Below are 72,089 nucleotides of genomic sequence, written 5' to 3' on the forward strand. Positions count from 1 at the left end.
CTGCTTTTGCCCACTGCTCCCTCTTTGTCTTTTGCTACGCTGTTGGCTCGGTCTCACCACTGCCTCTTCCTCCGAACTGTGAAAGTCAGTGGCACGACCTTCATTCCATGTGGGGTCTAGGACCTCATCGTCCCCTGAATCGTCTTCCACCCAGTCTTTATCCCTGACCTCCTGTTCAGTCTGCACACTGCAGAAAGACGCAGCAGTTGGCACCTGTGTTTCGTCATCATCAGAGACGTGCTGAGGTGGTATTCCCATGTCCTCATCATCAGGAAACATAAGTGGTTGTGCGTTAGTGCATTCTATCTCTTCCACCCCTGGGGAAGGGCTAGGTGGATGCCCTTGGGAAACCCTGCCAGCAGAGTCTTCAAACAGCATAAGAGACTGCTGCATAACTTGAGGCTCAGACAGTTTCCCTGATATGCATGGGGGTGATGTGACAGACTGATGGGCTTGGTTTTCATGCGCCATCTGTGCGCTTTCTGCAGAAGACTGGGTGGGAGATAATGTGAACGTGCTGGATGCACTGTCGGCCACACAATTGACTAATGCCTGTACCTGCTCAGGCCTTACCATCCTTAGAACGGCATTGGGCCCCACCAAATATGGCTGTAAATTCTGGCGGCTACTGGGACCTGAGGTAGTTGGTACACTAGGACGTGTGGCTGTGGCAGAACGGCCACGTCCTCTCCCAGCACCAGAGGGTCCACTAACACCACCACGACCATGTCCGCGTCCGCGTCCCTTACTAGATGTTTTCCTCATTGTTACCGTTCACCACAATAAAAAATATATTATTCGGGCCAATGTTTTGAATTAAAATTCAGGCCTTTTTTTTACAGACACCTAACACTATCTGGCTATCTATTTAGGTACCGTATTATACTAATACAGGCACACCAGTAATGACAGATTTAGCTGAATATAAATGTGAGGCCTATTTTTTAGGCGCTGGGTGACAGGTATACGTTTAATCACAGAATTAGACTTGGATCTGCACTGTAGCGTGTGTGTGAAGTTCTTGAGAATTACCCTATCAGCACCTTGAATCTAATATACCCTTTTAGGGATAGATTTAAAGTAGGCCTGATACAGCAGAAACCACTAATTTTGAGAATTGCAAAATTGTGAATTGTTTTTCAACCCAGAACAAAAACTGTGCTTTGACGGACACTAAATAACTTGACCAGCTAAAACAGTAATGACAGATTTGGATGAATATAAATGTGAGGCCTATTTTGTAGGCGCTGGGTGACAGGTATACGTTTAATCACAGAATTAGACTTGGATCTGCAATGTAGCGTGTGTGTGAAGTTCTTGAGAATTACCCTATCAGCACTTTGAATCTAATATACCCTTTTAGGGATAGATTTAAAGTAGGCCTGATACAGCAGAAACCACTAATTTTGAGAATTGCAAAATTGGGAATTGTTTTTCAACCCAGAACAAAAACTGTGCTTTGACGGACACTAAAAATAACTTGACCAGCTAAAACAGTAATGACAGATTTGGATGAATATAAATGTGAGGCCTATTTTGTAGGCGCTGGGTGACAGGTATACGTTTAATCACAGAATTAGACTTGGATCTGCACTGTAGCGTGTGTGTGAAGTTCTTGAGAATTACCCTATCAGCCCCTTGAATCTAATATTCCCTTTTAGGGATAGATTTAAAGTAGGCCTGATACAGCAGAAACCACTAATTTTAAGAATTGCAAAATTGGGAATTGTTTTTCAACCCAGAACAAAACCTGTGCTTTGACGAACACTAAATAACTTGACCAGCTAAAACAGTAATGACAGATTTGGATGAATATAAATGTGAGGCCTATTTTTTAGGCGCTGGGTGACAGGCTCAACTTGCCCCTGATGTAGTATATGGCCAAATAATAACCACACTATTGATGGTTAAATGCACTTGGGTGACAGGCTCAGCTTGCCCCTGATGTAGTATATGGCCAAAAAATAACCACACTATTGATGGTTAAATGCACTTGATGAAAGCTTGACCCTGATGTAGGATATAGCAAAAAATAACCACACTATTGATGGTTAAATGCACTTGGGTGACAGGCTCAGCTTGCCCCTGATGTAATATATGGCCAAAAAATAACCACACTATTGATGGTTAAATGCACTTAATGAAAGCTTGACCCTGATGTAGGATATAGCAAAAAATAACCACACTATTGATGGTTAAACGTACTTGGGGGCAGCTTGCGCTGGCGCACCACAAGCCACAAAATGGCCGCCGATCACCCCAGAAAAAAGTGACTGAAAAACGCTCTGGGCAGCCTAAAAACACCGAGCAATTGAATATCAGCAGTTCAATGATCCACAGCTGTAGATCGATCACTGAATGAAGTCTTTTGGAGGAGTTAATCACTGCCTAATCTCGCCCTAACGTCGCAGCTGCAACCTCTCCATACACTTGTATCAGTAGAGTGACGTCCAGCGCTACGTGACCCAAGCTTATATAGAGGCTGGGTCACATGCTGCACTGGCCAATCACAGCCATGCCAATAGTAGGCATGGCTGTGATGGCCTCTTGGGGCAAGTTGTATGATGCTTGTTGATTGGCTGCTTTGCAGCCTTTCAAAAAGCGTCAAGAAAGCGCCGAACACCGAACTCGAACCCAGACTTTTATGAAAATGTTCGGGTTCGGATCCGTGTCACGGACACCCCAAAATTCGGTACGAACCCGAACTATACAGTTCGGGTTCTCTCATCCCTACTTGCCACTCTGTGGCCTCCTACTGCTGCCGCCACCTCCACACTGTCATTGTGACACTCTGTGGCCTCCTCCTGATGCTGCTGCTGCCGCCACCTCCATACTCTGTCATTGTGTCACTCTGTAGCCTCCTGATGCTGCTGCTGCCACCCCCACACTGTCATTGTGCCACTCTGCAGCCTCCTCATGCTGCTCCCACCTCCACACTATGTCACCCGGCCACTTTGTGGTCTCCTCATGCTGCTGCCACCTCCCCACTCTGTCACCGGGTCACTCTGTGGTCTCCTGATGCTGCTGTCACCTCCACACTATGTCACCTTGCCACTCTGTGGTCTTCTCATGCTGCTGCCACCTCCACACTATGTCACCTTGCTACTCTGTGGCCTCCTAATGCTGCCACCACCTCCACACTGTCATTGTGCCACTCTGTGGCCTCCTACTGATGCTGCTGCAGCCGCCACCTCCATTCTCTGTCATTGTGCCACTCTGTAGCCTCCTGATGCTGCTGCCACCTCCACGCTGTCATTGTCCCACTCTGTGGCCTCCTCATGCTGCTGCAACCTCCAAACTATGTCACCCGGCCACTCTGTGGTCTCCTCATTCTGCTACCACCTCCACACTATGTCACCGGGTCACTCCGTGGTCTCCTTATGCTGCCGCCACCTCCACACTGTCATTGTGCCACTCTGTGGCCTCCTCCTGATGCTGCCGCCACCTCCAGACTCTGTCATTGGGCCACTATGTGGTCTCCTCATGCTGCTTCCACCTCACCACTATGTCATAGAGCTACTCTGTGGACTTCTTAAGAATATATAACATTTAATATGAAGAAGGTGAGCAGTAAGGGCCAGGGGAGTGGTCGTAATGCTGATGGTGCATGCAGAGGCCGTGGCCCTGGGCGCGCACAAACTGTGCCTGCTGCCAGAGCACAAGAAAAACAATCATCCACGATACCTAGATTCATGTCCCAGTTTGCAGGGTGGCGCAGGACACCACTCTTGAAGTCAGACCAGTGCGACCAGGTGGTCGGTTGGATTGCAGCAGATAATGCTTCCAGTCTGTTAAACACCACCCTGTCTTCTACCAACTCCAGTCTCAGTAGCCAAGAGTCTGCTCAACACAATCCTCACGCTGATATTCCTTCCTCCCACCATGGAGAGTCTGGGCAAATAAGTGATTCCACACTCGGATATTCCGAGAAGCTTTTTTCAGCGCCATTCCGTGATTTGGCCCTCTCGCCAAGCACACTTGAAGAGGGACAGATCTTGTGCCATGATTCCCAAACTCTTGAACATCCTCAGTCACAAGAAGATGACGGTGGGTACGGCAATTACTGTTTAATGAGGTGGATGATGATGAGACACAGTTGCCAATAAGTCAACAGCAATTACTGTCTCAAGAGGTTGATGAAGAGGATGAGACACGGTTGTCAATCACTGAGGTTGTGGTTAGCTCAACAAGTCAGGAGGATGAGCAGAGTGAGGAAGTGGAAGAGGAGCTAGTGGATGATGAAGTCACTGACCCAACCTGGAAAGGTAAAAAGCCGAGCAAGGACAGCAGTACAGAGGGGGAGGGATCTGCTGCACCGCAGCAGGCCGGAAGAGGCAGTGGGGGTGGCAAAAGGGAGAAGGTGGGCCACACCAAACAGGCCCGCAACTGTTCCATGGAGCACACCCTTGCGGAAATCTCCCTTGCCAAGGGGTAGGTGTTCACCAGTAAGGCGCTTTTTTGAGGAAAGTGCGGACGACAAAAGAATAGTAGTTTGCAACCTGTGCCGTACCAAAATGAGCCGGGGCGTGAACACTAGTAACCTCACCACCACCAGCATGAACCACCACATGGCATCCAAGCACCGTAATAAGTGGGCCAAATGCCTGGGTCCACAATCTGAGTCTGCAGGTCACACAACTGCCTCCTTTTCCCCTATGTTACGTGCTGGCCAATCCCTTGTCAAAGGTGCAGGCCTGGATGCCTCCTGCCCTGTTTCTGGACCTTTGCAAGCACCATCAGCGACCACATCCACTTCCGTGTCCCAGCGCAGCTTCCAAATATCCCTACCCCAGGCCTTTGAATGCAAGCGAAAATACCCAGCCACCCATCCACAGGCCATAGCACTAAATATGCAGCTTTCAAAATTACTGGCCCTGGAAATGTTGCCATTTAGGCTTGTAGACACTGAGGCCTTCTGCAGGCTGATGTCGGCGGCCGTCCCGCATTACGCAGTCCCCAGCCGACACTATTTTTCAAGGTGTGCCATGCCCGCCTTACACCAACATGTGTCCCGTAATATCACACGTGCCCTGACCAACGCAGTTACTGGGAAGGTCCACTTAACCACGAACGCATGGACAAGTGCATTCGGCCAGGGACGCTACATTTCCCTGACGGCACACTGGGTTAATGTTGTGGAGGCACTGAACCAGTCAAACCCTGGAATGGCACAGGTGCTACTGACGCCAAGGATTTGCGGGACCTACATCGATCAGGGTTTCCGCCAGCACCTACGTTAGTGGCTCCAAACCCCACTTCACCTCCTCCTCCAATTCCACCTATGATTTATTGGCGTGCAGCATCAGTCAGTTATCAGTCGGTAGCTGGAAGCAGTGTAGCACTACAGTGAAGAAGCAGCAACAGGCCGTGCTGAAGCTGATTTGCTTAGGGGACAAACAGCACACTGTCGCAGAGCTGTGGCAGGGGATAAGAGACCAGACTGAGCTGTGGCTCTCGCCACTCAACCTACAACCAGGCATGGTTGTGTCTGATAATGGCTGTAACTTGATGGCAGCTTTGGAGCTCGGCAAGCTCAGACACATCCCATGCCTAGCCCACGTGTTCAACCTTGTGGTTAAGCAGTTTCTTAAAACCTACCCCAATTTGCCTGAGCTACTGGTGAAGGTGCGCTGCATGTGTGTACATTTCCGCAAGTCATCGATAATTTCAGCCGGTCTGTCAACGCTGCAGCAGCGCTTAAATTTTCCAGCTCACCGGCTGTTGTGCGATGTGAGGACGTCCTCAAACTCCATGTTCCACATGTTGTCCAGGCAGCAGAGGGCAGTAGTGGAATACCAGCAGCAACATGCTCATCGCCTTTCCAGTCAGCTTCCGCTATTCACAAGCGAGGAGTGGGCATGGATGTCTGACCTCTGTGAGGTTTTAAGAAACTTTGAGGAATCAACACAGATGGTGAGCGGCTATAACGCTATTATCAGCTTAACCATCCCTCTTCTTCTTCAAACGCTCGCTGCTCACAATTAAGGACGACGCTTAGCATGTGGAAGAGGTGGAAACAGAGAAGACATTATATAGGGTGATAGCCAGACCACCCCCTGTTCGTCTTCTCAGCGCAAATTGGACGATGAAGAGGAGGAGAAGAAGGAAGAGGAGCAGGAGACGGTTGCCTCCGCTACAGAGGGTAGTACCCATGGAAGTTTAATTCCATCTGTTCAGCGTGGGTGGGAAGAAGAGGATGAGGAGATTGAGAGTGATCCTCCTGATGACAACACTGAAGTCTTGCCTGTTGGTACTCCGGCACACAGGGCTGACTTCATGTTAGGCTGCCTTTCCCGTGACCCGCGCGTTATACGCATTTTAAACAACACGGATTACTGGTTGCTCAACCTTTTTGACCCCTGCTACAAAGAGAACTTATCATCTCTCATTTCTCTTTGGAAGAGGATGAGCAAAACGGTGTAATACCAGAAGGTCCTTGTTGAAAATTTGCTCCAAAAATTTCCATCTGACACGCTGGCGGCAGAGTCCATAGTTCCTTGGGCAACCAAGGAGGGGAGACGAGGGGAACACACAGCAGTTCCAACAGAGGCAGGGCAACACTCTTTAAAGCCTGGGACAGTTTCACGACACCCCGCCAGCACCCTCACCCTGATCCGCAGCCTAGTGTCACAAGGAGGGAAAAATTTTGGAAGATGGTGAAGGAGTACATACCAGACCTTGTCAGCGTCCTCAATGATCCCTCAGTGCCTTACAACTACTGGGTGTCCAAGCTGGACACGTGGCACGAACTGGCGCTCTACGCCTTGGAGTTGCTGGCCTACCCTGCCGCCAGAGTTTTGTCTGAGTGGGTATTTAGTGCTGCTGGTGGAATTATAACAGATAAGCTTATCCGCCTGTCAACTAAAAATGCTGACAGGTAGACTCTTCTAAAAAATGAACAAGGCCTGGATTGACCATGACTTCTCGACTCCACCAGAGGAAAGCTGATGAACATTAAGACACTTTAAATGTGTTGTTTATAATGTACTGAATACACTGTATTCCCATCGACCACTTCCACCACAAACAAGGGTATATGGTTGAATCGTCCATTTCTCATCCTCTTTCTCTTCTTCCATCATATCAATACATGCTTATTCATTGCATATAATGCCCTCGCACATGTGTCCTTTGCATATAATTTTTTATATCGTCGATAAAACGACACCACAAAATACATTTTTCTATATATAAGATTCATATATAGAAAATTTTATTTTGTGGCGTCGTTTTATCGACGATATCTTTTGCGTTTGGCGGGGAGGCATGTGATCCCTGATGGAGTTCTGTACATATTTAAACTCAGTATGGCCTGAATTGAATTTTACCATGCAATGTGATGATTAGAAAATCAGTTTTCTTGATACCTGGGTCATAAAGTGGGATAACAATTCGGGGATAACAATTCATTGCTCACTGACTTTTATGTGAAGAACACTGATAGGAATTGTTTATTGTATTATTCTAGCAATCATCCGACTGCTGTAAAGAAGTCACTGCCTTTTTCACAGTATCATCGTGTGAATAAATGAGTGAGTGACAACACCATTAAAGAAATGCGGTTTGATGACATGACAAGAAAATTTTCATCCAGAGGTTATCCTGCACCCTTATTGAAAAAAGAACGTGACAAGATCCAGGTTCTTGAAGGCAGATAGAGAAAAAAAACTTGTATTCCATTCATAATTAAATACTACCCTTGGATGAATAAGTTCTGTCATGTTGTGAACAAACATTGGAATATATTACAGAGAGCATATCCGACCATCAAGGAGTTTCATGAATGGCCAATAATTTGCTATAAAAGATCTAAAAATATTAGGGATATCATTCTGAAGGCTGATATTGGGAGTAACAGAAAGTTATTACGTCAGATGTTGTTATCCACACCAAAGAAAAGTACATATCCCTGTTTAGGATGCATTCATTGTTCCAGCGTCATAAAGGGAGAATTTTTTACTCATCTGCCCACAGGACAAAAAATTCCCTATAAAAGGCTTTTTTACTTGCAACAGCAATTTTGTTGTGTACCTTTTGAAGTGTCCGTGCAGGCTGGTATATGTTGGGGTGACGTCGACCAGGATAAAGGACAGATTTTGTAAACATAAATCTACTATCAGAAAGAAAAATTTGCTGTTAACTGTTCCTTTTCATTTTGATCAATGTGACCACAACATCTCCCAGCTCCGCTTTCAGGTGATTGAGCAGGTATTGCCACCACGCAAAGGTGGAGATAGAATACAGTTACTTAAAAAACGTGAGGCCTTTTGGATTCACAGGTTGCAGACTCTGGAACCAAAGGGCCTCAATTGTGAGTATGAACTGAGTGCCTTTTTGTAAAATACGAATATACAATATAAGTTGATTTATAAGGATATTTTATATCCAATATATATGTATTTACTTAAATTTTTATCATGTATTTATAATTTTTTCAATTTTTTTTCAGATAACCTGAATTTTTTCAAATTCTACTGCAGGTCGTTTATTCAATGTGCACTAACAATTTATTATGTTTGTTTCTTTTCTTTATGTTCGTTATTTAACATCCTTAGTCCACTGCGTGTATATATATATCTACAGCTACATCGCCAGCATGTTGGTATCCATGTCCATGTAGTCTGCTGCTTATTGTTTGTATTTTGTTTCTATGACAACCCTGTTGTCACGTGTTATTGACGTCATCAATGACTATTTAAATCCCATATTTTTTGTTTAAATTGTACTTGACAAAGACTCAGTATGTGAGTCGAAACGCATTATTTTTCTAGTCCTCTGAATGGCGAAATAAAGAAAGATTGAAGATCATACCTTACTGCGAATGCCGGTCCTTTACTTCACAGCTTTTTATAAAAGTCAGCTTTAAAGGCTATGTACACCTTTGGAGGCATTTTTTTTATGATTGCATTTTACTAAAATGATAAAGGGCATGGAGGGTCCTAGTTATGAAGAAAGATTAAAATAATTGAATTTATTTAGTCTTGAGAAGAGATGTATAAGGGGGGACATGATTAACCTTCACAAATATATAAATGGGCCATACTAAAAATATGGTGAAAAACTGTTCCATGTAAAATGCGCTCAAAAGACAATGGGGCACTGCCTCCGATTGGAGAGGAAAAAGTTCAGTCTCCGGAAGCATCAAAGCTTCTTTACTGTAAGAACTGTGAATCTGTGGAATAGACTTCCTCAGGACGTGGTCACAGCAGGAACAGTGGACAGTTTTAAAAAGGGTTTAGATGAATTCTTAAAAGTAAACAACATTAATGCTTATGAAAACGTGTAGAAATCTGAGTCTCAATTCCTTCTGGGATTCGCATCCCCATCTATCCCTTGGTTGAACTTGAAGGACTTATGTCTTTTTTCAACTGTATTAACTATGTAACTAATTTTGGGCTAAAAATAGTTTTTCATAATTTCTATTTTAATTCAACTACTAATATGTTAAACTGTTCTTTCATAAAGAGTTAATTGTCTAGCTGTGTGAATAGTACTTTTTACTTTCACTTTGCTCTGGTCTTCTAATAACCTTTATCTCTAATTTACTAAGAGGTCATAAACACTTATTGAAGCCACATTCTTATAAATAAGATAAGAACTGAGCTATAATGAGTGTTTATAAGGTCAGGGAGCAGAGATAAGGAGCCCGTCAGGTTAGCTGGCTGACGGAAAAGAGAGAAAATGCAGATCCCTCTATTAGAGCATCCTAGCCTAAAATGATTTTAAGTTCAAAATGAGTACAATGCAATAATAAAAAATTTCCCCCAAAGGTGTACATAGCCTTTTTCAGCCTTTTGTACTACAGTTCCTTTTCAGAGGGTTGAATAAATGGGCTAGTCTTTGTACCCCACATGCATCAATTAGATTTAATGCCCATAATTATGTTACCTATTCATCCATAGTCCTTCCTTGGACCACATTTTTTAAGTACTTACACTATATTGAAGAAAACAGCCAGAGACACCTGCCACTTTGGAGATGCTCTGACCCAGCTGTCCAGCATTTGGCCTTGTCAATATGATTATCCATTTTTCCTGCTTTCAGTACATTAACTAGTTGCCTAATATATTCCACCCCTTGAGAGGTTCCATTGCCACAAATCAATCATTGGCCATGTTATAGCTGACCAGTGAATATACACACACACACACCACATAAAAAAACACACAAAATACATTTTGTTTTATTGTTTGAAAATTTTAGATTAAGAAGAAAAAATGATGTTTTCAAGATATAGGCTTTATCTGCAGGAAAATTACCTTCTTAATGATATATTGACTTCTCAAAAGACAAACCAATTTCTTCATATCGACAGACAGTATAAATTGCACACATGTTCCCCTTCTACTATTATCTTTAAAAAATATGCTACAGATATAGAGTGTATACTGTCCATAAGGATTAAATGGGTTTCTAAGCTAAAACTCATTTCATTATTCTAGACAAGACTTGTTATTGATCCTACTCTATTTATTTGTAATTTGCTGCCGGTGATTGAGTCGGCCTCTAAATCTCAGGACAGCTTACATGCTGTTAGGAAGCAGCATTGCCATACAAAGCACAATGTGGTAATGTTTCCATTGAAGCTGTAATATAGTCTGCTCTCTGGAAAATTAAGGTGTGAGAAAGAAATGTCACATGCATGTGATGGAAAGATTTTTGTCCAGTGCTTACAAAGAATCTTAATCAATAACTTTTAATTTTGTTTGATCTAAGGCAGATGATCTACAGAATGACATTTTGTAAGAAATGTGTAATTGAAATATTGGCACAAAATTAAGAAAAAAAAAGAAAAATTACAGAAAAGCACTTTTAATACAGTAGAAAAAACACTTCTAGCTGTTGCGAAAAAGTCAACAATTTGGGCTGGAAAAACATATTTTTATCTAATCTAAGGTCCTAGCAAGTGTGGTTTGTAACAGCAGCTTTATATTTATATGAATTGTTAGCATTGGCATGATTTGTTATCAATCTTTCTAGATGGTTTCTATCCTAATGCACTATAAATATTGAGATTTCACATTTATCTCAGATGTACTGTATTTGCCCATGCCCATTAGTTACTCTCATTTTTCAGTTGAAATGATATTGGTCAGAAATGGCAATCAATTGTGATGTGGCAGCAATTTGAGATGTAGGAACACATTAAGAGGAATGCACTTATTAAAAGGCTTATTTATAGCATATTTTATAGTGGCAGTTTTAAGTGCATAAATATATCACTGAAAATATATATCCTGTATATAAGATATTAATGCAACACACACCAGTCTAAATGGAGCACGCTTCTTAGAGTCTAATCTAGAACGCCCCAAACTATAATACGGTATATTCAAAAATGAAGCCATTATTTTACACTTGCACTGAAAAATCAGGGTCATTTATTCATCCATGAGACATTTCAATAAATTGATGAATGCTCCGTAAGGAGCTGAAATATCTCATCGGTAGAAAAAATAATGATCTTACAAATGTTTTATTAGTTATTGAACATTTACAACTTATATATATATATGAAAGCATGTCCGAGGCACAAAGGTCTGCATGCATTACAAATTCAGTTTATTTAAGAAATAGAAACATCCAGTATATACAGTAAAGCTTTCAGATACAAAATGGCCCTTTATCAAGTCACTGAGTGAACAATAACATATAATAATGCACACTGTTATACTATAATAAAAGGATATGACCCAAAAGATATTTTCCTGTATTAGTTGTCTTTGAAACTAAACTATTCATTGTGCAGAAAAATGCAAAAAAACACAATTTATATTTTTCAAACATATGAAACATTATAATAAATATAGATATTGGGGTTATTTACTATAACGCTCTACACCAGAGACTAGCGTAAAAAAGCTAAAAATTACTTTGCAACTTTTTAAATGCCATTGTTCCTAAATTTTGGAATTTCTATGCTGCCCTCACGACTTTCCAAAAAAGGATTTGGGGACAAGATGGGGCTCATTTATCATCATTTACAAAATTTCTCTGGAGAAATCTATGGTAGCTTTCAATCTAGATGTACTGACTGCCGGAGGATGTTCTTAGTGTTAAGGCATGTGCCTTGAGATACGGTAAATTAAGCCATCTTCCTGCAGTGCGAGGGGTGGGGGGGGAAGGTGGTATCAAGTACAAATGCCATTCTTGATAAATGACCTCCATTGCTTCATTTTTCCTAAACTTAATATTACTGCATATAGAGATGAGTGCAAATTTTTTTAAAAATCGATTTGCCGGTTAGCCGAAAATTTCAGTTCAAGCCTTTATAGTGGTGTAGAACACTGTGCCTTGCAGTAACACGCATAGGGAGTCTGCTTTGGTAGTGAAATAATACTGACAGTATGAGAGGTAGTCGCTCTTAGTATGACAGGCGTCGCTCTTAGAATCACAGCACACTTCACATATTTGGGCAGTCACAGGGCCAAAACTGACCAAACAACTCAAGTATGAACTCAGCCTTACAGGTCGATGTTAGCGCCAAGAAGAAGTACACTCCTTTTACACCGTCGTCAGCTGATTCCACATAGATGTCTACAGAACCTGTTCTATTAAACACTTATACAAGTAGAGCCCCCCCCCCCGACAGAGTGGAGAGGGTGTCAGCAGTAAGTTTGTGTTGACGTCACTGATTATATTGTACTTCCTCTGATCCATCAGAACAATAACCCACAAAAAACAGATCCTGTCTGTAGAGCATCCGCCTGCACTCGGTCAGCATTTGGTCAGTAATCCATCAGTATCGCTAATGCCAAAAAAAGCCAGGAGTGGATCCAAAACAGAGATGACACGTGAATGGAATATGTGTATGTCTTCTGTGTTTTGTACCCACTCCTGCTTTTGGCTACCTAATCACAAGGCAATTCTTTTTTTTTTTTTTGTTTTAAAGGGGGAGAAAAACGTTTATTTAACAAACAGGACATTAATTTAATACACATAAAATACAACAAAGAAAGGGCAAAATCACAAGATTTAAAAGAGTAACTGGAAAAAAACTGTGCTTCATCAAGAAGAATGGATTGACGACCAGTGTCGGGGTGGCCACGATAGTAATGCATATTGATCATGAAATGTATGGGGTTATTGCAGATAACTGGAAGACAGTCCAGCAAACATGCCGACTCCAGCTCATTTCTACAGTGCAGGCTACACAATCAAAGCTGGAAGGTAACTGGTCGGTACAGGCAACGAATTTGAGTGAGCCCATCTTTATTTTCCACATCTCCATCTCTCCGTCCCTTCATATTGCTAGACCTACCTCCTGTTCGCAGAGGGCTGGGTTAAGCTAATGGGCGGCACTGATACACAGTTGGTGCCGATCCCGATCATGTGACTTTGCGTTGTTACGCGGGTAACCTGTGACCATGTACGTCATGACCCGAGTGACCGATCATGTGATAATAGGGGCGGACCCAATTCAAGCCCACGCTGTCTTAAAAGAACGCCAGCACGGGCACTCGCTCCCCACTGCCATATGCAGGAGAGGAGCGGACCAAGGATTCTATGTACATGGTGAGCTAAGTACTCTTTACTCACTAGCAGTACTGTTCTTTACTTGCTGGCGCCGGCATATCTGGTAGTGTCTTGAACTGGATGAGCGTCCACTATGTTGTTGATTTTATGGTACTCATTGGTCCCCTGATGACCTGGCCTACTGCCAGTGAAACGTGTCAGGACAGTGTACACGTTATATGTCTGTCTGTTTGTCCCATGGTGTGATTGGTCTTTACATTCCGATGAAGCTGGGCAGTCACCATATTGCCTATAAGGGACACCAAGGGACAGACAGAGAGGGGTTTGTTTATGAGCTAAGATCAAGGGATGGTTTAGGGATAGAGACCCAGCATCTGTCTCATTCTTTAATTGTATCCCTGTGTTTCTTTACTCACCCTCTGAGTAAGTTAGCGAGCATACCTTGTGGCTGCTTTTACTCTCCACCACATCACACTGGTTGGTGGCTGACGACTATCTATTTGGGTAGTCTTGTTTGATTAACTATTGGGCCTATTATTTTAATATTTGATGAATTAAAGACATTTTTAAGGTTATCCCATTATTCAGTTATATTCTCCTACATATTTGGGTGCCATATCTACATTATTGTTGTGACCGGCAACCACTCCGGTCAAGTTATCTATTCGGTACAGGCAACACCTGAAAATTTTCATAAATAAGCCTTAGAACTGTATGTGCAAGTCTCACAGCAGCTATAACAGAACGGTAAGAAGCGGTATAACATGTAGTAAGCACTGCAGGGATCATGTCTAAGACATGTAAGACATCCGGTGGGTCACGAACATTGTGGACAAGGTCTGAGATGAGAGTCGTCCATGTGTTCAATACTGGATGTTATTGATGGTCTGCTCCGTGATGAATCCCAACACTCGGATTAGGTAGTCCTTACTGAGGAACTTTCCTTCACAATGCGCTGATGCCACAGATGCCATCACCTTGACGAGCTCGGTTGCTGATAAGTGGATTCTAAAGAGTCTATGAAACTGCGCGTAAAGACATTGGAATAAATTGACCACTTCCTCCCAACGTGAACTCGTCCTTTGATTTATGAATATCATCAATAAAGTCTTAAAGTCCTCTGCGTGGATGGCATAAGAAATGTCCATGTGAGGTTCGACGGGCACAGATAAAACAAGCTCTGTGGCAGACACTGATCCAGACACATCATACCCGCTCCATATCGTTGCTAGCCACATAAGGTCCTGAGAACTGATCAACAGCTTACTGAAACAACAGTCAAAATTTCTTTGGAACCACGTCCCTATGATAGCTGTGAGTGTTTCAGAGCCGTTATACAGGAAGGGGGCAGACAGGTGCTTGGAATACTCTTTCAGTCTGGTGTATGTGAAATTATACATCCATGTCAGGCTGTACAGAGTCCATTGTTTTTGAAGGAGCAAAGCAGACTGTGCCGGATCAAGAGTTTCCTACAAGGTGGTGCACAGTGGGATGCAGACCGTCGACGCGCAGAGGTCAAGATTTCGGGAGGATAACTAGAGCTGTGAAAATGACTGCTTGTCACTGTGGGAAGTGGGGGAAAAAAACCAACGAAAATGTAAAGGGATAAAGGGGAAGCAGCTAGGCCAGGACGCCGGAATCAGGGAGCAGGTCACCTCCTATAGCGTCCCTAATCCTCACCCTAACTCCTCACTGTATGAGCAGACCTGGATGATAGGAAGGCTCATACCAGGATACCTATAGCCCAGAGTCGCCCTGATAATCCCTCACATAGGAGCAGGGGAGAGATGACCTGTTCTTCCCAGACATGGATGAACAGGAGTCTCAAATGGCCTAGCAGCAGGGAAAAGGGAAGCTCATACACAGCTAGAGGATCGGCAGGTAAGAACAACAAGACTACTCACTTACCTGCCGAAGCCTCCACAACTGGAAACCGTGCATAAGTACAGGAGCCCGAACACACAAAAGGGTCACAGTACAAACTACCACACAGGAATCCCCCATGCTCACACAGTGCATGGCAGCCCCAAGCAGCGCTGCATACAGGCTAATGGTTCACCCCTCCGGGAAACCAGCCCCCTCGCAGAGGTAAAACACACAAAGGGAAACATCTTGCACACATGCAGGAACAAACACCAACAACATCCCAGACATGCAACAACAAACAAGATGTACAACAAACCTCCAACTCAAACCCACACCATAAACAACACACCAGGAGGGGAAGGAAGACAAGGAGGAACCACACAGAAACTGGGAAGACCTTGATGACCACAAGGGTGGCCCTCACTGGACAGATGGTAAAGCCAGGAGCAGTGAACCACCATAACACACCAAGCCTAGAGGAACACTGAGCTACAGGCATCCAGCAGAAGCTAAATAACCCAAAGCGACCACACCCAATCAGGGAGGTAACCCTTACAGCACCAGACAGGGGAAGGCTACAACTTAAAGGGGAAGTGCACACATCAGCCACCACATTGCCACCGGCAACAGCATGCATGGTAATCATGTCACGGCGCACACAGCCAAAGCCGAGACACTGCCACCACATGCCATAACAGCAACATGGTGCCACCGGCAACAGCATGCGTGGCAACCATGTCACGGCGCACACAGCCAAAGCCGAGACACTGCCACCACATGCCATAACAGCAACACGTTGCCACCGGCAACCGCAAGCATGGCACAAGTGTCACGGCGCACACAGCAAAGGCCGTGACACTGCTCCTTCATGCCAATTACCGACTTTGGGGGGTTAACACCCCATCGGTTGGTGTTTGCATATCCTTGCGATAAATTATGTTCCTGTTCACTGACTGTAAACAGAGATCTTGACAGACAAATGTATCAAACTCTGCCGCCATCTTTCTAGGCGCCACATCTCCAGTCCCCTGACCAGCCAGATTTACCAGCATCTGTTTCAGGACATGAAGCAGTGGAATGACATTGTTCATCCCGTAGTCCTGGCGACTGACAAATAACATGGCCTCCTCAAAGGGCCTGAGCAAACGGCAGGTGTCATGCATGAGCTGCCACTGGCTGACATTGAACTTACACAGGGGACTACTCATGTCTGCTTAGATCATCAAGAAATCGTTGATGGCCTTTCTATGTTCGTATAGTCGGTCCAACATATGGAGAGTGGCATTCCAACGAGTAGAAACGTCGCATATCAGCCTATGTTGGGGGATGCTGTTCTGCCGCTGAAGCTCAAGAAGGGTGTGCTTAGAGGTGTACAAGAGGCTGAAGTAACATAGTAACATAGTACATAAGGCCGAAAAAAAGATATTTGTCCATCCAGTTCGGCCTGTCATCCTGCGAGTTGATCCAGAGGAAGGCAAAAAAAAAAAACTGTGAGGTAGAAGCCAATTTTCCTCACTTTAGGGGAATAAAAAATTCCTTCCCGACTCCAATCAGTCAATCAGAATAACTCCCTGGATCAACGCCCCCTCTCTAGTCGCTATAGCCTGTAATATTATTACGCTCCAGAAATACATCCAGGCCCCTCTTGAATTCCTTAATTGCACTCACCATCACCACCTCCTCAGGCAGAGAGTTCCATAGTCTCACTGCTCTTACCGTAAAGAATCCTCTTCTATGTTTGTGTACAATCCTTCTTTCCTCCAGACGCAGAGGATGTCCCCTCGTCACAGTCACAGTCCTGGGGCTAAATAGATGATGGGATAGATCTCTGTACTGTCCCCTGATATATTTATACATAGTAATTATATCTCCCCTCAGTCGTCTTTTTTCTAAAGTGAATAACCCTAATTTTGATAATCTTTCAGGGTACTGTAGTTGCCCCATTCCAGTTATTACTTTAGTTGGCCTCCTCTGGACCCTCTCCAGGTCTGCTATGTCTGCCTTGTTCACAGGAGCCCAGAACTGTACACAGTACTCCATGTGTGGTCTGACTAATGATTTGTAAAGTGGTAGGACTATGTTCTCATCACGGGCATCTATGCCCCTTTTGATGCAACCCATTATCTTATTGGCCTTGGCAGAAGCTGCCTGACACTGGTTTTTGCAGCTTAGTTTTCTGTTTATTAAAATTCCTAGATCCTTTTCCATGTCAGTGTTACCGAGTGTTTTACCATTTAGTATATACGGGTGAACTTGCATTATTCCTTCCCATGTGCATAACCTTACATTTGTCAGTGTTAAACCTCATCTGCCACTTATCTGCCCAAGCCTCCAATCTATCCAGATCCCTCTGTAGTAGTATACTGTCCTCTTACTATAATGGGGGCGGGGCAGAGTTCCGGCGGAGGCAAGGCAGCGCACGGCGAGAGGCTGCCAGAATAAATGTCGGACATGTTGTAGTTTTATTCCGGCAGCCTCTCGCCGTCCGCTGCCATGCCTCAGTTCCCGCCCCCATTATATTCAATGGGGATGGAGCGGCAGTCCGGGGGCACACGTTCACTCGTGGCAGGACGGATCCGACAGGCTGTTCACCCGACGGAACAGCCTGCCGGAGGTCTGTGCCGCTAGTGTGAAAGTAGCCTAAGTTTAACATCTGTCGTGGGTAAACTGTTTGAAGGTTTTCTAAGAGATACTATATTGGAGCACCTCAATGAAAATAAGCAAATAATGCCATATCAGCATGGCTTCACGAGGGATCGGTCATGTCAAAATAATTTAATAGTTTCTATGAGGAGGTAAGTTCTAGACTTGACAGCGGCGAATCAATATATCTGGACTTCTCCAAAGCATTTGACACTGTACCGCATAAAAGGCTAGTATATAAAATGAGAATGCTCGGACTGGGAGAAAATGTCTGTATGTGGGTAAGTAACTGGCTCAGTAATAGAAAACAGAAGGTGGTTATTAACAGTACACACTCAGTTTGGGTCACTGTCACTAGTGGAGTACCTCAGGGGTCAGAACTGGGCCGTATCCTCTTCAATATATTTATTAATTATCTTGTAGAAGGCTTGCACGGTAAAATATACATTTTTGCAGATGACACAGAACTGTGTAAATTAATTAACACTGAAGAGGACAGTATACTACTACAGAGGGATCTGGATAGATTAGAGGCTTGGGCAGATAAGTGGCAGATGAGGTTTAACACTGACAAATGTAAAGTTATGCACATGGGAAGTAATAATGCAAGTCACCCGTACATACTAAATGGTAAAACACTCTGTAACACTGACATGGAAAAAGGCCTAGGAATTTTAGTGAACAGCAAACTAAGCTGCAAAAACCAGTGTCAGGCAGCTGCTGCCAAGGCCAATAAGATAATGGGTTGCATCAAAAGGGGCATAAATGCCCGTGATGAGAACATACAGTAATCCTACCACTTTACAAATCACTGGTCAGACCACACATGGAGTACTGTGTACAGTTCTGGGCTCCTGTGAACATGGTAGACATAGCAGAGCTGGAGTGGGTTCAGAGGAGGGCAACTAAAGTAATTACGGCAATGAGGGAATTACAGTACCCTGAAAGATTATCAAAATTAGGGTTATTCACCTTAGAAAAAAGACGACTGAGGGAAGATTTAATTACTATTAGGGTTGAGCGAACCCGAACTGTAAAGTACCGTACCGAACTTTGGGATTTTTAGACCCCGGACCCGAACATCAGGTTCGCTGTTCGGCGCCTTCTTGGCGCTTTTTGAAAGGCTGCACAACAGCCAATCAACAAGCGTCATACTACTTGCCCCAAGAGGCCATCACAGCCATGCCTACTAATGGCATGGCTGTGATTGGCCAGAGCAGCATGTGACCTAGGCTCTATATAAACTTGAGTCACGTAGCTCTGCACGTCACTCTGCTGTTACAAGTGTAGGGAGAGGATGCTGCTGGACTTGTGATTTCAGGGAGAGAATAGGAGAGAATCTAACTCAGCGATCTACCAAGAAATAATTGTGTGGGTGCAGGACACAATCGCTTTACCCTGCCCTGAGGCCAATGACCAAAAAAAAAAAACACTTTTATAATTCTGTTAGTTAGGTGGTTGGCAGCGGCGGCCATTTTATGCAAGCTCAGTGCACCAGCACTGCATTCGAGCTTTTGGGACATTGCAAATCACCATTTTTTGGGGGGCAAACTACAACATCTGGATTAGTCAGTGTGCAATTTAAGGTAGAAATACACCCATCATTTTCTGGGGTTTTAAAAACACACTATTTTTTTTTTTCAAAAAAAGATTTTCCAGATCTGCAAGTGTTAAATACAAGTTTAATATATACAGCTTTCATATTCTGTTACCAAAAAAAGACTTTTTGGGCAATCTACAACATCTGGATTAGTCAGTGTGCAATTTAAAGTAGAAGTACACCCATCATTTTCTGGGGTTTTAAAAACACACAATTTTTTTAAAAAAACAGCATTTTCCAGATCTGCAATTGTTAAATTCAAGTTTAATATATACAGCTTTCATATTTTGTTACCAAAAAAATACTTTTTGGGCAATCTACAATATCTGTATTAGTCAGTGTGCAATTTAAGGTAGAAATACACCCATCATTTTCTGTGGTTTGAAAAACACACTTTAAAAAAAAAAAAAAAAGTATTTTCAAGATCTGCAAGTGTTAAATTCCAGTTTAATATATACATCTTTCATATTTCTGATACCAAAAAAACACAATTTTGGCAATCTACAACATCTTGATTAGTCAGTGTGCAATTTAACCACCTCAGCTCCCCTAGCTTAAACCCCCTTAATGACCAGACCACTTTTTACAATTCTGCCCTACACTACTTTCAGTTTATTGCTCGGTCATACAACTTACCACCCAAATGAATTTTACCTCCTTTTCTTCTCACTAATAGAGCTTTCATTTGGTGGTATTTCATTGCTGCTGACATTTTTACTTTTTTTGATATTATTCAAAATTGACCGAAATTCTTTCAAAAAATGACATTTTTCAATTTCTGTTGTAAAATTTTTCAAAATAAAACTACATTTCTATATAAATTTTTCTGTAAATTTATTGTTCTACATGTCTTAGATAAAAAAAATATGCAATAAGTGTATATTTATTAGTTTGGGTAAAAGTTATAGCGTTTACAAACTATGGTGCAAAAAAATGTATTTACACACTTTGACTTTCTGAGCACCTGTCATGTTTCCTGAGGTTCTACAATGCCCAGACAGTAGAAACACCCCACAAATGACCCCATTTCGGAAATTAGACACACTAAGGTATTCGCTGATGGGCATAGTGAGTTCATGGTTTTATTTTTTGTCACAAGTTAGCGGAAAATTATTATTATTAATTTTTTATTTTCTTACAAAGTCTCATATTCCACTAACTTGTGACAAAAAAATAAAATTTTACATGAACTCGCCATGCCTCTCACAAAATACCGTGGGGTGTCTTCTTTCCAAAATGGGGTCACTTGTGGGGTATTTATACTGCCCTGGAATTTTAGGGGACCTAAAGCGAGAGAAGTAGTTTGGAATCCAAATGCGTAAAAAATGCCCTGTGAAATCATAAAGGTACTCATTGGAATTTGGGCCCGTTTGCGCACCTAGGCAGAAAAAAAGTGGCACACATGTGGTATCGCCGTACTCAGGAGAAGTAGGGCAATGTGTTTTGGGGTGTATTTTTACATATACCCATGCTGGGTGAGAGAAATATCTCTGTAAAAGACAACTTTTCCCATTTTTTTATACAAAGTTGTCATTTTACAGAGATATTTCTCTCACCCAGCATGGGTATATGTAAAAAGATATCCCAAAACACATTGCCCTACTTCTCCTGAGTACGGCGATACCACATGTGTGACACTTTTTTGCAGCCAAGATGCGCAAAGGGGCCCGAAAGTCCAACGAGTACCTTTTAGGAGGGCATTTTTAGGCATTTGGATTCCAGACTTCTTCTCACGCTTTAGGGCTCCTAAAATGCCAGGGCAGTATAAATATCCCACATGTGACCCCATTTTGGAAAGAAGACACCCCAAGGTATTCCGTGAGGGGCATGGCGAGTTCAAAGAAGATTATTTTTTTTTGGCACAAGTTAGCGGAAATAGATTTTTTTTGTTTTTTCTCACAAAGTCTCCCTTTCCGCTAACTTGTGACAAAAAGTTCAATCTTTCATGGACTCAATATGCCCCTCAGCGAATACCTTGGGGTGTCTTCTTTCCAAAATGGGGTCATTTGTGGGGTGTTTGTACTGCCCTGGCATTTGAGGGTTCCCGCATCATTACATGTATGGCCAGCATTAGGAGTTTCTGCTATTTTCCTTAGGCCTCATGCACACGACCGTTGTTTGGGTCCGCATCCGAGCCGCCATTTTGGCGGCTCGGATGAGCACCCATTCATTTCAATGGGCCGCAAAAGATGCGGACAGCACTCTGTGTGCTGTCCGCATCCGTGGCTCCGTTCCGCGGCCCCGCTAAAAAAATATAACCTGTCCTATTCTTGTCCGCACTTTGCGGACAAGAATAGGCATTTATATTGCCAGCGCCCGTTCCGTTCCGCAAATTGCGGGAGTCAACATGGGCGCCTTCCGTTTTTTGCTCATCCGTGGTTTGTGGACCGCAAAAAACGGCACGGTCGTGTGCATGAGGCCTTATATTGAGCATACGGGTAATGAGATTTTTTTTTTTCGTTCAGCCTCTGGGCTAAAAAGAAAAAATGAACGGCACAGATTTCTTCATTCGTATCGATCAATGTGGATGAAAAAAAATGTGCAAAATAAAAGAAGCTGCGATTGCTAATAAAGATCCAAAGGCTCAAAAGTGATCTTTATAGTGCCGCAGCAATTTTACTGTGTTTTTGCAGTGATTAGAAAAAAAAACATTTCTGTCACTGCGGTGGGGCGGACTGAACGCAAGTGTGCGCCTTGTGCGCACACTTGCGTTCAGTCCGCCCCACCGCAGTGACAGAAATGTTTTTTTTTCTAATCACTGCAAAAACACAGTAAAATCGTTGCGGCCTGATCGGACGAACACTGCGTTTTTTGTAGAGCCTAAGGTGACCCTAATGTACTGATATAGATCTGATTGCGATCAGTCTTGATCACTTACAGATACTATATTATTATTATTATTATTATTAATTATTAAAGCGCCATTCATTCCATAGCGCTGTACATGTGATAAGCGGTGCACATACATAATACAGACAATTGCACTAATCATAAACAAGACAAGTTACAAACTGGTACAAAAGGAGAGAGGGCCCTGCCCGTGAGAGCTTACAATCTACATGGTATGGGAGAAGGACACAGTAGGTGCGAGTTAAGTTGGTCATGGCGGTATAGAGGCAGCAGGGTCACTGGTTGTAGGCTTGTCTGAAGAGGTGGGTTTTCAGGTTTCTTTTGAAGGATTCCAATGTAGGTGAGAGTCTGATATGTTGGGGTAGCGAGTTCCAGAGTATGGGGGATGCACGGGAGAAATCTTGGAGTCGATTGTGGGAAGAGGCGATAAGAGGAGAGGAGAGAAGGAGGTCTTGTGAGGATCGGAGAGTGCATGTGGGGATGTATCGGGAAAGTAGCTCCGAGATATAGGGAGGGGACAGGTTATGGACGGCCTTGTATGTATTTGTTGGTACTTTGAAGTGAATTCGCTGGGCAATGGGGAGCCAGTGAAGGGATTGGCAGAGGGGAGAGGCAGAGGAGTAATAGGGTGAGAGGTGGATTAGTCGGGCAGCAGAGTTGAGGATAGATTGGAGGGGTGCGAGAGTGCTAGATGGAAGGCCACAGAGGAGAATGTTGCAGTAGTCTAGGTGGTTGTTAATGAGGGCATGTACAAGAATTTTCGCAGAGTCAAAGTTAAGGAAAGCACGGATGCGGGAGATGTTTTTGAGTTGGAGGCGGCAGGTGGTGGAAAGAGCTTGGATTTGCGGTCGGAAGGAAAGTGCAGAATCAAAGGTCACTCCAAGGCAGCGGACTTTGTTGACCGGGGAGAGTGTGCAGCCATTGATCATGATAGATAGGTCTGCTGAGGGGGTTGAACAAGATGGGGGAAAGATTATAAATTCTGTCTTATCCATGTTAAGTTTTAGAAAGCGAGAGGCGAAGAAGGATGATATAGAAGATAGACATTGTGGGATTCGTGATAGTAAGGTGGTGATGTCTGGACCAGAGAGGTAGATTTGTGTGTCGTCAGCGTAGGAGTGATACTGAAAGCCATGGGACTCTATGAGCTGTCCCAGGCCAAAAGTGTAGATAGAGAAGAGCAGGGGTCCTAGGACAGAGCCTTGCGGGACACCAACAGAGAGGGAATGAGACGAGGAGGTGGTGCGAGAGTGGGAGACGCTAAACGTCCGGTCTGTGAGGTATGATGTGATCCCGAAGAGGGCCAGGTCGGTGATGCCAAGAGATGAGAGAGTTTGCAACAGAATGGAGTGGTCAACAGTGTCAAAGGCAGAGGACAGGTCAAGGAGAAGGAGGGCAGAGTATTGTTTCTTGGTTTTGGCTGTCAGCAGGTCATTGGTGACTTTGGTAAGGGCAGTCTCGGTCGAGTGGTGGGGTCGGAAGCCAGATTCGAGGCGGTCAAAGAGGGAGCAGGAGGAGAGGTGGGAGGACAGTTCTGAATGGACATGTTGTTTAAGTAGCTTTGAGGCATACGGAAGAAGTGATATGGGGCGATAACTGGACAAGGAAGATGGGTCAAGTGAAGGCTTTTTGAGGATGGGTGTAATGGTAGCATGTTTAAAAGCAGAGGGGAAGACACCAGAGTTGAGTGATAGGTTGAAGAGATGAGTTAGGGTTGGGATAAACACTGTGGTGAGGTTAGGGATAAGGTGGGATGGGATTGGGTCAAGTGCACAGGTGGTGAGATGTGATCTGGAGAGTAGAGTGGAGAGTTTTTCTTCTGTAATGGTGGAGAAGCAGGTTTTGGGAGAAGAGGACCGAGCAGTTGTGTAGAGGGTCTGTGGGGACTGTGTAGTGAAGCTTTCCCTGATGTTGACTATCTTTTGTTTGAAGTATTTGGCAAAGTCCTCAGCTGAGAAGAGAGGAGAGGGTGGGGGCGCTGGGGGACGGAGAAGGGAGTTAAAAGTGCTAAAAAGTTGTTTAGGGCTGTGTGACAGGGAAGATATGAGAGATGAGAAGTAGGCCTGTTTTGCATCAGCGAGTGAGTATTTAAATATGAGGAGGGATTGCTTGTATGCGGTGAAATGATCTTTAGAATGGGATTTCTTCCATTGCCGCTCAGCAGCCCTGGAAGCTTGTCTGAGTTTTTTGGTCAGGTTGGTGTGCCAGGGTTGTCTGTTGATTTTTCGGGTTTTGTTGTGTGTGAGGGGGGCAACAGTGTCCAGAGCTGTACTTATTGTGTTGTTATATAGGGTGGTAGCAGCTTCTGGGTCTTGGAGGGAGCATATGGTAGAGAGTGAGAGAAGAGTGTCAGAAAGCAAGCAAAAGTCGAGATGTTTAAGGTTCCTGCGGGGGTGTGTTAGTGTGTGGACCGGGGGAGCAGCAGAAGAGACCAGTGAAGAGAAGGTGAGTAGGTTGTGGTCGGATAGGGAGAGAGGTGAATTAGAAAGGTTAGATAGGGAGCAGAGGCGGGTAAAGATCAGATCCAGAGTGTGACCATCTCTGTGGGTGGGAGCTGAAGACCACTGTGATAGGCCGAAGGAGGAAGAGAGCGATAAGAGTTTAGAGGCGGCCGAGTGGCATGTGTCAATAGGGATGTTGAAGTCACCCATGATGATCGTGGGGATGTCGGCAGAAAGAAAGTGTAGTAGCCAGGTGTTAAAGTGGTCAAGAAAGATGGTGGCTGGGCCTGGAGGGCGGTAAATGACGGCTACTTGAAGGTTAGAGGGAGAGTAGATGCGAACAGAGTGTACTTCAAATGAGGTGAGCGTAATGGAGGGAGGCAGTGGAATTGGGCTGTAGGAGCAGGTGTCTGATAGGAGAAGACCAACTCCTCCACCATGTTTGCAGCCGGGGCGGGGGGTGTGAGTGAATTGAAATCCACTATAAGAGAGTGCAGCAGGGGAGGAGGTGTCAGAGGGTGTCAGCCATGTTTCAGTGAGACCCAGAAAGGAAAGCTTTTGAGAGATGAACAGTTCATGAATGTATGACATTTTGTTACAGACAGAGCGCGCGTTCCATAATGCTCCTGCAAGAGGAACCAAAGGAGCAGGGGTCAGAGGAATAGTTATTAGGTTTAAGGGGCTGCAGAAATTTGTAGAAGGAGATTTGTAGTGGGACATGGAGGTGATAGTGGGGATTTGCTGATGGGGTCCAGGGTTTGGAGAGATATCACCAGCAGTAAGGAGAAGCAGAGAAAGTGTTAATAGATGAGAATAAGAGAGGGCATGAGGCGTGTGTGTGTGTTTGGGAAGGAAGTGTTTTATGTTGGCAAACAGGTTTGTGCAAGCGGTCAGATGAGAAGGTAAAATGTAGGAAGAGATGAATAGTTCCTTGGTGGGTGAATGGATGTGGGGGTATTTCAGGAGGTGTTGGAAAAGTGGGAAGAGTAAGAGGAAAAATTGAAACATTTTTTGCATTAACTATGTCAGTAATTACCTGTGGTCCCCTTCTGGTCCAATTCTGGTATAATTCAGTCTGTGCACTTAAGAGTTGCACTTGAGAGATGTGGCATTTGGAAAGACCTAGGACCTTAGATTTATACCACTCAGTGTTCAATCAGGTGTGACCAAGAGGGGAGGGAGCTACATATGGCCTAATCAAGGGGCACCAGATACAGGGGTGAAATAGTCAATGTAAACAAATACTCAATAAATCCCGCAGGGAAGGAGACATCAATGCTTCAGAAAAGACATACCAGGATTTAGAAGGAGAGATGAGAGGGGGTGGACAATATCAGACGTTGGAAAAGCTGGGTGCAGCAGTTAGATTCAATGCAGATATACCTGGAGATGAGAGAATTGGGTGATGGTCAGTAGGCAGTGATGACAAAGAGGATTCAATATCCATAATATTACATTCTGGTATAATTCAGTCTGTGCACTTAAGAGTTGCACTTGAGAGATGTGGCATTTGGAAAGACCTAGGACCTTAGATTTATACCACTCAGTGTTCAATCAGGTGTGACCAAGAGGGGAGGGAGCTACATATGGCCTAATCAAGGGGCACCAGATACAGGGGTGAAATAGTCAATGTAAACAAATACTCAATAAATCCCGCAGGGAAGGAGACATTAATGCTTCAGAAAAGACATACCAGGATTTAGAAGGAGAGATGAGAGGGGGTGGACAATATCAGACGTTGGAAAAGCTGGGTGCAGCAGTTAGATTCAATGCAGATATACCTGGAGATGAGAGAATTGGGTGATGGTCAGTAGGCAGTGATGACAAAGAGGATTCAATATCCATAATATTACATTCTGGTATAATTCAGTCTGTGCACTTAAGAGTTGCACTTGAGAGATGTGGCATTTGGAAAGACCATGGTCTGAAAGACCTAGGACCTTAGATTTATACCACTCAGTGTTCAATCAGGTGTGACCAAGAGGGGAGGGAGCTACATATGGCCTAATCAAGGGGCACCAGATACAGGGGTGAAATAGTCAATGTAAACAAATACTCAATAAATCCCGCAGGGAAGGAGACATTAATGCTTCAGAAAAGACATACCAGGATTTAGAAGGAGAGATGAGAGGGGGTGGACAATATCAGACGTTGGAAAAGCTGGGTGCAGCAGTTAGATTCAATGCAGATATACCTGGAGATGAGAGAATTGGGTGATGGTCAGTAGGCAGTGATGACAAAGAGGATTCAATATCCATAATATTACATTCTGGTATAATTCAGTCTGTGCACTTAAGAGTGGCACTTGAGAGATGTGGCATTTGGAAAGTACTAGTACTAGTACTAGTGCTGATTAGTGACAGCGATGACGCTAATCAGCGACTAATCAGTGACTGCGGTGCAGTGGGCGCTAACTACCTAACAAGTGGCTAACTAACTGGCGGTGATAAGGGACCCTTAGGCCCCATTCACACGTCCGCAAAACTGTTCCGAATTTTGTGGAACGGAATTGCGGACCCATTCATTTCTATGGGGACAGACTTTGTCCCGCTCGGATCCGGAATTGCGGATCTGCACTTCCAGGTCCGCACTTCCGTTCCGTAAAAATATAGAACATGTCCTATTCTTGTCCGCAATTGCTGACAAGAAAAGGCATTTTTCTATATAGTTCTGGCAATGTGCGGATCCGCAAAATGCGGAAAGCACATTGCCGGTGTCCGTGTTTTGCGGATCCGCAAAACACATACGGACGTCTGAATGGAGCCTTACAGGGGGTGATCAATGACAGGGGGGTGATCAGGGAGTCTATATGGGGTGATCAGGGGTTTATAAGGGGTTAATAAGTGACAGGGGGGGTGTAGTGAAGTGTGGTGATTGGTGCTACTTACAGAGCTGCCTTTGTCCTCTGGTGGTCGATCCAAGCAAAAGGGACCACCAGAGGACCAGGTAGCAGGTATATCAGACGCTGTTAACAAAACAGCGTCTGATATACCTTTCTGGGGTTAAAAAAATTGCGTCCAATAAGAAGACAATGTAATTCGGTCCATACCGCAAAAGGAGGTCTACAATCACCTATCAATTTTCCCGAGGAAAACATGTTTGAAATTAAAAATTTCACCAATGAAAGGATAATGAAATTCGGTTCATACAGAAGAAAGTCTGCAATCACCTATCAATTTTCCCAAAAAAAGCCTGTGTCATGGCGCGGTGTGGGTATTAAACTCCACACCGAACACAAGAGGGAAGAAAAAAGGTACTAGGCCTGGAAACTAGGGAAAGGGGAAAGGTCACCACCTAGTGAATCCCTAAACCGAGCCCTGACTACTATCAGTATGAACAGACCTTGATGGTAGGAATGTTCATACACAGGAACCTAGAGCCCTATCTGACCCTAAAGGGCCCTGGAAATAGTGTCAGGACAAGATGACCTGTTCCTTCCCAGCTGAAGGAACAGGAGACTCCCTCAGGCCTAATACCAAAAGATAGGGGAACAAACAAGAAATAGGGAAAAGACACTTAACTCTGAAGTACGCGGAGTAGCAGGAACTCAGAGGAGAACCGAACACCAGCACTTCCACAACCAGAAAGGAGCTATCAACCGCATAGCATGATATGTGAAACCAGACGGAATAGAAGAGTTTGAATGACCACTTAAGCTACACCTGAGACAAGAGGTGTGGTCATACCCAGCAACAACACAGAAACAAATAAACCAAACAGTGTCAGATCAAATCACGTGCAGACATGTGCAATCTCTTAGATCTTCTGACCCCTATCACGGAAGAGACGGTGACAGCCTGTTTCATCACTACGTAATTTGGTCCATAACGCAAAAGGAGGTCTACAATCACCCATCAATTTTCCTGAGAAAAAGCCTGCTTCACATAAAAAATGGCACCACTGCGTAATTCGGTCAATACCGCAAAAAGGGCTTTAACACATATAACTTCACCGCTTAACGACAATTAGGCCCTAGTTTTTTTCTATTTTTACACTACACAGAAAGGCTTTTTAACAAATAAGTGCAACGCTGGACGGCGAATATATTTTTATTTTGCCACTAATACATGGCAAACAGGGCTGTAAAATATATCACTGCACCGCTGAACGGCAATTAGGCCCTAATTTTTTTTCTAATTTGACACTACACAAAAGGCTTTTCAACAGATGGGCTTTTGAGTATATCACTGCACCGCACAAGGGCAATTTATTTTGCCACTAATACACGGCAAACAGGGCTGTAAAATATATCACTGCACCGCTGAAAGGCAATTAGGCCCTAATTTTTTTCTATTTTTACACTACATAAAGGCTTTTCAACAGATAAGTGCAACGCTGGATGGCGAATATATTTTAATTTTACCACTAATACACAGCAAAAAGGGATTAACATATAACTGTACCACTCAAATAAGACTTACTGTAGAAATATTTCCTTGTAATAAACCCTGTTAACAGCAGCACTTGCACCCCAATAACAAGAACGGTTTGCTGAAATGACAGCTGTATGATGGCAATTTGGATCCCCAGTCAATGCAGCAAGGGGTAGCAGGATTGTTCCTATTACCCAGTTAGTAACCTCCCCTACTAAACCCTTTTCTACATAAATGCTGTGGAATGATTCCTCCCTATCCTTTCCCTGCACTTATAAATCTTTTTTTTTATCACAATCAAGTCTTTAATTTCTGTATCAAACAGCACTTGCACCGCAATAACAAGAAATGTGTATTGGATAGACAGTGGGGGACACTCTATATCTGACCACTAATGGACAGCAAATAAAACTAATGACTAATGGACAGTAAATAAAACTATTTCTTTTAAATTGGATAAAACTAGGAAATACGTAGAGAATAAAATCGATAAAATGTACAGATATGTCCTCAAAAGAATAGCAGCATAAACACTTTAAAATATGATCTTTACATATGATGGCATGTGTCATTCACTCTCATATGTCCCTCTGTATAAATCCTCAACGGGGCTATATTGTTACCTCAGTCCAAGTTCAGAGGTCCCCCTATTGATATGAGGTGTGACCCTCACACACAAAAAAAAAAAAACAGGAAAAAAAAAAAAGAAAAAAACCCAGAAAAAACAGAGTCCACCTAAATAACGCTTGGAGAAGAAAAGGGTAAAATAGATTACTTCCATCCGCAGGGTTAAGTAAAGTCACTACATTGGATCTAGGTTAATATATTCAGACTTGTTGTACAAGAATGGATGGAAGATCAAAACCAGTACCTCATTGGAAGGGACACTTTCAACCCCGAAATGTGTCTGGTATTGAACAGTGAGGGATCGAATTTCAGCTGAGTAGATGATAATACCAACATAACACAGCGGACTTGTCTGTTATATTCAGCAAAAGCAGGAGAACCCAGCAAGTGGAATATAATGACCGGACTCTAGGACCCAGTTCCCTGCAAACTTTTTGATCTTCCATCCATTCTTGTACAACAAGTCTGAATATATTAACCTAGCTCCAATGTAGTGACTTTACTTAACCCTGCGGACGGAAGTAATCTATATTGCAGACACCTATATACTGGAAGACTACCTTGATTTTACCCTTTTCTTCTCCATGCGTTATTTAGGTGGACTCTGTTTTTTTTTTTTTTTCACTGTGTTTTTTTGTTTTTGTGTTTGAGGTTCACACCTCATATCAATAGGGGGACCTCTGAACTTAGACTGAAGTCACAATATAGCCCCATTGAGGATTTATACAGAGGGACATATGAGAGTGAATGACACATGCCATCATATGCAAAGATCATATTTTAAAGTGTTTATGCTGTTATTCTTTTCAGGACATATCTGTACATTTTATCGATTTCTTATCTACGTAATTCCTAGTTTTATTTAATTTAGAATAAATCGTTTTATTTACTGTCCATTAGTCATTAGTTTTATTGGTCCATTAGTGGTCAGATATAGAGTGCCCCCCACTGTCTATCCAATACTCAATACTTCTATTTAGGTACTAGGGGTACCGCGGGGTGTGCACTTGGTCTTTTTCTGTGATTTTGGTTGAACCCCTTACCAGTATATATTTTTACATTTCTACAATAACAAGTACTGTTTGCTGGAATGACAGAGCTTTATAATGGCAATTTGGATCCCCAGTCAGTGCACCAAGGTGTAATTGTATTGTTTCTATTACCCAATCATCCTCAACTACAGAACCCTGTTCTACACAAATGCTGTGGAACGATTCCTCCCTATCGTTTCCCAGCACTTGTAAATCGTTTTTTTTTAGCACAATGACTTTTTTTCTATCACTGTCACTAGCGGCTACAGACATCTCTCCCTGCACTAAATACACTGATAAATGGCAGAATCTAAGATGGCTGCCACTATTTATAGCGGCGGCCATCTTATAACTGGGTATGTAGCTGTGTTCAGAATTAAGCAATCATATTCAAAATCATGTTAAATAGGAGTCAGCATACACCCGCCATCATTTAAAGTGCCTCTAATTAACCCCAAATAAAGTTCAGCTGCTCTAGTTGGTCTTTCCTGAAATTTTCTTAGTCGCATCCCACAGCAAAAGCCATGGTCCACAGAGAGCTTCCAAAGCATCAGAGGGATCTCATTGTTAAAAGGTATCAGTCAGGAGAAGGGTACAAAAGAATTTCCAAGGCATTAGATATACCATGGAACACAGTGAAGACAGTCATCATCAAGTGGAGAAAATATGGCACAACAGTGACATTACCAAGAACTGGACGTCCCTCCAAAATTAATGAAAAGACGAGAAGAAAATTGGTCTGGGAGTCTACCAAGAGACCTACAGCAACATTAAAGGAGCTGGAGGAATATTTGGCAAGTACTGTCTGTGTGGTACATGTGACAACAATCTCCTGTATTCTTCATATATCTGGGATATGGGGTAGAGTGGCAAGGCAGCAGACAGGACATGTCTCCTGAGATAGGACATGGCCAGTAAGCTGTCAGTTTGAAATAAATCTAGTAGAACTAATGGAGCAATGAATGAGGGAATCTATGGATCCATGTGAGGTACAGGAATGGTTCTAGCTTTGTTAGAAATAAGTTGTCACATACTACATGATGTCTGATTTTCATTTTTACATTAATCTTGGGATAAACCCTTTAACGGGGTTGTTCGAGTTATGTAAAAAATACAGCACTGTAAATAATCTGATGGTCAGCAATATATATATATATATAAATATATATATATATATATACACTGCTCAAAAAAATAAAGGGAACACAAAAATAACACATCCTAGATCTGAATTAATTAAATATTCTTCTGAAATACTTTGTTCTTTACATAGTTGAATGTGCTGACAACAAAATCACACAAAAATAAAAAAATGGAAATCAAATTTTCAACCCATGGAGGTCTGGATTTGGAGTCACCCTCAAAATTAAAGTGGAAAAACACACTACAGGTGATCCAACTTTAATGTAATGTCCTTAAAACAAGTCAAAATGAGGCTCAGTAGTGTGTGTGTGGCCTCCACGTGCCTGTATGACCTCCCTACAACGCCTGTGCATGCTCCTGATGAGGTGGCGGACGGTCTCCTGAGGGATCTCCTCCCAGACCTGGACTAAAGCATCTGCCAACTCCTGGACAGTCTGTGGTGCAACGTGACATGATGTCCAAGATGTGCTCAATTGGATTCAGGTCTGGGGAACGGGCGGGCCAGTCCATAGCATCAATGCCTTCGTCTTGCAGGAACTGCTGACACACTCCAGCCACATGAGGTCTAGCATTGTCTTGCATTAGGAGGAACCCAATGTCAAACCGGTCATGCGGGAGGATGTTGCAGGCAGCAGAACGTTCTCCACGGTGACTCTGTCACGTCTGTCACAAGTGCTCAGTGTGAACCTGCTTTCATCTGTAAAGAGCACAGGGCGCCAGTGGCGAATTTGCCAATCTTGGTGTTCTCTGGCAAATGCTAAACGTCCTGCACGGTGTTGGACTGTAAGCACAACCCCCACATGTGGACGTCGGGCCCTCATATCACCCTCATGGAGTCCGTTTCTGACCGTTTGAGCAGACACATGCACATTTGTGGCCTGCTGGAGGTCATTTTGCAGGGCTCTGGCAGTGCTCCTCCTGTTCCTCCTTGCACAAAGGCAGAGGTAGGGGTCCTGCTGCTGGGTTGTTGCCCTCCTACGGCCTCCTCCACGTCTCCCGATGTACTGGCCTGTCTCCTGGTAGCGCCTCCATGCTCTGGACACTACGCTGACAGACACAGCAAACCTTCTTGCCACAGCTCGCATTGATGTGCCATCCTGGATAAGCTGCACTACCTGAGCCACTTGTGTGGGTTGTAAACTCCGTCTCATGCTACCACTAGAGTGAAAGCACCGCCAGTATTCAAAAGTGACCAAAACATCAGCCAGGAAGCATAGGAACTGAGAAGTGGTCTGTGATCACCACCTGCAGAACCACTCCTTTATTTGGGGTGTCTTGCTAATTGCCTATAATTTCCACCTGTTGTCTATCCCATTTGCACAATAGCATGTGAAATTGATTGTCACTCAGTGTTGCTTCCTAAATGGACAGTTTGATTTCACAGAATTGTGATTGACTTGGAGTTACATTGTGTTGTTTAAGTGTTCCCTTTATTTTTTTGAGCAGTGTATATAAAAAAATAAAGGGAACACAAAAATAACACATCTTAGATCTGAGTTAATGAAATAATTTTCTGAAATACTTTGTTATTTACATAATTGAATGTGCTGACAACAAAATCACACAAAAATAAAAAAAATGGAAATCAAATTTTTCAACTCATGGAGGTCTGGATTTGGAGTCACACTCAAAATTTAAGTGGAAAAACACACTACAGGCTGATCCAACTTTGATGTAATGTCCTTAAAACAAGTCAAAATGAGGCTCAGTAGTGTGTGTGGCCTCCACGTGCCTGTATGACCTCCCTACAACGCCTGTGCATGCTCCTGATGAGGTGGCAGACGGTCTCCTGAGGGATATCCTCCCAGACCTGGACTAAAGCATCTGCCAACTCCTGGACAGTCTGTGGTGGAAAGTGACATTGGTGAATAGAGCAAGACATGATGTCCCAGATGTGCTCAATTGGATTCAGGTCTGGGGAACGGGCCGGCTAGTCCATAGCATCAATGCCTTCGTCTTGCAGGAACTGCTGACACACTCCAGCCACATGAGATCTAGCATTGTCTTGCATTAGGAGGAACCCAGGGACAACCGCACCAGCATATGGTCTCACAAGGGGTCTGAGGATCTCATCTTGGTACCTAATGGCAGTCAGGCTACCTCTGGCGAGCACATTGAGGGCTGTGCGGCCCTTCAAAGAAATGCCACCCCACACCATTACTGACCCAATGCCAAACCAGTCATGCGGGAGGATGTTGCAGGCAGCAGAACTTTCTCCACGGCGTCTCCAGACTCTGTCACGTCTGTCACATGTGCTCAGTGTGAACCTGCTTTCATCTGTAAAGAGCACAGGGCGCCAGTGGCGAATTTGCCAATCTTGGTGTTCTCTGGCAAATGCCAAACGCCCTGCACGGTGTTGGGCTGTAAGCACAACCCCCACCTGTGGACGTTGGGCCCTCATATCACCCTGATGGAGTTTGTTTCTGACCGTTTGAGCAGACACATGCACATTTGTGGCCTGCTGGAGGTCATTTTGCAGGGCTCTGGCAGTGCTCCTCCTGTTCCTCCTTGCATAAAGGCGGAGGTAGCGGTCCTGCTGCTGGGTTGTTGCCCTCTTACGGCCTCCTCCACGTCTCCTGATGTACTGGCCTGTCTCCTGGTAGCGCCTCCATGCTCTGGACACTACGCTGACAGACACAGCAAACCTTCTTGCCACAGCTCGCATTGATGTGCCATCCTGGATAAGTTGCACTACCTGAGCCACTTGTGTGGGTTGTAGACTCCGTCTCATGCTACCACTAGAGTGAAAGCACCGCCAGCATTCAAAAGTGACCAAAACATCAGCCAGTAAGCATAGGAACTGAGAAGTGGTCTGTGGTCACCACCTGCAGAACCACACCTTTATTGGGGGTGTCTTGCTAATTGCCTATAATTTCCACCTGTTGTCTATCCCATTTGCACAACAGCATGTGAAATTGATTGTCACTCAGTGTTGCTTCCTAAGTGGACAGTTTGATTTCACTGAAGTGTGATTGACTTGGAGTTACATTGTGTTGTTTAAGTGTTCGCTTTATTTTTTTGAGCAGTGTATATATATATATATGTGACTGTATATGTGACTGAATAAAATACAAAGATTCATCTACAGCGAGTGCCGGTCTTTTCTACTAATTATATATATATATATATATATATATATATATATCCTAGGAAAAAACGAAGGCAGCACTCCAGAAGATCATGAAAAACCGGGTGATTTTTTAGCCCATGTGATAGCAACGTTTCGGCTCTCTTTACGGAGCCTTTATCAATAGACATGTCGCGAACATAAAATTTTCCATTCGCGAATTTCCGCAAATGTTCGCGAACAGGCGAACCGCCATAGACTTCAGTATGCAGGCGAATTTTAAAACCCACAGGGACTCTTTCTGGCCACAATAGTGATGGAAAAGTTGTTTCAAGGGGACTAACAACTGGACTGTGGCATGCCGGAGGGGGATCCATGGCAAAACTCCCATGGAAAATTACGTAGTTGACGCAGAGTCGGGTTTTAATCCATAAAGGGCATAAATCACCTAACATTCCTAAATTATTTGGAATAACGTGCTTTAATACATCAGGTATGATGTTGTATCGATCAGGTAGTTAGGCCCGCTTCACAGTGACAGACCAAACTATGACAGACCAAACTCCTCGTTTAACGCACCGCAAACAACCGCAAACAGTCCATTTGCACAACCGCAAACTCCCCATTTGCACAAGGTTGTATACCAAGCTAGCCGTGTCCTGTTCCTTATCCTCACTGACATCATTGAAGGTCTCTTCCTCCACCCAGCCTCGTACAACACCAAGGGTCCCCGAAAGGTGACATCAAGCCCCCTGGGACGCCTGCTGTGGTTGGTCTTTCACCTCCTCAAAGCCACCTTCCTCCTCTGACTCCTCTTCTTCAGACTCCTCTCTCTGCGTTGTCGCAGGTCCAGCAATCGACGACGACAAGGCTGCTTCTGGTGGTGATGGTGACCACAACTCTTCCTCTTCATGCTCATCTACGGCCTGATCCAGCACTCTTCGCAGGGCACGCTCCAGAAAAAATGCATATGGGATGAGGTCGATGATGTTGCCTTGGGTTTGACTGACCAGGTTTGTCACTTCCGCAAAAGGACGCATGAGCCTACAGCCATTGTGCATGAGCGTTCAGTAATGCGCCCAAAAAATACCCAGCTCAGCAGAGGCTGTCCTATTTTTTATAAATTAAAAAAATCTGTTCTTACCAGTTTAATCTCTGTTTTGTCCCCTATCAGGGGCCGGTGTGGTGTATGGAATAGATTTTAGGAACCGGGAGATGGAAAAAGATGCTTGGTCGGTCCTCCTACTTCCAATCTGGGGCACTGCGCGTGCGCTGTGCAATGTACTGTGCTACCCGATATGAGTGGTATGTTAAGTAGTACTATTCCTATCAGTTTAATCCCTGTTACGTCCCCTATCAGGGGCCGGTGTATGGAATAGATTTTATGAACCGGGAGATGGAAAAAGATGCTTGGTTTGTCCTCTTACATCCAATTTGGGGCACTGTGCGTGCGCCGTGCAATGTACTGTGTTCCCCGAAATGAGTGGTATGTTAAGTAGTACTATTCCTATCAGTTTAATCCCTGTGGGACGTGTATGGAATAGATTTTAGGAACCGGGAGATGGAAAAAGATGCTTGGTTGGTCCTCTTACTTCCAATTTGGGGCACTGCGCGTGCGCCGTGCAATGTACTGTGCTACCCGATATGAGTGGTATGTTAAGTAGTACTATTCCTATCAGTTTAATCCCTGTTACGTCCCCTATCAGGGGGCGTGTATGGAATAGAGTTTAGACAACCGCAAAGAGTTGTCAATAGTTGACACACTCATTACATAAATTTTATTCCTCTATGCGTCAATCATGGTGTAGTGATGACTGTGCTCGTGCGCACGTTTGGGAGATTGCAGTCGATGGCGGTTTTTCAAAGCCTATGGTCGTTCTGAGGGAGTTCAGTGACAGTTAAGTGACCCAGAAAACAATGATTCTGCAGTGTGGGCCCATTGTTGGCCTAGTAGGCTTTAATGATCACATTAGATGATCACAAAGAAAATTTATGTTTTTTCTATGCAAAATTATCCAGCCAATCGCTTTTGGTCTGTTCACAATGAAGCAACAACCTTATCTCATCTGGGGTGTGCCAACATTGCCATTGCCAACACACTCATAGAGGTGATCGCTTCATTGTGATATGCAAGCCCCTTCACCACAACAAGGTAATGATCACGAAGGGGAATTGACATATGTATGTGCCTTTTTTTTTGTTTTGTTTTTGCAGCCAAAGTGCAGCACCAGAGCCCTGAAAAATTTGCCATGTACACATGCCTGAAAAATTAGGTATTGTTGCAGCCGCTGACAGGACACTTGAAGCAGGCCAGAAGTTCTATCGCAAATTGGGATAGCTCAGGCCACAGGTCAAGCCTGCACACCCAGTAGTCAAGAGGTTCATCGCTCCTCAGAGTGTCGATATCTGCAGTTAAGGCGAGGTAGTCTGCTACCTGTCGATCGAGTCGTTCTCTGAGGGTGGACCCGGAAGGGCTGTGGCGATGCGTAGGACTTAAAAAGCTCTGCATGTCCTCCATCAACAACACCTCTGTAAAGCGTCCTGTCCTTGCCGGCGTGGTCGTGGTAGGAGGAGGATTACTTTCACCTCTTCCCCTATTATATTCCCGTTGTGCTGTGACATCACCCTTATACACTGTGTAAAGCATACTTTTTAACTTGTTTTGGAACTGTTGCATCCTTTCCGACTTGCGGTAATTCGGTAACATTTCAGGCACTTTCTGCTTATACCGGGGGTCTAGTAGCGTGGCCACCCTGTACAGGTCGTTCTCCTTCAGCCTTTTTATAAGAGGGTCCCTCAACAGGCATGACAGCATGAAAGACCCCATTTGCACAAGGTTGGATGCCGAGCTACTCATGTCCCGTTCCTCGTCGTCACTGATCTCATTGAAGGTCTGTTCTTCCCCCAGCCATGTACAACACCACGGGTACCAGATAGGTGACAACTAGCACCCTGGGATGCCTGCTGTGGTTGGTCTTCCTCCTCCTCAAAGCCAAATTCCGCCTCTGACTCCTCTTCCAGCATTGCCGCAGGTCCAGCAAGCGATGCTGATAAGGCTGTTTCTAGTGGTGATGGTGACCACAACTCTTCCTCTTCACGCTCATTGGTGATGAGCAGCAGGTGCCATATTCGATTTCAACAAAATTTGCGAATATTCGATAGAATATTTGTTTCATATTCATCGAAATCGAATATTCGTCATTATTCTAGTTATCGCGATTAATATGCGATTTAAATAATCGCGTATTGCAATTGTAACTTAAGGCTACTTTCCTATTGGGTTGATATCTAGAATTAGCGAAGATGACGAATATGACGAATGTATTCGTCATATTCCTCAAAACGAAGATAACGAAGTATTCTCCATCTTCGTTTTAGCTACCTATTCGTCAACTTCGCTAATTCTAGCAATCAAATAGGAAAGTTGACTATAGAGACAGCTGAGTTTAATTCGCTATACGATTATATATATATACAGTACAGACCAAAAGTTTGGACACACCTTCTCATTCAAAGAGTTTTCTTTATTTTCATGACTATGAAGGCATCAAAACTATGAATTAACACATGTGGAATTATATACATAACAAACAAGTGTGAAACAACTGAAAATATGTCATATTCTAGGTTCTTCAAAGTAGCCACCCATATTTTCAGTTGTTTCACACTTGTTTGTTATGTATATAATTCCACATGTGTTAATTCATAGTTTTGATGCCTTCAGTGTGAATCTACAATTTTCATGGTCATGAAAATAAAGAAAACTCTTTGAATGAGAAGGTGTGACCAAACTTTTGGTCTGTACTGTATATTTTTTAATAAATAGAATAATTATAATAGTTATCAAGTATTATAATTATTCTATTTATTTTTTAAAAAAAAAGCAAAGTAATATAATCGCATAGCGAATTAAACACATTCGTTTTGAGGAATATGACGAATTCATTCGTCATATTTGCTAATTCTACAAAGCCAACCATAGTAAACGGGGTCTAAGTTGAAATCGAATTGCGATTAATTCAAGTTATATTAATCGCATTGCGATTTCAACGTAATTCTCAAATCCGACAGTACATTCTAGTTTGGAGACATTCCCATGGTGATGAGGACGCTCCATGAGCACGGAAGTCGGCAGAAGCGGCAACGGGCACTGACTGGAGCAGCCAGGAAGCCAGGAATCCTAAGGACAGGTAAGAACTACTTTTGGGAAGTAAGAAAGAAAAAAAAAAAAAAAAGAAAAAATATTCGAAATAACGAATTTATAGCACTATATTCGAAATATTCGCGAATTAGCGAAGTGCCGATATTCGCAAAAAAAATTCGGTATTCGAATATTCGCGCTCAACACTAACGCTCATCTACAACCTGATTCAGCACTCTTCGCAGGGCACGCTCCATTAAGAAAACAAATGGGATGATGTCGCTGATGGTGCCTTCGGTGCGACTGACTAGGTTTGTCACCTCCTCAAAAGGACGCATGAGCCTACAGGCATTGCGCATGAGCGTCCAGTAACGTGGCAAAAAAATACCCAGTTCCGCAGAGGCTGTCCTAGCACCCCGGTCATACAAATACTCGTTGACGGCTTTTTCTTGTTGGAGCAGGCAGTCGAACATTAGGAGTGTTGAATTTCAATGTGTCGGGCTGTCGCAAATCAAGCGCCTCACTGGCATGTTGTTTCGCCGCTGAATATCTGAAAAGTGCGCCATGGCCATGTAGGAACACCTGAAATGGCCACACACCTTCCTGGCCTGCTTGAGGACGTCCTGTAAGCCTGGGTACTTATGCACAAAGCGTTGTACGATCCGATTCAACACATGTGCCATGCACGGCACATGTGTCAACTTGCCCAAATTCAATGCCGCCAACAAATTGCTTCCATTGTCACACACCACTTTGCCGACCTCCAGTTGGTGCGGAGTCAGACACTGATCCACCTGTGCATTCAGGGCGGACAGGAGTGCTGGTCCGGTGTGACTCTCTGCTTTCCGTCAAGTCAACCCAAGACGGCGTGACACTGTCGTATCCGGGATGTGGAATAGCCGCTGGGGAGCTGGGGGGGTGCAGTTGATGTGGAGCAAGACGCAGCAGCAGAAGAGGACTCAGCCGAGGAGGTTAGCAAAGAGGATGGAGTAGGAGGAGTAGAGGAGGTGGCAGCAGGCCTGCCTGCAAGTCGTGGCGGTGTCACCAACTCGCAGTCAGCAGGTTTACCCAATGTGCAGTGTACGTGATATACTTGCCCTGACCGTGCTTTGCAGACCAGGTATCAGTGGTCAGATGGACCCTTGCCCCAACACTGTGTGCCAGAGATGCCATGAGTTCCTTTTCCACAATAGAGTACAGGTTGGGTATTGCCTTTTGTGAAAAAAAAATTCGGCCGAGTACCTTCCACTACGGTGTCCCAATAGCTACAAATTTTTTGAAGGCCTCAGACTCAACCAGCTTGTATGGTAAAAGCTGGCGGGCTAAGAGTTCCGACAAGCCAGCTGTCAGATGCCGGGCAAGGGGGTGACTCTGTGACATTGGCTTCTTACGCTCAAACATTTCCTTGACAGACACCTGACTGTGGGCAGATGAGCAGAAACTGCTGAAGGTGAGAGGCGGAGTGGCGGATGGTTGAGAGGGGGCAAGAAGGACAGCAGTGGTTGACGTGGCTGAAGATGCTGGACCAGGAGGAGGATGGTGGCTTTGAGTTTTTTGCTGCTTGTACTCCTCATCTGTTGATCCCATAGGCGTTTGTGATGTGAGATCATGTGACTTCGCAAAGCAGTTGTACCTAGGTGAGTGTTGGACTTCCCACGACTCAGTTTCTTTTGGCACAGGTTGCAAATGGCATCGCTGTTATCAGAGGCAGACACACAAAAAAAATGCCACACTGCTGAGCTTTGCAATGACGGCATTCTGGTGGTGGCAACAGCATGCGTTGATTGGCATGCTGTCTGGCTGACCCCGGGTGCCGATACATGCTGTCTGACTGTGCCACTAGCTCCTTGCGACGACCTCTCCCTGCTTCCAACTCGTCTCCTCCTCCTCTCTGTCTCCCCATCTGAACTTTCCCCCTGTTCTTCTTCTCTTCGAGCGGGCACCCACGTGACATCCAAGGATACATCGTCATCATCAACCGCTTCACTTGTATCAAACAACTCAGTAAAGGAAGCAGCAGCGGGTACAACATCATCATCATCACACCGTACGTCCATGTGTGTAATGCTGCATGACCCTGTTATCTACATCCTCTGGCAATAATGGTTGCGCATCACTCATTTCTTCCAACTGATGTGTAAATAACTCCTCTGACAGATCAAGTGAAGCAGCTGTGGTGCTAGCGTTGGTGGTGGCGGCAGGCGGGCGAGTGGTAACTTAAGAGGTGCCTGAAGCTGAGCTGGAGGAGGATGGTGCGTCAAGGTTCCGAGCAGAAGCTGTAGAAGATTGGGTGTCCTGTGTTAGCCAGTCAACTATGTCCTCAGCACTTTTCGAGTTCAGGGTACGTAGCCTCTGAACACTGGGCATTATTCTAGGGTCAAATGAAATCACAGCACCACGACCACGACAGCCCCTGCGGGGTGGCCTGCCTCTGCTTGTCATATTTTTTTCAATTAGTTGTACTATGCGTGCAAGCTACTGTGACACTAGATATGAGTGGTGCAACTGGGCACTGGCAGTAGTGTACACTCTGTGGGCCTGACACACACGCTTGCAGGCAACTGCAAATATATTACAGTGAAAAAATTGTTGTTTTTTTTAAAATGCAAGCTACTGTGACACCAGATATGAGTGGTGGCACTAGGCACTGGCAGTAGTGGGCACAGTACACGCTGTGGGCCTGACACACACGCTTGCAGGCAACTGCAATTATATTACAGTGAAAAAATTATATATATTTTTTAAATGCAAGCTACTGTGACACCAGATATGAGTGGTAGCACTGGGCACTGGCAGTAGTGGGCACAGTACATGTTGTGGGCCTGACACACATGCTGGCAGTCAACTTCAATTAGATTAAAGAGAAAAAAAAAAAAAGCAGACTGATGTACTAGCCCTAAAAAGGACTTTTTGGGGTGCTGTCAGGATGCTGCCCTAACAGCAGATCAGATGAGTCTTTGAGGACTGGAGTGGACACAGTACACTGGCCTAGCTAACGATTTCCCTATTAAATCAGCAGCAGCTGCACTGTCCCTGCTCTCACTAACACTGCAGCTTCCGAATGAATCTAAGATGGATGCTGTCCTTGCTTTTTGATAGGAGGTGGAAGGGTCTGGGAGGGAGGGTATGCTGCTGATTGGCTGGAATGTGTCTGCTGACTGTGAGGTGCAGGGTGAAAGTTTGCTCAATGATGACGTATAGGAGACGGACCGAACATCACAAATGTTCACCCGCCGCGGCGAACGCGAACAAGCGATGTTCGCCGGCGAATAGTTCGGGACATCTCTATTTATCAAGTCATAGTGACATGTGCAAACAAATGTGTTTTTATAGCATACATGATTAAAACTATTAATTACATCATAGTCATTCAATAATTATGTACTGTTTTACCAGATTTTACCGGTTTAAAACTCAAAATAAAATAAAAATGATTGTCTCTCAAAAATCCTATATGTGGAGTTGAATGCAGCACTGGAAACTTCACTAAGAAACCGTCACCACGTACAAAGAAATAGCCTTCACTTTGACAGAGGTCTTCTGGTGGTAAAATACTTAAAAGCTCATCATTTGTCAGGAGCTAATGTGCAAAAAATACTGCAAAATACAATACATATAAAACAATATTTCAGTTAAACCTAAATTATTCAGTGTGTCATCTTGCATGAAGTGCAGCACGTGCAGTAGTTCATAAATAAGTGTATTCCATATAATAAATATACTAAAACAAACATAACTACAGTGAATCAATACTGTAATTAAAAACTTAAAGGCAATTAGCTTGATCTCACGTGGAGCTGGAGACTGCAGGACTTAGTCGGCGTTCTGGAAATCACATTGCGCAAGCGCCCCTCACTCCTACTATCGCGAGAGATACTGACTGCTTTACTGGCATGGGAAACCTTTTCAAACATGGCCGATTAAGCAGTAACATCAACTGCGCAGACTCACTCCCAACTGTGATGCGGACGTCTCTATAAATCACCTGACCGCAACACATGATCGCCGTGGCCCTTGTCTAAAACACCGCATAATACAGCATTGGGGTAAAGAGAAAGGGGAAAAAAATAAAATAAATAATAATAAATAAATATATATATATATATACACTGCTCAAAAAAATAAAGGGAACACAAAAATAACACATCCTAGATCTGAATTAATTAAATATTCTTCTGAAATACTTTGTTCTTTACATAGTTAAATGTGCTGACAACAAAATCACACCAAAAAAAAAAATGGAAATCAATTTTTTTAACCCATGGAGGTCTGGATTTGGAGTCACCCTCAAAATTAAAGTGGAAAAACACACTACAGGCTGATCCAACTTTGATGTAATGTCCTTAAAACAAGTCAAAATGAGGCTCAGTAGTGTGTGTGGCCTCCACGTGCCTGTATGACCTCCCTACAACACCTGTGCATGCTCCTGATGAGGTGGCGGACGGTCTCCTGAGGGATCTCCTCCCAGACCTGGACTAAAGCATCTGCCAATTCCTGGACAGTCTGTGGTGCAACGTGACGTTGGTGGATAGAGCGAGACGTGATGTCCCAGATGTGCTCAATTGGATTCAGGTCTGGGGAACGGGCGGGCCAGTCCATAGCATCAATGCCTTCGTCTTGCAGGAACTGCTGACACACTCCAGCCACATGAGGTCTAGCATTGTCTTGCATTAGGAGAAACCCAGGGCCAACCGCACCAGCATATGGTCTCACAAGGGGTCGGAGGATCTCATCTCGGTACCTAATGGCAGTCAGGCTACCTCTGGCGAGCACATGGAGGGCTGTGCGGCCCTCCAAAGAAATGCCACCCCACACCATTACTGACCTAATGCCAAACCGGTCATGCTGGAGGATGTTGCAGGCAGCATAACTTTCTCCACGGCGTCTCCAGACTCTGTCACGTCTGTCACATGTGCTCAGTATGAACCTGCTTTCATCTGTGAAGAGCACAGGGCGCCAGTGGCGAATTTGCCAATCTTGGTGTTCTCTGGCAAATGCCAATCGTCCTGCACGGTGTTAGGCTGTAAGCACAACCCCCACCTGTGGACGTCGGGCCCTTATATCACCCTCATGGAGTCTGTTTCTGACCGTTTGAGCAGACACATGCACATTTGTGGCCTGCTGGAGGTCATTTTGCAGGGCTCTGGCAGTGCTCCTCCTGTTCCTCCTTGCACAAAGGCGGAGGTAGCGGTCCTGCTGCTGGGTTGTTGCCCTCCTATGGCCTCCTCCACGTCTCCTAATGTACTGGCCTGTCTCCTGGTAGCGCCTCCATGCTCTGGACACTACGCTGACAGACACAGCAAACCTTCTTGCCACAGCTCGCATTGATGTGCCATCCTTGATAAGCTGCACTACCTGAGCCACTTGTGTGGGTTGTAGACTCCGTCTCATGCTACCACTAGAGTGAAAGCACCGGCAGCATTCAAAAGTGACCAAAACATCATCCAGGAAGCATTGGAACTGAGAAGTGGTCAGGTCACCACCTGGAGAACCACTCCTTTATTGGGGGCGTCTTGCTAATTGCCTATAATTTCCACCTGTTGTCTATCCCATTTGCACAACAGCATGTGAAATTGATTGTCACTCAGTGTTGCTTCCTAAGTGGACAGTTTGATTTCACAGAAGTGTGATTGACTTGGAGTTACATTGTGTTGTTTAAGTGTTCCCTTTATTTTTTTGAGCAGTGTATATATATATATACACACACACACAGTGGATATAAAAAGTCTACACACCCCTGTTAAAATGTCAGGTTTCTGTGCTGTAAAAAAAATGAGACAAAGATAAATAATTTCAGAATTTTTTCCACCTTTAATGTGACCTATAAACTGTACAACTCAATTGAAAAACAAACTGAAATCTTTTAGGTGGAGGGAAAAACTAAAATAATCTGGTTGCATAAGTGTGCACACCCTCTTATAACTGATGATGTAGCTGTGTTCAGAATTAAGCAATCACATTCAAAATCATGTTAAATAGGAGACAGCATACACCTGCCATCATTTAACCTCCTCAGGACCGCCGTACGCAGGATTGCGTCCTGGCGGCGGCCCTGCTCTTCTGGGTGGACGCATATACGCGTCCTCTCGCGATAGCCGAGATTTCCTGTGAACGCGCGCACACAGGCGCGCGCGCTCACAGGAACGGAAGGTAAGCGAGTGGATCTCCAGCCTGCCAGCGGCGATCGTTCGCTGGCAGGCTGGAGATGTGATTTTATTAACCCCTAACTGGTATATTAGACGCTGTTTTGATAACAGCATCTAATATACCTGCTACCTGGTCCTCTGGTGGTCCCTTTTGTTTGGATCGACCACCAGAGGACACAGGCAGCTCAGTAAAGTAGCACCAAACACCACTACACTACACTACACCCCCACCTGTCACTTATTAACCCCTTATCAACCACTGATCACCCCTGATCATCCCTGATCACCCCATATAGACTCCCTGATCACCCCCCTGTCATTGATCAGCCCCCTGTCATTGATCACCCCCCTGTAAGGCTGCATTCAGAGGTCCGTATGATTTTTACGGATCCACTGATAGATGGATCGGATCCGCAAAACACGTACGGACGTCTGAATGGAGCCTTACAGTGGGGTGATCAATGACGGGGGTGATCACCCCATATAGACTCCCTGATCACCCCCCTGTCATTGATCATCCCCCTGTCATTGATCACTCCCCTGTAAGGCTCCATTCAGACGTCCGTATGTTTTTTACGGATCCACGGATAAATGGATCGGATCCGCAAAACACATACAGACGTTTGAATGGAGCCTTACAGGGGGGTGATCACCCCATATAGACTCCCTGATCACCCCCCTGTAAGGCTGCATTCAGATGTCCGTATGTTTTTTAGGATACACGGATACATAGATCGGATCCGCAAAACACATACGGATATCTGAATGGAGCCTTATAGGGGGGTGATCAATGACAGGGGGGTGATCACCCCATATAGACTCCCTGATCACCCCCCTGTCATTTTTCACCCCCCTGTCATTGATCACCCCCCTGTAAGGCTGCATTCAGATGTCCGTATGTTTTTTACAGATCCACGGATACATGGATCGGATCCGCAAAACACATACGGATATCTGAATGGAGCCTTATAGGGGGGTGATCAATGACAGGGGGGTGATCACCCCATATAGACTCCCTGATCACCCCCCTGTCATTTTTCACCCCCCTGTCATTGATCACCCCCCTGTAAGGCTGCATTCAGATGTCCGTATGTTTTTTACAGATCCACGGATACATGGATCGGATCCGCAAAACACATACGGATATCTGAATGGAGCCTTATAGGGGGGTGATCAATGACAGGGGGGTGATCACCCCATATAGACTCCCTGATCACCCCCCTGTCATTTTTCACCCCCCTGTCATTGATCACCCCCCTGTAAGGCTGCATTCAGATGTCCGTATGTTTTTTACAGATCCACGGATACATGGATCGGATCCGCAAAACACATACGGATATCTGAATGGAGCCTTATAGGGGGGTGATCAATGACAGGGGGGTGATCACCCCATATAGACTCCCTGATCACCCCCCTGTCATTTTTCACCCCCCTGTCATTGATTACCCCCCTGTAAGTCTGCATTCAGATGTCCGTATGATTTTTACGGATCCACTGATACATGGATCGGATCCGCAAAACACATACGGACATCTGAATGGAGCCTTACAGGGGGGTGATCACCCCATATAGACTCCCTGATCACCCCCCTGTCATTGATCACCCCCCTGTCATTGATCACCCCCCTGTAAGGCTGCATTCAGATGTCCGTATGATTTTTACGGATCCACTGATACATGGATCGGATCCGCAAAACACATACGGACATCTGAATGGAGCCTTACAGGGGGGTGATCACCACATATAGACTCCCTGATCACCCCCCTGTCATTGATCACCCCCCTGTCATTGATCACCCCCCTGTAAGACTGCATTCAGATGTCCGTATGATTTTTACGGATCCACTGATACATGGATCGGATCCGCAAAACACATACGGACATCTGAATGGAGCCTTATAGGGGGGTGATCCATGACAGGGGGGTGATCACCCCATATAGACTCCCTGATCACCCCCCTGTCATTGATCCCCTCCTGTCATTGATCACCCCCCTGTAAGGCTCCATTCAGACATTTTTTTGGCCCAAGTTAGCGGAAATTTTATTAAGTCTCATATTCCACTAACTTGTGTCAAAAAATAAAATCTCACATGAACTCACCATACCCCTCATGGAATCCAAATGCGTAAAATTTTTTAGACATTTATATTCCAGACTTCTTCTCAAGCTTTAGGGCCCCTAGAATGCCAGGGCAGTATAAATACCCCACATGTGACCCCATTTCGAAAGAAGACATCCCAAGGTATTCCGTGAGGGGCATATTGAGTCCGTGAAAGATTGAAATTTTTGTCCCAAGTTAGCGGAAAGGGAGACTTTGTGAGAAAAAAATATATATCAATTTCCGCTAACTTGTGCCAAAAAAAAATTTTTTTTATGAACTCGCCATGCCCCTCATTGAATACCTTGGGGTGTCTTCTTTCCAAAATGGGGTCACATGTGGGGTATTTATACTGCCCTGGCATTCTAGGGGCCCTAAAGCATGAGAAGAAGTCTGGGATCCAAATGTCTAAAAATGCCCTCATAAAAGGAATGTGGGCCCCTTTGCGCATCTAGGCTGCAAAAAAGTGTCACACATCTGGTATCGCTGTACTCAGGAGAAGTTGGGCAATGTGTTTTGGGGTGTCATTTTACATATACCCATGCTGGGTGAGATAAATATCTTGGTCAAATGCCAACTTTGTATAAAAAATTGGAAAAGTTGTCTTTTGCCAAGATATTTCTCTCAACCAGCATGAGTATATGTAAAAAGACACCCCAAAACACATTGCCCAACTTCTCCTGAATACGGCGATACCACATGTGTGACACTTTTTTGCAGCCTAGGTGGGCAAAGGGGCCCACATTCCAAAGAGCACCTTTCGGATTTCACAGGTCATTTACCTACTTACCACACATTAGGGCCCCTAGAATGCCAGGACAGTATAACTACCGCACAAGTGACCCCATTTTGGAAAGAAGACACCCCAAGGTATTCCGTGAGGGGCATGGCGAGTTCCTAGAATTTTATATTTTTTGTCACAAGTTAGCGGAAAATGAGGATTTTTTTTTTTTCCTTACAAAGTCTCATATTCCACTAACTTGTGACAAAAAATAAAAACTTCCATGAACTCACTATGCCCATCACGAAATACCTTGGGGTGTCTTCTTTCCAAAATGGGGTCACTTGTGGGGTAGTTATACTGTCCTGGAATTTTAGGGGCCGAATGCGTGAGAAGTGGTTTGAAATCAAAATCTGTAAAAAATGGCCGGTGAAATCCGAAAGGTGCTCTTTGGAATGTGGGCCCCTTTGCCCACCTAGGCTGCAAAAAAGTGTCACACATCTGGTATCCCCGTACTCAGGAGAAGTTGGGGAATGTGTTTTGGGGTGTCTTTTTACATATACCCATGCTGGGTGAGAGAAATATCTTGGCAAATGACAACTTTTCACACTTTTTTTATACAAAGTTGGCATTTGACCGAGATATTTATCTCACCCAGCATGGGTATATGTAAAATGACACCCCAAAACACATTGCCCAACTTCTCCTGAGTACGGGGATACCAGATGTGTGACAAGTTTTTGCAGCCTAGGTGGGCAAAGGGGCCCACATTCCAAAGAGCACCTTTCGGATTTCACCGGCCATTTTTTACAGATTTTGATTTCAAACTACTTACCAAACATTAGGGCCCCTAGAATCCTAGGGCAGTATAACTACCCCACAAGTGACCCCATTTTGGAAAGAAGACACCCCAAGGTATTCGCTGATGGGCATAGTGAGTTCATGGAAGTTTTTATTTTTTGTCACAAGTTAGTGGAATATGAGACTTTGTAAGAAAAAAAAAACAAAAAAAAAAGCACATCATTTTCCGCTAACTTGTGACAAAAAATAAAAAATTCTAGTATCTTGCCATGCCCCTCACGGAATACCTTGGGGTGTCTTCTTTCTAAAATGGGGTCACTTGTGGGGTAATTATACTGCCCTGGCATTCTAGGGGCCCAAATGTGTGGTAAGTAGTTTGAAATCAAAATCTGTAAAAAATGGCCGGTGAAATCCAAAAGGTGCTCTTTGTAATGTGGGCCCCTTTGCCCACCTAGGCTGCAAAAAAGTGTCACACATGTGGTATCTCCGTACTCAGGAGAAGTTTGGCAATGTGTTTTGGGGTGTCATTTTACATATACCCATGCTGGGTGAGATAAATATCTTGGTCAAATGCCAACTTTGTATAAAAAAAATGGGAAAAGTTGTCTTTTGCCAAGATATTTCTCTCACCCAGCATGGGTATATGTAAAATGACACCCCAAAACACATTGCCCAACTTCTCCTGAGTACGGAGATACCACATGTGTGACACTTTTTTGCAGCCTAGGTGGGCAAAGGGGCCCACATTCCAAAGAGCACCTTTCGGATTTCACCGGCCATTTTTTACAGATTTTGATTTCAAACTACTTACCACACATTAACCCCTAGAATGCCAGGGCAGTATAACTACCCCACAAGTGACCCCATTTTGGAAAGAAGACACCCCAAGGTATTCGCTGATGGGCATAGTGAGTTCATAGAAGTTTTTATTTTTTGTCACAAGTTAGTGGAATATGAGACTTTGTAAGAAAAAAAAGAAAAAAATCATCATTTTCCGCTAACTTGTGACAAAAAATAAAAAGTTCGATGAACTCACTATGCCCATCAGCGAATACCTTAGGGTGTCTACTTTCCGAAATGGGGTCATTTGTGGGGTGTTTGTACTGTCTGGCCATTGTAGAACCTCAGGAAACATGACAGGTGCTCAGAAAGTCAGAGCTGCTTCAAAAAGCAGAAATTCACATTTTTGTACCATAGTTTGTAAACGCTATAACTTTTACCCAAACCATTTTTTTTTTACCCAAACATTTTTTTTTTATCAAAGACATGTAGAACAATAAATTTAGAGAAAAATTTATATATGGATGTCGGTTTTTTTTGCAAAATTTTACAACTGAAAGTGAAAAATGACATTTTTTTGCAAAAAAATTGTTAAATTTCGATTAATAACAAAAAAAGTAAAAATGTCAGCAGCAATGAAATACCACCAAATGAAAGCTCTATTAGGCTGCGTTCACACGGGCGAGATTTCCGCGCGGGTGCAATGCGGTAGGTGAACGCATTGCACCCGCACTGAATCTGGACCCATTCATTTCAATGGGGCTGTTCAGATGAGCGATGATTTTCACGCATCACTTATGCGTTGCGTGAAAATCGCAGCATGCTCTATATTCTGCGTTTTTCACGCAACGCAGGCCCCATAGAAGTGAATGGGGTTGCGTGAAAATCGCAAGCATCCGCAAGCAAGTGCGGATGTGGTGCGATTTTCACGCATGGTTGCTAGGTGACGTACCGCGGTGATGTACCATGTGATTGGAGCATGTGATCTGACGTCACCAAAGGTCCTTTAGACCATAGTTCATCTTTTAAAGAACTAAAGACCGGGAGAACTACGCGAACAAGAGGAGAAGGTGAGTTAATTTTTTATTTATTTTTTAACCCTCAATTGATCACCTACTAAGCATTCTGTTTTCAGAATGCTATTATTTTCCCTTATAACCATGTTATAAGGGAAAATAATAACATCTACACAACACCGAACCCAAACCTGAACTTCTGTGAAGAAGTTCGGGTCTGGGTACCACAGTCGGTTTTTTATCACGCGAGTGCAAAACACATTGCACCCGCGCGATAAAAACTGAACATCGGAACGCAATCGCAGTCAAAACTGACTGCAATTGCATTCCTACTCGCGCGGATTTGCCGCAACACACCGGGACGCATCCGGAACTAATCCGGACACGCTCGTGTGAACCCAGCCTTAGTGAGAAGAAAAGGAGGTAAAATTCATTTGGGTGGTAAGTTGCATGACCGAGCAATAAACGGTTAAAGTAGTGTAGGTCAGAAGTGTAAAAAGTGGCCTGGTCATTAAGAGTGTTTAAGCTAAGGGGGCTGAGGTGGTTAAAGTGCCTCTAATTAACCCCAAATAAAGTTCAGCTGCTCTAGTTGGTCTTTCCTGAAATTTTCTTAGTCACATCCCACAGCAAAACACATGGTCCACAGAGAGCTTCCAAAGCATCAGAGGGATCTCATTGTTAAAAGGTATCAGTCAGGAGAAGGGTACAAAAGAATTTCCTAGGCATTAGATATACCATGGAGCACAGTGAAGACAGTCATCATCAAGTGGAGAAAATATGGCACAACAGTGACATTACCAAGAACTGGACGTCCCTCCAAAATTTATGAAAAGACGAGAAGAAAACTGGTCTGGGAGTCTACCAAGAGGCCTACAGCAACATTAAAGGAGTTGAAGGAATATTTGGCAAGTACTGTCTGTGTGGTACATGTGACAACAATCTCCTGTATTCTTCATTTATCTGGGCTATGGGGTAGAGTGGCAAGGCAAAAGCCTTTTCTTACGAAGAAAAACATCCAAGCCAGGATACATTTTGCAAAAACACATCTGAAGTCTCCCATGTGGGAAAAGCATATGGGAAAAGGTGTTATGGTCTGATGAAACCAAGGTTGAACTTTATGGCCATAATTCCAAAAGATATGTTTGGAGAAAAAACAACACTGCACATCACCAAAAGAACACCATACCGATAATGAAGCTTGGTGGTGGCAGCATCATGCTTTGGGGCCGTTTTTCTTCAGCTGGAACTGGGGCCTTAGTTAAGCTAGAAAGAATTATGAACAGTTCCAAATACCAGTCAATATTGGCACAAAACCTTCAGGCTTCTGCTAGATAGCTGAACATGAAGAGGAATTTCATCAACTTCATCTTTCAGCATTACAATGACCCAAAGCATACATCCAAATCAACAAAGGAATGGCTTCACCAGATGAAGATTAAAGTTTTGGAATGGCCCAGCCAAAGCCCAGACCTGAATCCAATTGAAAATCTGTGGGGTGATCTGAAGAGAGCTGTGCAGAGGAGATGCCCTTGCAATCTTACAGATTTGGAGTGTTTTTGTAAAGAATAGTGGGCAAATCTTGCCAAGTCAAAATGTGCCATGCTGATAGATTCATACCCAAAAGACTGAGTGCTGTAATAAAATCAAAAGGTGCTTCAACAAAGTATTAGTTTAAGGGTGTGCACACTTATGCAACCATATTATTTTATTTTTATATTTTTTTCTTCCCTCTACCTAAAAGATTTCAGTTTGTTTTTCAATTGAGTGGTACAGTTTATTGGTCACATTAAAGGTGGAAAAAGTTCTGAAATTATTTATTTTTGTCTCATTTTTTTTATAGCACAGAAACCTGACATTTTAACATAGGTGTGTAGACTTTTTATATCCACTGTATGTAAGCTAAGCAAGTTTTAGGCAAAAAAAAAAATATAAATTTACTCATTTCCCTAGTTCTCTTCTGGCCTTTTGTTTATATGCAGTAACAACAATCTCTGAGGTTTACTCAAGACTGCCTATTCCCTCTGCCTACTCTGAAATGGGAGTGAATAAAATTGCCACCCTGAGTGAAATGTCTGACTCCAGGGATACTCATGTTGTATGGGTAGGACTACAAGTCACAGCTTTACAGCACAATGACATTGCTGATACAGGATCTTCCCCCTACCTGTTATTGTGCAATGCTCTGCAGAACTCCTCCAGTCTGTCAGCTCTGTGTTTGCAGGATAAAGAGAGAAGATCCTATTCCCAAAATTTGTCTCTTCACTACCTGGAGAAGAGGATGTCCTGCAGATGCTCAGCAAAGTCTACAACCCTAAGTTTGTGCTGCTGATGGTAGAAGGGGTTAAACTTTGCAAAATAATCTAGTGGGAGGGGAGACACAGGGCAGACAGCAGCAGATGGCAGTGCAGAAGGGTTTGGCCAGCACAGCGACATTTCATGCACAGACACAGACTTGTTCCCCAGGCTTGTGCACAAAACATCATCAGAGCAGGAGGAGAAGCTGACATCATAGGCCATGTGACCCTCAGTGAAAACTGAGAAGGGAGTGAATGCAGATTAAAGAAAATGAACTGTAAACCACAATTGGTTAGTTAAAAACATACAAAGAACAAAAAAAATAACTTGGACAACCCCTTTAATATTAATCAGATTGCATAGTTCATTATAAATATAAACTCATATATTTTAAGAAAACACATATACTGTACTCAGCAGATATAGGTAGGCCTAGTTTTCTACACAGCATTATTCTGTGTCCATAATATACAAACCGCTTTTGTAGCATAGAAAAATGGTCACTTTTATATAATGCTATACACTATAGAAATTTTTAACATGGTAGAACTAAATAATAGAGCATGCTGTAATATAGTCCTGTTGCTACATCACATCGATCCAAAAAAGCAAATAATGTATACGCATGTTTATCAGTGTGCAAGTTTCTAAACTTGTTTGAACAGCTTGTTCCAACTTTAATAAGTGTTAAAGTACCTAATCTCTTTTCAGTAGTATGACCCAAGAAGAGAAAAGCATGGAGATTACTTTCTTTGATTTTAAATTAAATGGATTTCACAAGTAAATTGGATTTTATTATGCTCTGTAAGAACATATTTGATAAGGCAGACTGGCTTGCCTACAGTACCTTTATTAATTGATGCAGATCAGAAGAGAAGCTTCATTTCATGCAACCTTTGAAATAACCATTTAAAATGTAAAATGTACTTTTGCATAACATATTTGCTTCAAAAGTCATGTCTATTGAAACTGATTAAAGTGGACCTACTCTTTACAAGTATGGAAATGTATGCTTTAAGCATTCCATTATCAATGATAGAATCAAACTTTCTATTGAATAGAATCATCCAGGAATAATAATTAACCAATAATAATAGAACATGCTTTCTCATAATTCAGTGACTCAACATAGGGTTCCATAAGAGCACAGTATAATTCCCATAGACTCCAATGCTATTGCATTGGTGTATTTAAAAAAAATTGATCTAATTTTTGCTTGTTATAGTTCCCTATAGAAAATATAAAAAAAAGAGTAGAAAAAATAAATAAATGATTTTGAAAATAAAAAAGCTTAAAAATATAAAAATAACCTCCCTTTCCCCAAAATGAAAAAAAAAAACAAAAAAACATGAAGAATAAAAAATTACAAAACATGGGCATCGCCATGTGCGAAAATTCCCATACTATTAAAATATAAAAATATTTATCACATACAGAAAACGGCGACATGGTCAAAATGGCCAATTTACAGTTTTTTGGTTGCTTCTCCTCAAATTAAATAAAAAGTGATCAAAAAGTCATGCACACCATAAATGGTATCAGTAAAAAATACAGATGGCCCACAAAGGATGAGCCCTGATAGGGGGCGGAGATTGGCCGTTGAAGTGGATATCTGTGTGAAACCTCGGCTCCTCTGCACTAAAGGGATTATAACCATCTCTGAAGCACTGACCCACTCCAAAATGGTCAAGTACTGTAGAGAAAGAGGACTTGACCCTCCAGACACGCCGAGAACTCAGAAAAGTCAACAAGCTATGCAGCATTTCCTTAAAAAGAAAGCTCTCCACTCACCAGGCGCTGGCTCTAAGATGGCGGCGGGAGCTGCATGCACTGAGGAAGGAGAGGAATCGGATGCAGACAGCTCGCAAGGTGAAGCAGCTGAGACTCGGGACCCCTCACCGGTGTCAAAGTCCTTCCTAACCAAGGTATTGGGGCAGGCACTAGAAAAAGCAATAAAGCCAGTACTGGCCGAATTATCCGACATAAAATCAGAACTTACACAAATGGGGCACAGAGTAGAGACTCTGGAAACAGCGGCTCAGGAGCTTGTAACGCACTGCATGGGAATGTTGGAATACCTCGATATGCATACTGCAGGGCTCAACAGAGCAATGTTAATGTTAGAGGACCAAGAAAACCGCAGCAGAAGGCGAAATATTCGCATAAAAGGGCTGCCAGAGTCCTGGGCCTCTGAGACACTGCGCAAAGTGGCGATGGAAATATTTGCTGACTTGTTAGGTCAGGAACCAGCTGCCTCGATAGTAATCGAACGCATTCACAGGGCCCTGAGACCCATGCCGAAACCAAACGAGAGACCCAGGGATGTGGTCTGTGGCTTGCTCTCCTTTGTGGACACTGCCCGCATCATGTCCTCAGCTGGAGATAGAAGACAGATCACGTATGAGGGAGCAGACATTGCACTATATCAAGATATTGCACCCTCCACGCTTGCCAAAAGGCGCATCATGAAACCACTCCTGGACACGTTGAGGGCGCAAAAACTCCCTTATATGTGGCTTTACCCCTTTGGCATCTCAATTCTGAAAAATGGTAGACGTATAGCAGTCCACACCCCAGAAGACCTGGAGAAAGCTTGGGAGGCCATAGGAATACAACCGATTGAAGTCCCCTTGTAGATGCCGTTAGTCCAGCCTACAATCCTCCTGTAACTCACACAAATGGAGCCTTGGAAGAAAGTCTCGAGGGCAAAGTCCAAAATAACCAAGTTGGTACCCAGAGCACACTCTCCTCCACCCTGAAGAAGGAACAAGGAGATAAAATTCCCTGAACAACAGGACAGGTCTAATTGTCCCACGGGTTTCACCAGACCAAGCGGTGACGGCCTACATAGTCTGGCTAGTGAATTCTGAGCCCACACTACAGAGTTACAGTTATCCGGTTATTTTTTCTAGTTTAAAAAATTGTTCCAGTTTATTACTGAAGTGTCACTTGTATCTCCTCTACATCCTCTCAGTTGCCCTCTAATTGCATACCTAACTAGAAACCTGCACCCCCCCTTTTTTTTATTTTTAGGCCTATGAATATCATTCACGCTAGCTAACTTGTAAAGTCGTGGCCAAAAGTTTTGAGAATTACATAAATATTGGAAATTGGAAAAGTTGCTGCTTAAGTTTTTATAATAGCAATTTGCATATACTCCAGAATGTTATGAAGAGTGATCAGATGAATTGCATAGTCCTTCTTTGCCATGAAAATTAACTTAATCCCCAAAAAACCTTTCCACTGCATTTCATTGCTGTCATTAAAGGACCTGCTGAGATCATTTCAGTAATCGTCTTGTTAACTCAGGTGAGAATGTTGACGAGCACAAGGTTGGAGATCATTATGTCAGGCTGATTAGGTTAAAATGCCAGACTTGACATGTTAAAAGGAGGGTGAGGCTTGAAATCATTGTTCTTCCATTGTTAACCATGTTGACCTGCAAAGAAACTCGTGCAGCCATCATTGCGTTGCATAAAAATGGCTTCACAGGCAAGGATATTGTGGCTACTAAGATTGCACCTCAATCAACAATTTATAGGATCATCAAGAACTTCAAGGAAAGAGGTTCAATTCTTGTTAAGAAGGCTTCAGGGCGTCCAAGAAAGTCCAGCAAGCGCCAGGATCGTCTCCTAAAGAGGATTCAGCTGCGGGATCGGAGTGCCACCAGTGCAGAGCTTGCTCAGGAATGGCAGCAGGCAGGTGTGAGCGCATCTGCACGCACAGTGAGGAGAAGACTTTTGGAAGATGGCCTGGTGTCAAGAAGGCCAGCAATGAAGCCACTTCTCTCCAAAAAAACCATCAGGGACAGATTGATCTTCTGCAGAAAGTTTGGTGAATGGACTGCTGAGGACTGGGGCAAAGTCATATTCTCTGATGAAGCCTCTTTCCGATTGTTTGGGGCATCTGGAAAAAGGCTTGTCCGGAGAAGAAAAGGTGAGCGCTACCATCAGTCCTGTGTCATGCCAACAGTAAAGCATCCTGAGACCATTCATGTGTGGGGTTGCTTCTCATCCAAGGGAGTGGGCTCATTCACAATTTTGCCCAAAAACACAGCCACGAATAAAGAATGGTACCAAAACACCCTCCAACAGCAACTTCTTCCAACAATCCAACAACAGTTTGGTGAAGAACAATGCATTTTCCAGCACGATGGAGCACCGTGCCATAAGGCAAAAGTGATAACTAAGTGGCTCGGGGACCAAAACGTTGACATTTTGGGTCCATGGCCTGGAAACTCCCCAGATCTTAATCCCATTGAGAACTTGTGGTCAATTCTCAAGAGGCGGGTGGACAAACAAAAACCCACTAATTCTGACAAACTCCAAGAAGTGATTATGAAAGAATGGGTTGCTATCAGTCAGGAATTGGCCCAGAAGTTGATTGAGAGCATGCCCAGTCGAATTACAGAGGTCCTGAAAAAGAAAGGCCAACACTGCAAATACTGACTCTTTGCATAAATGTCATGTAATTGTCGATAAAAGCCTTTGAAACGTATGAAGTGCGTGTAATTATATTTCACTACATCACAGAAACAACTGAAACAGAGATCTAAAAGCAGTTTAGCAGCAAACTTTGTGAAACTAATATTTGTGTCATTCTTAAAACCTCTCTACCAAGCAGGGAGTGGAACTGGAGACTCAATGAGTCCCTGCTGAACAACAGGCTGCAATTCGAACAGGTCAGGACCCAATTAGAACTGTATTTTGGAGTCAATTCCACCGCACACAGCTCACCCCCCATCATATGGGAAGCCCATAAGGCATATGTCAGGGGATGCTTTATTTCATTGGGTACCAGGGTAAAAAGAGAGCAGCAAAAAGGCCTTGAATTCACTCTTAGCTCAAATAGCAATGGTGGAAAAGCTAAACAAACTCGCCTCAGGCAGGGAGAAACAAGGTGAACTCACAGAGCTCGGACTACAACTTAAACTCTTAAACCAGAAGGTAGGGAAACATATGTTAAATTTCCAACATAAAGCATACGCTCACGGGAACAAGGGGGGTAAGTTAATTTCCTCATTGCTTAAAAAGGCCAGGAATGTAACATACATCCCCAAAATAAGAAGAACAGATGGCCGTGTTACCCAGGAAACACCTGAGATAGCAAAAGCCTTCCAAGAATTCTATGCGGCACTATACAATCTTAACCAAACAAAAACCCCAGATCAAGAGAATATCAGACAGACACATATCAAAGAACTCCTTCACTCTCTTAAGCTGCCAATAGTAACCCCAGCCGCTACAGAGTCACTAACTAGCTACAGAGTCACTAACTAACCCGGTCACGACAGAGGAAGTTAGACATATTATACAAAGTTTCCCGCCGGGCAAAAGCCCAGGCCCAGATGGTCTACCCTTATTGTATTATAGGAAATTTCAGGACATCCTCATACCTAGATTAACAGATGTATGCAATGCATTATTGCAAGGAGGACACCTACCTAAACAGACGCAGGAATCCTATGTCACACTAATGCATAAAGAGGGCAAGGACCCCCAAAACTGTGGAAGTTACAGACGGATATCCCTCCTGAATCTTGACCTAAAGATTTGGGCTAAAATATTAGCAACCAGATTAGGGAAAATACTACCCTCCTTAATAGGTCCAGAACAGTCGGGCTTTGTCCAAGGTAGGGAGGGAAAAGACAACTCCCACAGGATCTTCCATGCAATACAATCAGCTCACAAAAAGAGGTTCCTGTTGGTCCTGTTGAGCATTGATGCCGAGAAGGCATTTGACAGGGTCAATTGGAACTCCATGAAGTTGACCCTGAAAAATGTGCCATTCCTGACACATTCATACATTCGATATTCACTTTATATCAGCAACCACATGCCAGATTGAAAGTTAACGGCACACTTTCCCCAACATTTGAAATAACAAATGGGACAAGACAGGGGTGCCCACTGTCCCCATCCCTATTCATTCTTGTAGTAGAGACCCTTATACAGCTAGTCAGACAAACAACTGAAATTAAAGGTATAAGCTATGGAAAGAGGGAATTAAAATGCACTGCTTTCGCAGACGACCTACTGTTTTTAGTTGCTAACCCTGATATGGGATTGGATTACTTAGTAAAAAAAATTGAGGTATTCAGCCTGATCTCAGACTTCAAGGTAAATCATGCCAAATCCGAAATATTAAATGTCTCCCTTCCAGAATCAAAAGCAATTCCACTAAAGACCCACCTCCCTTTTCACTGGACCAAAGGACCCATAAAATATCTAGGGATACAGATACCAAGAGACTTGGAGGATTTGTACAAATGTAACTATATACCCCTTCAAAGAGACATTACACAATTATTACAAAAATATAGCTTACCCTCCCTATCTTGGATGGGTAGGAAAAATGTACTTAAAGCTTATATCCTACCCAAGATTCTATACGTAATGCAAATGGTACCAATACACCTTCCAAAAAATTCTTCCTTGATATCAAGAGGATGTTCTCTAAATATCTGTGGAACGAGAGGAGACCCTGAATTTCACATAGCATCCTAGTTAGACATAGGGAAAAGGGAGGGTTTGAAGTCCCAGACGTGACCAGATACTACCAAGCAATATAATTAAACAGATTGTTAGAGTTGGTTGACCCCAAAAGACAACCGGATGTAAAAGAGATATTCAAATATAGTGTAGGCTCTTTACTTCAAAGCTACCTATGGCTTCCTGATATAAGCTCAAATAAAAGCAAAGATTTCGATCCCATGTTAAAAGGGATACTAGAGACCTGGAAAGAACTCAGTAAAGAACTAGCTCCCTTCCCATCCCCTCTTATGCCTGCATGTCTCATCCCCGACTTTCTGGGAAACAACAGGGATATCTTCCCGGAGATATGGTCTTCATTATCTCAGGCTAGAATTGGGAAACTAACTCCTCCTGATATAGAATCTCCAATAATGGACAGGGTACCCGAGCAAACAAAAAATTCCCCAGGATTTTTCCTTAAAAAATCATATATTAGAGCTGTGTGCGGTGGGTTGAAAGAGAAATGCAGTTCCCGGAGACCTTTGACTGATTTTGAAAAGATAATACTATCTCCACTACCCAAACAAAGGAAAATTGCAGCATTATATCATCTGGTGGGAGGTGAGGATGAGGCGAAAAAACCACTATACCTTAGAGAATGGGAGAGAGAGCTAAACATAGTTTTCACAGATCAGGAAATCAAAAAACTCTTAGCATTCTCACATGGGTTCTTACCATATGTGCGCCTCCAAGAAAACCATTTCAAACTTCTCTCCAGATGGTACAAAACCCCGGAGTTCCTTTTTAGGAGGGGTTTGTCCCCTGATCGGCGGTGCTGAAGATGTGGGGAAGGGGTAGGCTCATTATCTCACATTTAGTGGACATGTCCCTAAATCATACCATTCTGGGAGGGTGTTAATGCAGTAATAAATAAAGTATCAACCTCTGAACTCAAGATCACAATAGAAATGGTGGTCTTTTCAAAACCAACTGACCTCTATCGTCCGTCAAAGCGAAATTTAGTAACCCATCTTATCTCGGCTGCTAAAGCCATTATACCTCTTCACTGGCTTAGCACTAACACACCCTCTGTACAAAAATGGAAGGCGAAAGTAAGTCAAATTTGCCAATTTGAAGAAATGACAAACTGGATTAACAGGTGTCATGACAGATTCATAAAAGTATGGCAACCTTGGAAGTCCTTGGAAGATAGGGGGCTTTAAAAACGGATTGAATGGTCGATAGTTGGCTTCACTCGCTGAGCTTCTTAAGCGCAGAAACTACCTCCCCCCCCCCTCTTTTCTTCTCTTTCTCCTCTCTCTTTTTGGGTCCAAAACTATGTTTAATGGTTTTTATTACTATGATCACTCTAGCACCATGTATCCTGCGATAAATAATGAAGTTTTTGGAGTGTCTTAAGAGTCTTTATCTGTTAAAATGTATATGGCTTTTATACAATAGAAGTTCTTCTATGTTATTTCTGATGACCTGTACAACTTCCTTTATGACATCAGACTCCGGCCATCAGGCTCCTGTTAGTCTGTTTGAAAATAAAGAATTAATAAAAAATAAAAAAAATTAACCCTGACACATCTCCATACATAAAACTACAAAGAAGGTATAAGAGTCAGAATATTGAGACAAAAAGAAAAAAAAAATCAAGTTATTTTTTTTTCAGTATAAAAATGCAATAAAAACTATACATAACGGATCCGTTCTTCTGCCCATAGACTTGTATTATGACGGAATGCAAAATGGAAGCGTTTAAAAGGCATTCAGTTTTCTCTCCGTCCTAATAGAAGTCTATGGGAATCAAAACGAATCCGTTATGCAAGACAGAAAATAAATGGATAAGGTGAGTATCTACAGTTGCAAGAAAAAGTATGTGAACCCTTTGGAATGATATGGATTTCTGCACAAATTGGTCAAAAAATGTGATCTGATCTTCATCTAAGTCACAACAATAGACAATCACAGTCTGCTTAAACTAATAACACACAAATAATTAAATGTTACCATGTTTTTATTGAACACACCATGTAAACATTCACAGTGCAGGTGGAAAAAGTATGTGAACTCCTAGACTAATGACATCTCCAAGAGCTAATTGGAGTGAGGTGTCAGCCAACTGGAGTCCAATCAATGAGATGAGATTGGAGGTGTTGGTTACAGCTGCCCTGCCCTATAAAAAACACACACCAGTTCTGGGTTTGCTTTTCAGAAGAAGCATTGCCTGATGTGAATGATGCCTCGCACAAAAGAGCTCTCAAAAGACCTACAATTAAAAATTGTTGACTTGCATAAAGCTGAAAGGGTTATAAAAGTATCTCCAAAAGCCTTGCTGTTCATCAGTCCATGGTAAGACAAATTGTCTATAAATGGAGAAAGTTCAGCACTGCTGCTACTCTCCCTAGGAGTGGCCGTCCTGTAAAGATGACTGCAAGAGCACAGCGCAGACTGCTCAATGAGGTGAAGAAGAATCCTAGAGTGTCAGCTAAAGACGTACAAAAGTCTATGGCATATGCTAACATCCCTGTTAGCGAATCTACGATACGTAAAACACTAAACAATAATGGATTTCATGGGAGGATACCACAGAGGAAGCCACTGCTGCAAAAAAATCATTGCTGCACGTTTACAGTTTGCGCAAGAGCAGCTGGATGTGCCACAGCAGTACAGGCAAAATATTCTGTGGACAGATGAAACCAAAGTTGTGTTGGTTGGAAGAAACACACAACACTATGTATGGAGAAAAAGAGGCACAGCACACCAACATCAAAACCTCATCCCAACCGTGAAGTATGGTGGTGGGGGCATCATGGTTTGGGGCCGCTTTGCTTCATCAGGGCCTGGACGGATTGCTATAATCGAAAAAAAAATGAATTCCCAAGTTTATCAAGACATTTTGCAGGAGAACTTAAGGCCATCTGTCCACCAACTGAAGCTCAACAGAAGATGGGTGTTGCAACAGGACAACAACCCAAAGCATAGAAGTAAATCAACAACAGAATGACTTAAACAGAAGAAAATACACCTTCTAAAGTGGCCCAGTCAGAGTCCTGACCTCAACCCGATTGAGATGCTGTGGCATGACCTCAAGAAAGCGATTCACACCCCAAGAATATTGCTGAACTGAAACAGTTCTGTAAAGAGGAATGGTGAAGAATTACTCCTGACCGTTGTGCACGTCTGATCTGCAACTACAGGAAAAGTTTGGTTGAAGTTAATTCTGCCAAAGGAGATTCAACCAGTTATTAAATCCAAGGGTTCACATACTTTTTCCACCTGCACTGTGAATGTTTACATGGTGTGTTCAATAAAAACATGGTAACATTTAAATCTTTGTGTGTTATTAGTTTAAGCAGACTGTGATTGTCTATTGTTGTGACTTAGATAAAGATCAGATCACATTTTATGACCAATTTGTGCAGAAATCCATATCATTCCAAAGGGTTCACATATTTTTTCTTGCAACTGTATTTATTAATTTTTTTACCCTGATTAACCCCTGAAAGGCCTAAATTGTAGCCTTAGATGCCGCAATCAGAGATGAACTCTGCATCTGAGGGGTTCAATGACAGGGGCGGCATGATCGCCATTGCCCATCATTGTGTCTGCTATATACAAAGGAATGACAAAGTAATCTGTTGCGAATTGAATTTCTTAGTGAAATTTGGCAAGGCAGCAGGGCCGGACTGGCCTGCCGGGATACCGGGAAATTTCCCGCTAGGCCGGCAGGCCTGAGTGCTGCAAGGCCGCAGCCCTGGTGACAAGTGTGGGCGGCCGGCAGCAGGGCACAGCAGCAGGAGATGAGCGCTTCTATTGTGGAAGCGCTCATCTCCATAGTCATCTGTATCGCAGTCCTCAGGACGGCGATACAGATGTCTATGCTGCGGCAGGGGAGGGAGAGGTGTGTCCCCTCCTGTTCCTCTGATAGGCTGCCGGCCTAGTGCTGGCAGCCTATCAGAGGCCGGTGCAGGCAGCGCAATGACGTCATCGCGCCGCCTGAGCCGTATAGCGAGGGACACAGGCCGGAAGAGGCCTGCATCGCATCGCTGGAGGTAAGTATAAGTGTTTTTTTTTTTTTTTTTTATATAGGTACAGTACTGCCACATGATAAGGGGGACTACTGGGCTGGCACATGATGGGGGGGCTACTGGCACATGATAAGGGGGGCTACTGTCACATAAGGCTGCTATTGGCACATAAGGGGGGCTACTGGCACATAAGGGGGACTACTGGCACATGATAAGGGGGACTACTGGCACATGATAAGGGGGGCTACTGGCACATGATAAGGGGGGCTACTGGCACATGATAAGGGGGGCTACTGGCACATGATAAGGGAGGCTACTGGCACATGATAAGGGAGGCTACTGGCACATGATATGGGGGCTACTGGCACATGATATGGGGGCTACTGGCACATGATATGGGGGCTACTGGCACATGATAAGGGGGCTACTGGCACATGATAAGGGGCGGCTACTGGCACATACGGGGCGGCTACTGGCACATAAGGGGGACTACTGGCACATAAGGGGGGCTACTGGCACATAAGGGGCGGCTACTGGCACATAAGAGAGACTACTGGCACATAAGGGGGGCTACTGGCACATAAGGGGGACTACTGCCACATGATAAGGGGGGGCTACTGGCACATAAAGACGACTACTGGCACATAAGGACGACTACTGGCACATGATAAGGGGGGGCTACTGGCACATGATAAGGGGGGCTACTGGCACATAAGGGGGGCTACTGGCACATAAGGGGGACTACTGCCACATGATAAGGGGGGGCTGCTGGCACATAAAGACGACTACTGGCACATAAGGACGACTACTGGCACATGATAAGGGGGGCTACTGGCACATGATAAGGGGGGCTACTGGCACATAAGGGGGGCTACTGGCACATGATAAGGGGGGGCTACTGGCACATGATAAGGGGGCGGCTACTAGCACATGATAAGGGGTGGCTACTGGCACATGATAAGGGGCGGCTACTGGCACATGATAAGGGGCCGCTACTGGCACATAAGGGGGGGCTACTGGCACATAAGGGGGGTTACTGGCACATAAGGGGTGTTACTGGCACATGATGGGGGTCACTTTGGCTACTGGCACATGATATTGGGGGGCTCTGGCTACTGGCACATGATGGTGGGGGGGCTCTTATTACTGGCACATGATTGGGGGCATCTATTGGGGCACTTATTACTGGCAGATTATTGGGTGGCACTATAGGGGCATCTACTGAGGCTAAAAAGAAGGGGTATTTTATATGGGGGGCTCTGTATAAGGGCATTTTATACTGGGACACATTATGGTGGGTACTATGGGGAAGGGGGGGAGCACTATGGGGGTCATCTACGGGGGCACTGAGAAGGGGTATTTTATATTGGCACATTATGGGAACATTAGCTCAACTGGGGGCATTACAAAGGGGTATGTTTTGCACATTATAAGGAGAATTATTACTACTGGGGGGGCATTATGGTGGGCTTTATTACTCCCCCATGGTATAACCCCCTAGTAGCAGCACCAGCCTCTCCCTGCTCTGCTATCCCTCTGTCCCTTCTCCAAATCCTTATTATGAAATCTTTCTCATAATAAGGAGCCCCCCAGCCAAGTGTTGAAGTGGTGTCCGAGATCCCCAAGGGCCAAGCCAAGTAACTAAGTTTTTATGTGAAATATGTTTATGTTTGTAGTTGATCTTTATTATCGATTTTACATTGCAGATTTATTTATTTTTTTGCAGCATATGGGTGAGATTTTATAATTATTTTTATTATTTGGTCGAAAGGCTCATGGGGGGGATTGTAACAGGACTGCCGTATAATATCTAAAATAGCTGGTCAAGTAAAATGTTGCATGCAACAATCATTAAATAGGTGGCCAACAAAAAATAGGCGGGTCAAAGGGCCTGGTAAAACACTGTATGAGCATGCTGAGAGTTGTAGTTTTGCAACAGTTGGAGGCATCCTGGTTGGGAAAACACTGTGATAATATGAACAATGGGGGTTCTACAAAAGAGCTATTGTGGGGCAAAGTTCATATTCATGTTTACACACGTGTTTTAAAATGAATGCTTTCTCCTATTATAAACAAGTAAATAATGACGCAATGCTGTGGGGCTGGTATGCAACTTTTTCCAGGGCTGGTTTTTATCCCCAGTCCGGCCCTGCAAGGCAGTCAAATCAGATTTTTCATAACTTCGCTCATCCCTAATTGTAAGTTAATCTGTATTAGTTAAAGGAAATGTCACAAAATGTTTTATCTATAATTTAAGACCAGATGGTGACATATATCCCTTTTTTGTAATGTCATTATTTCCTGATTGCAGATTATTATTTTTTCTATTTTCAGAACATGATTATGGGGGTTGCCATCTCACCTGAGCAGTTTTTAACAGCTTTTACAAAGCATTCAGAAAATTACTTTAAGGCACCCCCATGGTCCATAGAAACAATGGTCAAGAGGGGACCTCATCGACTTCTACTAAATAGTTTTCTAGGCATGCTCTGTGACCTGTGCAGAGGTCATTGTACAAGGAAGGAAAATCTCTGACAATCACCTATTGTGAATGGTGGACCCTGCCTTATGTATACACAGAAGTGATATCATTACAGCCAGGATTAGAATGATAGATAAGCAGATAACTGCAGTAAAGTGATCTGTACAGATCTAGAAGTGGCACTTATTATGTTTTTTGTTTAAATAGTGATAGTGACATGGAAAATAATCACAAAAAAGGAATTTAAACAATGGGTCATTTTCTTAAGACACATTTTCTTTAAAGGAATGGAGATTAAGAGTAGACCATTCAAAAATTCCTGGATAATTACCTGGGATGTTTTAGGGGTATTTAGGTTGTCTTTAAGACTTTGTAAATCTTTATAGTAATCAGCATTCCTGCCTTAATTATTGAAACTCATTATCTCACATTTAGTGGACATGTCCCTAAATCATACCATTCTGGGAGGGTGTTAATGCAGTAATAAATAAAGTATCAACCTCTGAACTCAAGATCACAATAGAAATGGTGGTCTTTTCAAAACCAACTGACCTCTATCGTCCGTCAAAGCGAAATTTAGTAACCCATCTTATCTCGGCTGCTAAAGCCATTATACCTCTTCACTGGCTTAGCACTAACACACCCTCTGTACAAAAATGGAAGGCGAAAGTAAGTCAAATTTGCCAATTTGAAGAAATGACAAACTGGATTAACAGGTGTCATGACAGATTCATAAAAGTATGGCAACCTTGGAAGTCCTTGGAAGATAGGGGGCTTTAAAAACGGATTGAATGGTCGATAGTTGGCTTCACTCGCTGAGCTTCTTAAGCGCAGAAACTACCCCCCCCCCCTCTTTTCTTCTCTTTCTCTTTTTCCTCTCTCTTTTTGGGTCCAAAACTATGTTTAATGGTTTTTATTACTATGATCACTCTAGCACCATGTATCCTGCGATAAATAATGAAGTTTTTGGAGTGTCTTAAGAGTCTTTATCTGTTAAAATGTATATGGCTTTTATACAATAGAAGTTCTTCTATGTTATTTCTGATGACCTGTACAACTTCCTTTATGACATCAGACTCCGGCCATCAGGCTCCTGTTAGTCTGTTTGAAAATAAAGAATTAATAAAAAATAAAAAAAATTAACCCTGACACATCTCCATACATAAAACTACAAAGAAGGTATAAGAGTCAGAATATTGAGACAAAAAGAAAAAAAAAATCAAGTTATTTTTTTTTCAGTATAAAAATGCAATAAAAACTATACATAACGGATCCGTTCTTCTGCCCATAGACTTGTATTATGACGGAATGCAAAATGGAAGCGTTTAAAAGGCATTCAGTTTTCTCTCCGTCCTAATAGAAGTCTATGGGAATCAAAACGAATCCGTTATGCAAGACAGAAAATAAATGGATAAGGTGAGTATCTACAGTTGCAAGAAAAAGTATGTGAACCCTTTGGAATGATATGGATTTCTGCACAAATTGGTCAAAAAATGTGATCTGATCTTCATCTAAGTCACAACAATAGACAATCACAGTCTGCTTAAACTAATAACACACAAATAATTAAATGTTACCATGTTTTTATTGAACACACCATGTAAACATTCACAGTGCAGGTGGAAAAAGTATGTGAACTCCTAGACTAATGACATCTCCAAGAGCTAATTGGAGTGAGGTGTCAGCCAACTGGAGTCCAATCAATGAGATGAGATTGGAGGTGTTGGTTACAGCTGCCCTGCCCTATAAAAAACACACACCAGTTCTGGGTTTGCTTTTCAGAAGAAGCATTGCCTGATGTGAATGATGCCTCGCACAAAAGAGCTCTCAAAAGACCTACAATTAAAAATTGTTGACTTGCATAAAGCTGAAAGGGTTATAAAAGTATCTCCAAAAGCCTTGCTGTTCATCAGTCCATGGTAAGACAAATTGTCTATAAATGGAGAAAGTTCAGCACTGCTGCTACTCTCCCTAGGAGTGGCCGTCCTGTAAAGATGACTGCAAGAGCACAGCGCAGACTGCTCAATGAGGTGAAGAAGAATCCTAGAGTGTCAGCTAAAGACGTACAAAAGTCTATGGCATATGCTAACATCCCTGTTAGCGAATCTACGATACGTAAAACACTAAACAATAATGGATTTCATGGGAGGATACCACAGAGGAAGCCACTGCTGCAAAAAAATCATTGCTGCACGTTTACAATTTGCGCAAGAGCAGCTGGATGTGCCACAGCAGTACAGGCAAAATATTCTGTGGACAGATGAAACCAAAGTTGTGTTGGTTGGAAGAAACACACAACACTATGTATGGAGAAAAAGAGGCACAGCACACCAACATCAAAACCTCATCCCAACCGTGAAGTATGGTGGTGGGGGCATCATGGTTTGGGGCCGCTTTGCTTCATCAGGGCCTGGACGGATTGCTATAATCGAAAAAAAAATGAATTCCCAAGTTTATCAAGACATTTTGCAGGAGAACTTAAGGCCATCTGTCCACCAACTGAAGCTCAACAGAAGATGGGTGTTGCAACAGGACAACAACCCAAAGCATAGAAGTAAATCAACAACAGAATGACTTAAACAGAAGAAAATACACCTTCTAAAGTGGCCCAGTCAGAGTCCTGACCTCAACCCGATTGAGATGCTGTGGCATGACCTCAAGAAAGCGATTCACACCCCAAGAATATTGCTGAACTGAAACAGTTCTGTAAAGAGGAATGGTGAAGAATTACTCCTGACCGTTGTGCACGTCTGATCTGCAACTACAGGAAACGTTTGGTTGAAGTTAATTCTGCCAAAGGAGATTCAACCAGTTATTAAATCCAAGGGTTCACATACTTTTTCCACCTGCACTGTGAATGTTTACATGGTGTGTTCAATAAAAACATGGTAACATTTAAATCTTTGTGTGTTATTAGTTTAAGCAGACTGTGATTGTCTATTGTTGTGACTTAGATAAAGATCAGATCACATTTTATGACCAATTTGTGCAGAAATCCATATCATTCCAAAGGGTTCACATATTTTTTCTTGCAACTGTATTTATTAATTTTTTTACCCTGATTAACCCCTGAAAGGCCTAAATTGTAGCCTTAGATGCCGCAATCAGAGATGAACTCTGCATCTGAGGGGTTCAATGACAGGGGCGGCATGATCGCCATTGCCCATCATTGTGTCTGCTATATACAAAGGAATGACAAAGTAATCTGTTGCGAATTGAATTTCTTAGTGAAATTTGGCAAGGCAGCAGGGCCGGACTGGCCTGCCGGGATACCGGGAAATTTCCCGCTAGGCCGGCAGGCCTGAGTGCTGCAAGGCCGCAGCCCTGGTGACAAGTGTGGGCGGCCGGCAGCAGGGCACAGCAGCAGGAGATGAGCGCTTCTATTGTGGAAGCGCTCATCTCCATAGTCATCTGTATCGCAGTCCTCAGGACGGCGATACAGATGTCTATGCTGCGGCAGGGGAGGGAGAGGTGTGTCCCCTCCTGTTCCTCTGATAGGCTGCCGGCCTAGTGCTGGCAGCCTATCAGAGGCCGGTGCAGGCAGCGCAATGACGTCATCGCGCCGCCTGAGCCGTATAGCGAGGGACACAGGCCGGAAGAGGCCTGCATCGCATCGCTGGAGGTAAGTATAAGTGTTTTTTTTTTTTTTTTTTATATAGGTACAGTACTGCCACATGATAAGGGGGACTACTGGGCTGGCACATGATGGGGGGGCTACTGGCACATGATAAGGGGGGCTACTGTCACATAAGGCTGCTATTGGCACATAAGGGGGGCTACTGGCACATAAGGGGGACTACTGGCACATGATAAGGGGGACTACTGGCACATGATATGGGGGGCTACTGGCACATGATAAGGGGGGCTACTGGCACATGATAAGGGGGGCTACTGGCACATGATAAGGGAGGCTACTGGCACATGATAAGGGAGGCTACTGGCACATGATATGGGGGCTACTGGCACATGATATGGGGGCTACTGGCACATGATATGGGGGCTACTGGCACATGATAAGGGGGCTACTGGCACATGATAAGGGGCGGCTACTGGCACATACGGGGCGGCTACTGGCACATAAGGGGGACTACTGGCACATAAGGGGGGCTACTGGCACATAAGGGGCGGCTACTGGCACATAAGAGAGACTACTGGCACATAAGGGGGGCTACTGGCACATAAGGGGGACTACTGCCACATGATAAGGGGGGGCTACTGGCACATAAAGACGACTACTGGCACATAAGGACGACTACTGGCACATGATAAGGGGGGGCTACTGGCACATGATAAGGGGGGCTACTGGCACATAAGGGGGGCTACTGGCACATAAGGGGGACTACTGCCACATGATAAGGGGGGGCTGCTGGCACATAAAGACGACTACTGGCACATAAGGACGACTACTGGCACATGATAAGGGGGGCTACTGGCACATGATAAGGGGGGCTACTGGCACATAAGGGGGGCTACTGGCACATGATAAGGGGGGGCTACTGGCACATGATAAGGGGGCGGCTACTAGCACATGATAAGGGGTGGCTACTGGCACATGATAAGGGGCGGCTACTGGCACATGATAAGGGGCCGCTACTGGCACATAAGGGGGGGCTACTGGCACATAAGGGGGGTTACTGGCACATAAGGGGTGTTACTGGCACATGATGGGGGTCACTTTGGCTACTGGCACATGATATTGGGGGGCTCTGGCTACTGGCACATGATGGTGGGGGGGCTCTTATTACTGGCACATGATTGGGGGCATCTATTGGGGCACTTATTACTGGCAGATTATTGGGTGGCACTATAGGGGCATCTACTGAGGCTAAAAAGAAGGGGTATTTTATATGGGGGGCTCTGTATAAGGGCATTTTATACTGGGACACATTATGGTGGGTACTATGGGGAAGGGGGGGAGCACTATGGGGGTCATCTACGGGGGCACTGAGAAGGGGTATTTTATATTGGCACATTATGGGAACATTAGCTCAACTGGGGGCATTACAAAGGGGTATGTTTTGCACATTATAAGGAGAATTATTACTACTGGGGGGGCATTATGGTGGGCTTTATTACTCCCCCATGGTATAACCCCCTAGTAGCAGCACCAGCCTCTCCCTGCTCTGCTATCCCTCTGTCCCTTCTCCAAATCCTTATTATGAAATCTTTCTCATAATAAGGAGCCCCCCAGCCAAGTGTTGAAGTGGTGTCCGAGATCCCCAAGGGCCAAGCCAAGTAACTAAGTTTTTATGTGAAATATGTTTATGTTTGTAGTTGATCTTTATTATCGATTTTACATTGCAGATTTATTTATTTTTTTGCAGCATATGGGTGAGATTTTATAATTATTTTTATTATTTGGTCGAAAGGCTCATGGGGGGGATTGTAACAGGACTGCCGTATAATATCTAAAATAGCTGGTCAAGTAAAATGTTGCATGCAACAATCATTAAATAGGTGGCCAACAAAAAATGGGCGGGTCAAAGGGCCTGGTAAAACACTGTATGAGCATGCTGAGAGTTGTAGTTTTGCAACAGTTGGAGGCATCCTGGTTGGGAAAACACTGTGATAATATGAACAATGGGGGTTCTACAAAAGAGCTATTGTGGGGCAAAGTTCATATTCATGTTTACACACGTGTTTTAAAATGAATGCTTTCTCCTATTATAAACAAGTAAATAATGACGCAATGCTGTGGGGCTGGTATGCAACTTTTTCCAGGGCTGGTTTTTATCCCCAGTCCGGCCCTGCAAGGCAGTCAAATCAGATTTTTCATAACTTCGCTCATCCCTAATTGTAAGTTAATCTGTATTAGTTAAAGGAAATGTCACAAAATGTTTTATCTATAATTTAAGACCAGATGGTGACATATATCCCTTTTTTGTAATGTCATTATTTCCTGATTGCAGATTATTATTTTTTCTATTTTCAGAACATGATTATGGGGGTTGCCATCTCACCTGAGCAGTTTTTAACAGCTTTT

This window comes from Bufo bufo, chromosome 1 (assembly GCF_905171765.1).
Source record: "Bufo bufo chromosome 1, aBufBuf1.1, whole genome shotgun sequence".
Lineage (NCBI taxonomy): Eukaryota > Metazoa > Chordata > Amphibia > Anura > Bufonidae > Bufo > Bufo bufo.